General features: G+C 30.3%; 5 protein-coding genes and 1 pseudogene across 9 annotated transcripts; 2 read left to right on the forward strand and 4 right to left on the reverse strand.

Annotated features, from left to right (window-relative positions):
* Positions 1 to 555: 555 nt before the first annotated feature.
* Positions 556 to 2,742, forward strand: LOC111316326 (ABC transporter G family member 8-like). The gene has a single exon (XM_022918319.2). It carries the CDS (start codon positions 757 to 759, stop codon positions 2,566 to 2,568), a length of 1,812 nt encoding a protein of 603 aa, XP_022774054.1. The 5' UTR covers positions 556 to 756; the 3' UTR covers positions 2,569 to 2,742.
* A 4,752-nt stretch (positions 2,743 to 7,494) lies between these two features.
* LOC111316337 (putative NADH dehydrogenase [ubiquinone] 1 alpha subcomplex subunit 5, mitochondrial) lies at positions 7,495 to 9,449 on the reverse strand. The gene is made up of 2 exons (XM_022918327.2): positions 9,012 to 9,449; positions 7,495 to 8,003 (listed from the first exon to the last, which is right to left on the reverse strand). Exons 1-2 carry the CDS (start codon positions 9,322 to 9,324, stop codon positions 7,816 to 7,818), a joined length of 501 nt encoding a protein of 166 aa, XP_022774062.1. The 5' UTR covers positions 9,325 to 9,449; the 3' UTR covers positions 7,495 to 7,815.
* Positions 9,450 to 12,212: 2,763 nt separating this feature from the next.
* On the reverse strand, positions 12,213 to 14,116 carry LOC111316348 (uncharacterized). Its single transcript, XM_022918333.2, has 3 exons — positions 13,312 to 14,116; positions 13,091 to 13,204; positions 12,213 to 12,979 (listed from the first exon to the last, which is right to left on the reverse strand). The coding sequence occupies exons 1-3, from the start codon at positions 13,908 to 13,910 to the stop codon at positions 12,388 to 12,390; spliced, it is 1,305 nt and encodes a 434-aa protein (XP_022774068.2). The 5' UTR covers positions 13,911 to 14,116; the 3' UTR covers positions 12,213 to 12,387.
* Positions 14,117 to 24,216: 10,100 nt separating this feature from the next.
* On the reverse strand, positions 24,217 to 28,253 carry LOC111309658 (uncharacterized; annotated as a pseudogene). Its single transcript, XR_016345108.1, has 9 exons — positions 27,715 to 28,253; positions 27,372 to 27,467; positions 27,174 to 27,261; positions 26,539 to 26,580; positions 26,309 to 26,421; positions 25,976 to 26,155; positions 25,344 to 25,522; positions 24,715 to 24,938; positions 24,217 to 24,637 (listed from the first exon to the last, which is right to left on the reverse strand). The product of XR_016345108.1 is annotated as an uncharacterized LOC111309658 (transcript).
* A 100-nt stretch (positions 28,254 to 28,353) lies between these two features.
* On the forward strand, positions 28,354 to 34,190 carry LOC111309621 (dnaJ protein ERDJ2-like). 3 transcript variants are annotated; one of them, XM_022908628.2, is made up of 11 exons: positions 28,354 to 28,479; positions 29,030 to 29,228; positions 29,350 to 29,445; positions 29,628 to 29,748; positions 29,866 to 29,972; positions 30,082 to 30,299; positions 30,819 to 30,996; positions 31,102 to 31,221; positions 31,956 to 32,042; positions 32,488 to 32,598; positions 33,150 to 34,190. In XM_022908628.2, exons 2-11 carry the CDS (start codon positions 29,043 to 29,045, stop codon positions 33,978 to 33,980), a joined length of 2,055 nt encoding a protein of 684 aa, XP_022764363.2. In that variant the 5' UTR covers positions 28,354 to 28,479; positions 29,030 to 29,042; the 3' UTR covers positions 33,981 to 34,190. The 3 variants fall into 3 exon arrangements, with proteins under 3 accessions (XP_022764363.2, XP_022764359.2, XP_022764369.2); XM_022908624.2 differs by having other exon boundaries at positions 29,034 to 29,228; XM_022908634.2 differs by having other exon boundaries at positions 29,037 to 29,228.
* Positions 34,191 to 34,375: 185 nt separating this feature from the next.
* On the reverse strand, positions 34,376 to 37,292 carry LOC111309650 (pentatricopeptide repeat-containing protein At4g21190-like). Of its 2 annotated transcripts, XM_089765712.1 has the most exons (7): positions 37,158 to 37,292; positions 36,988 to 37,090; positions 36,440 to 36,530; positions 36,166 to 36,264; positions 35,808 to 35,951; positions 35,487 to 35,699; positions 34,376 to 34,996 (listed from the first exon to the last, which is right to left on the reverse strand). In XM_089765712.1, exons 3-7 carry the CDS (start codon positions 36,527 to 36,529, stop codon positions 34,718 to 34,720), a joined length of 825 nt encoding a protein of 274 aa, XP_089621838.1. In that variant the 5' UTR covers position 36,530; positions 36,988 to 37,090; positions 37,158 to 37,292; the 3' UTR covers positions 34,376 to 34,717. The 2 variants fall into 2 exon arrangements, with proteins under 2 accessions (XP_089621838.1, XP_022764388.1); XM_022908653.2 differs by lacking the exons at positions 36,988 to 37,090; positions 37,158 to 37,292 and adding an exon at positions 36,696 to 36,835.
* Between the last annotated feature and the right edge of the window lie 14,170 nt (positions 37,293 to 51,462).

The raw sequence follows: 51,462 nt of genomic DNA on the forward strand, positions 1-51,462 counted from the left end.
CAAAGAGCGAGGCAAAAAGGCTTTAAGCTCTTTAACTGCCTCGAATGAATGAGAATCTTGGCTGCATGCCTATTCTTTTTCTTTAAGTTACTGTTGTTTTTATTTTAAAGAAGTGAATGGTACCCCACCAACCATATAATGGACTCAAACATATGGCCTAATTAAGAATTTGTAGTCTTCTTAATTTTTTTTTTAAATCGCAGTTTAAAAATAAAAAAGATTATAAGTATTAATATTTAAATTTTAAATTTATTGAGTATGATAATAATATCCACGAGTTCAATAAAACTAAATTTCTTGTAACAAAACTATATACCAAATTATCCTTGTAAAGATAAATATAAAAGCAGGCGGAAATTATATTTTTTTGTGGGTTTTTTTTTAAATGCTTGATTATTGATAAATTTCTTTCTTAGCTATGATGAACCTAGCAATTCTAATCTTCATAAATATTACAACGTAATTCGAATATGCTTCCAGTTGATAGTTCCACTCTAGAATATGCCACTTAACCTTATGAGCTAACACATGCATTTAGTCCTTAAGTTTATATAAAAAGGCACTAGTTATTTTTATAAAACTCTATTAAATAAAACTTCCAAGGGTACCCCATCAAACTTTTTAATTCTCATTCTTCTTATCCTCTGTCAACATTATACTCAACTTAATGGAAACTACCATCAATATTCCATCTCTCCACACCCCATTCTCTATTTCCCAAATTCTCTCCTTCCAACCAATCCTTTCCCCTCCTCCATGGAATACCAATCAGCCTTCCCATCCCCATCCCAGCCGCCACCATCACCACCGCTCAAAACATATAAGCTAACAGCATCCTCGGTCTCTTATACCAAATTGACCACCACTACTACTTCCATTACGAACTATTTCCTTTTCAAGCCTTGCACTTCAAAGCCCCCAATTTACATCCTCCGGGATGTCTCCTTCACGGCCAACCCCTCACAAATCCTTGCCATTGTTGGCCCAAGCGGAGCAGGAAAGTCCACTCTCCTTGACATTCTAGCAGCTCGAACATCACCAACAAATGGAACTCTTCTACTAAATTCCACTCCGATCAACCCTTCTTCATTTCGCAAGCTCTCTGCATATGTTCCTCAACATGACGCATGCTTGCCATTGCTTACTGTAGCTGAAACTTTTGCTTTTGCTGCTCGACTTCTTGTCCCTGAAACATCAGAAATTGACACCATTGTTTCATCTCTTCTATCAGAGCTAAGGCTAACGCATTTGGCTAACACCAAGCTCGCTCATGGGCTATCAGGTGGTGAGCGCAGGCGTGTTTCAATAGGTCTAAGTCTCCTCCATGACCCTGCTGTGTTGCTGCTTGATGAACCCACTTCGGGCCTTGATAGTACTTCAGCTTTCAATGTAATGCAGATCCTCAAATCAATAGCTGCTGCACGTCACCGCACTGTTGTTTTATCCATACATCAACCAAGCTTCAAGATTCTTTCCACCATTGATAGAGTCCTCTTGCTATCAAAAGGGACAGTTGTGCACCATGGTACACTTTGTTCACTTCAAAAATTCTTACACTCCAGTGGGTTTACTGTCCCTCCTCAGCTCAATGCCCTCGAGTATGCCATGGAAATACTGAACCGGCTGCATGAGAGCAAGCCAATTACACCGCCACCACTCCTTCCGTCACCAGAAGACTCAACAACTCCTAACAATAATGAAGCAAGTGATATCAGGTATAGAAGCTCAAGATTACATGAAATCTGCTCTTTGTTTAACAGGTTTTGGAAGATTATTTACAGAACAAGGCAGCTTCTTTTAACCAATACATTGGAAGCTCTTATTGTGGGCCTTGTTTTAGGAACAATCTATATTAAGATTGGTTATGACATGGAAGCTATAGAGAAAAGGTTTGGTCTCTTTGCATTCACTCTCACCTTCCTTCTTTCCTCTACGACTGAAACGCTTCCAGTCTTCCTTGATGAAAGGCCAATTCTGCTGAAGGAAACTTCAAGTGGGGTTTATAGACTGTCATCTTATCTCATAGCTAATACCCTTGTCTTCTTGCCATATTTGCTTGTCATTGCGATCATATATTCAACTTCTGTCTACTTCTTAGTGGGTCTATGTGCTTCATGGCAAGCTTTTGCTTTCTTCGTTTTGGTCATTTGGATCGTAGTTCTAATGGCAAATTCATTTGTCCTCTTCTTGAGCTCTCTTGCACCAAATTATATAGCCGGAACTTCACTTGTTACAGTACTTCTTGGTGCTTTTTTCCTCTTCTCTGGTTACTTCATATCCAAGGATAGCTTGCCCAAGTACTGGCTTTTCATGCATTTCTTCTCAATGTACAAGTACGCACTTGATGCGCTGCTTATCAATGAGTATTCTTGCCTTGTGTCAAGGTGTTTTCTGTGGTACAATGAAACCAAGACTTGCATGCTAACAGGAGGTGATGTATTAGAAAAGAAAGGACTCCATGAGATGCAGAGATGGACAAACATCTACATGTTGCTTGGGTTCTTTGTGTTCTATCGTGTGCTTTGTTTGCTGGTTTTGATCAGAAGGGTGTCAAGATCGAAGAAATGAAGATTTGCAGAAATTATGTGTCAACTGCCACGTTTGATTTTTTTTTTTTTAATTTTACGCCTTATTTTCTGCTTTATGTCCCATTCTTCTTTCCGCTATTCACAAATCATAGTCCTTGTAATGGCTGCTTGGAACTCCAACTAAATTATGCCAATAATCAGGTTTGATTCTTCATGTTAACAGGGCAAATACTTAGAATTTGCCACCACATTATCTTTTCTTTTCCATTTTCTTCTTCTTTTAAGTTTTCTTTAGGCCACAAAGGATGCAAGGAAGTTTCAAATGGCCTAAAACACGTCCTCGTATGCGCTAGAAAGCTCACAATTTTTTTCTTTTTACAAGATATGGCTGGCATCGTGACATCGTTTCATGTAATTTGTCCGGATTACTTTTCACTCCCCAAAATTGACTTTCCTTTACATGTTCCAGGCTATAACATGTCTATTCTTCTTGATTGGGGACCAATCAGAAAGATCTGGTCGCATAATTATCAACTTCACAGTGATATATGAATTTTAAACCGTAGCAAGAAAATTCTTTATGAATACTGCCATTTGCATGGTATTGAAACAATATGTCATTGTCCTAAACCCGATCAAAACTCTGTCAACACAACCCTCAAATTTATCAGCCACTACTGCCATTCAGAACAAGGTGGCCTGGGGGGCTCCAAGTTTTTTAACAGGAGCATGACGAGGCGAGATGTGGTCGATGAGTTGGCAAGAATACAAAAAAAAAAAGTTGGCTTGACCCATTCTCATCTCTGCTAAAGAATGTGTCACGGGTCTCTGTCTATTTGTGATGCTGAGGCCTGAAAGTAAAGAAGAATCCAGGTGTCGTCCTCGATATAAATAGGGTCTTGTCGGGTGGTGAAATGCTGGGACGTTTTGTTTGCTTTCTTTCGCTTGGAATCAGTGTATTCTTCACGGGTTCTTCTTTTTTAAGTCACACGTGAACTCGTAGTTGCTGGTTTTCCTAGTGCCCAATAATTGGCTTACCCTTCATTTGTTTCGCGAAAAAAACAAAAACTTTTGAAAGATAATTTGTATTTTTTTATATTTATTTCACAAAAAAAAATTGATTTATCAGTAGAAAATAATTTATTGAACAACGAAAATTAGGTCTGAATATAATTTTATCCAAATCAAAATTTAAAATATAATTTTTTTAACTCAAACTTAATTTGATTTATTTCAAAATATTATTATATTAATAAAAATATTTGTTATTTAATTTTATTTTAAAATTAAAATATTAATATTAAAAATCTTCTAATATCTCAATTTTTAAAATATTTTTATAACTCTACTTTAAAAAGACCTTGAACTATTTTAAGTTTAAGTTTATTTGATCTGACGAGAAATATTATTATATTAATAAAAATACTTTTATAATTAAAAATTAAATAATTTTTTTTATTTTAGATATTTCTATTTGGTATATTATTAAAAATAAATATTTTTAATATTTCAATAATAAATAATATTATATTGTTATTTTCTTAATAAATAATAATATATTAAATAATATTTTTATTATTTTAATAACAAACATTAAGTAATATAATAATATTCTTTCATAAAATTAATATTTTATAATTTCCTATTTTTTAATTTAAAATATATTATTTTATATTTTATTTATTAACATATTTATATTATCATTTTAATAGTAAATATAAATAAATAATATTTTGTTATGATTTAATAATAAATAAAATATAACTATTTTAATAGTATGAATATTTTTAATATTCTAATAATAAATATTAATATTTTAATATTATTATATTAATAAAAATAATATTTTAAAGCTATTATAAATATTTTAAAATATTAATATTAATATAAATAATAATAATAATAATTTTGTTTTAAATGTTTTTTATTAATATAATACTTTAATATTAAATAATATTATTAAAAATATATTTTTTAATATTAATATTTTAATAATAAATTATTTCAATATATTTTAATCCTAAATAATTCTCAATATTTTAATAATTATATCAATATTATTTAAAAAATTAGATTTTTCAAAAAAAATTAAACAACATAAAATATTTTTCATTTACTTATCCAATTAACAAAAAATCTTTACTTTTGTTTAATGTAAATATTTTTAAAAAAATATTTTTTAAAAATTAATTTCCACTAAACAAACCAAACTTTATACACATCTTTTGCCAATTCATTTGAGAAAATTAATATTAATGGTAACATGAAAAAGATAATAATGCGATTATACTACAATAAAATTAAAAAAAAAAAAGAATTAATCGTTATTAAGTGTTACAAAATAAAATAGTTGGTATTTAATGCACTAATAGCATATAAATAATATTTGTTATTAATCAACTATATGGTAACACCTCGTTCGCAAATAAAACAAAAAGTAGACAAATTCTTAAAAATAAATAATAATAAATGGCATAATAGGCTAACTCGTATTTATTTTTAAAAACTTAAATGTTTTTTTGTTTTATTAATTTTTTTTCTAGAAATGACGAAAAGAAGTAATAATAGAAAACTTGTGAAGAAGTTTGCACATAACTTTTGAGATATTATTTATTTTGACGAAAGTCTCTTGATTTTATTTTACTAAAAAAATCTTATAAGTTTATGTTTAAATATTAACTTATATATCATAGTAAATTCTTAAAATATTTTCGATATAGGATTGAAGTATCATAAATTTTTCTTTAAAACGTGATATACTCATCATGTCCCGCACAAAATACATATAACACCATAAAATCGTATATAGAACCACAAAATCATAATCATATAAAATATTGAGATTTTAGATATGACTCTCACTATGTAACATTTAACTATCTTAAAATTTTAAAAATATCTTTTATGATGTAATATTTAACTCATATTTAATTGATAATTGATCTGATACTATTTGAAGATACCTACACTTAACCTATTAAATATTGTCTGATTAGATCCTAAGATTTCATAATTTTTTTTTTATAAAATATACTTCACAAATTTATATTTAAATTTCAATTTATATACCATAACGAATCTTCAAAATATTTCAATGTTAAATTGTGGCATCAAAAATTACTAATCTAATAATTAAGCTCCATAGTAAAAAAAAAATAGTTGTAAAATTTAACCGTTTTTGGATTAAAAAAATGCACTATTTAAAGTACTAATTACCAAAAATTGCTTAGTTCTATTGGAGCAAAATAATGGTTAAATAAGAGCTCAATGGCACAATATATTGCCGCCCTACAACCCTTGGAAGTCTTCTCAAACCCAATACAAACTGGTGGGGAGCCCAACTATCCCACACCTAAAAGGCCGAAACCCTCTTCAGTAGATTGGAGCGTCCCTAGCCCCCACAGCCCCACAATGAGATAAAAATGTCCATTATTATAACCTGATAAACATACCCTTTGGAAATACCTAACTAATTTTGACCCAACATATGTAGCACTTGGGCGTTTTTGGCTCAAAAGACCATAAAGGGGGGCTCGCTCTCCAGTCTTGACTCAAGAATCTTGATATACTACTGTACTGATATGGCAAGACGAGGCCTTGAACTTGACCCATCAGATCCTCTAGCATTCTATAATCTATATGCTGCCAGCAACCTCGAGGACTCTAGTAGACATTAGTTAGGTGAGAAGACTCGAATGGTGAAGAGAGAAAAAAGGTCGAGGAAGAATCCTAGCCACGGCTAGGTTTAGATCAGGAACAAAATCGATCTCTTTGTTGCAGGACGAAGATCACATCCACAAATAAATGAAATTTATGAGCTAATAGAATCGTTTGAGGGCGAGTTAGCAGTTGCATTTGGTCTTCTAGGACACCAACACATGTTACCAAGAATAATAGTATTTGCAGAGACTGCCATAACTTTTTAAAATTTGTTACTCATCTGGTTGATAAGGAAATAATTGTAAGAGACGGTAATCGTTTACATTCCTTTAAAGAGGGAGAGTGCTCATGTAGAGGCTGCCAGTTTTGAAGAATGAAGCACTTTATCCTGGTTTCTGCCTGGTCTAATGGGCAAAGGTCTCGAGTTGTTTTGTGTTCATGGTTTTAAACAAAATTCTTGCAAATTCAGTGCAGAGCTTTTACACCTATTTCTGTCACTGTCCTATACCTGGTTGGTAATCAGAGACTGATAATAAGTTCAGCTAAACTTTGAAATGAGAAATATTAATCAGCAAAAACTTTTATGTAAATTGTCTTTTCCTTTCACCTTTCCATCAAAATTATCTAGTAACGTAGAGTGTTTGATTTGAGATAATCTTTTTAAGAAACATGGGGATTTATATTTAGTAGTTACATCATTTTATTTGATAATAATTTAAAAATTTTAGTGATCTCAGATTATAGAAGTAATATCAAATCATTAGAGTAATAAAACCATTGATTTAAGAAGTGATGATTCTCAACCTCAAAAATAAAAAAGTTTTATCATCATAAAAAAATTATTTTCAATATTAATTTTTGACTAATTTACCTTACAAAAAATATATAGTTAACACTAAAGTTGACTACTAAAAATTTAAAAAATCAATTTTTTTATCACTTATTCTATAAAAAATTTAGGTTATAAATTTATATAATAAAAATATTAAATAATTTATTTATTTAATAATTTTTTAAAAAAGTTATTTTTATCTACATTGATTTATAATTTACAATTTCTTTTATAAAATATCATTTTAGCTATGTTATAAATTATTAATTCAATAATTATTAAATATTTTGCTTTTATATAGGATTATTTTGAATATCTTATGAAATATATTTTATTTTTTAATATAATACCAAATACAATAATTTCAATGAACTAATAATTTATAATATTATGTCAAACATAATAATTTAATATCACAATCATCTTAACGATCTTATCACCATAATAATTAAATCACTGTAATGATTTCAAAAATTATACCAAATGCTACTTCATATAGATCATGGCAATCATGCCATTACCGTTTATCGGTATCAAGATGAAAAAAAAAATATTTATGTAAACGTCAGAGGATTGGAGGAAACAGAGCTGAGAGGACAACAAAAATTTTTTGACCCCTAGCATATCAATATTATTTGCAACTGAATGGTTCCGGCCTCTGTCTTAGGTTAAACCTCTATTCGATCAACGAAACAGGAGCAATACAAGATTGACAAACATAAACAAGAGAATGAGAAGAAAAATGCAAACTCGACTCTGAAACCCTAAGGGCCTCCAGCCAAGTCCTGTAGCATGCTACTCCTTTATCAGTGGGTCCCCAGAGGTGACTTTAGGCTCATCCTTTTTAGAAACAGCTTCTAGCGTCTTGTAGAACTCCTCAGGGAGAGGACCAGGTCGGTGTTGAGGAACATGCTTGGGAATTGGAGCATCATTTTCGATAACCTCACATTCATAGTCATCGGGAACACCCCAAGGATCCCACTCTGCGATGCAATAAGATATAGAATGCATATCATTACTAAGAGAATGTAAAATATCATAATTTTCTGGCAATTTACTTTTAATATAAGCTACCATCAGAGGGAAACTTTACTGGACATCAAAGAAAAGCTCAAAGAACATCAAAGAACCATGAAAGTGGCAACTAATCCCAGACCAGTAAAAAAGTTTGGAACCAATCTATACCAAAAAGTAAAAACAAAAACCACCCTGAAATAGAGTAGACCAGAATCCTTGACTGCTGTGACTAAAAACAACACCAAGACAAATTACGAAATATTACGAGTACCAGAAAGTAACTCTATGAAGGGGATGAGCAAAACAACCACCAGACATTCAAAACAGAAGGGCAAGCAAAGCAACCAGAAGAAGAACGTGTCATCACATCAGAGTAACACTAACGAATTAACGATTCCTATTTTTTTTTCAAAAAAAAAAAATGCAAGTTTTGCGGATTGAGGTGATTTGTGAACATGCAATTCACTGCATTTATAAAAATGAATAATATTAACTAATTTACATATGTTAAAGCCATCAAAAAGATGTATAGGGGTCGCTTTAGATATTGTATGTGTTAATATATCTCCTTCCTTAACCCGGCAACACCTTTTTGAGTTTTGCCTCCCACCTTGGTAGTCATCTCTACAGTACTTTCACTCCATCAAGTTCATCCACATTCACATTCCCATTGTTAAATTATGTTCAAGCAATTAATTGTTAAATTTTCTTACTAAAAGGATTTCTGATTTCTCGTAGGCAGCATTGGTCAAGCAATGCAACAAACCAGCTTTAATTGACCCAGATTTGCTTGAAGAAACACCTAACCAACCATTAAGCCAAAGAACAAATCTGACCCAATTGCTGACACATTGATAAACCTTGAGCTTCTACAGCACCTAAGTTTTCGCATTATAAAACCTAAAACGACATATTCCTCAAAAAAAAAAAAAGCTTTTAAATAAAAGATAAAAATGAAATAAATTAGTACGAACCGATCATTTTCCCGATAAGAGTGAGCTCGTCACGCGCTTCTTCGATGAGCTCCTCGACCTGGCCGCATCCGAGGCGCTTCTCGATCATTTCCCAGTCTTCCTCCTCTTGGCAGACCTTCAGACGGTGGCGTGTGAAGCTCTCCACAGCCTTACGGTAGCCCTCGTCCTCGGGAACGGCCTGGATCTCTTTCAGGGTCTTGTTGTAGAGACCAATCAGGACTTCCCTAGCGTTGGGGACCACGTCTAATCCGACGATCCCCGTCGTCTCTTTCAGCTTCGCCATCAACGGCCGCGAGATCATCCGCAAGAACATTTTTATATTTCTGTCCAATTCTGCGGAGCACTGAATCACTACTCTTCTCTCAGACGTTCTATTTACTTTTCGAATGTGTCTGTCTTCTGATGAGATGAAGAACTGAACTCGGAACTAAAACATAGTTGAATCTCGTGCGGCGAGTTTATAAGAATGAATCTGGGCCGACTGTTTGTCATGTGGGCTAACAAAGGGGTCTCGATTTAGGATTTCTTATGATGGATTAGCCGACGTCGCTGCCGTCAAGCTGTTTTTCGGGCTCCTGATTTGTAGAGTCCCTGACTCCCGCGCTAGAAGGGCTTTTGGGCCGAAACACAAGACTAGCCCATAATAAAGCCGAAATTCATAGGCTCAAATATTTATAAGAAACAGCTTATATATTTTCCCTCTCTTGAGACGAGAAAACAAGGAAAAGTAGCTTTAAAAACATCTTTCACACTGATTACCACCAAAATCTCTCTCTCTCTCTCTCTCTCTCTCTCTCTCTCTCTCTCTCTCTCTCTCTCTCTCTCTATATATATATATATATATATATATATATTAATATAAAAATTTTTAATTTTATATTTTTTTTAATTATTAATTTTAATAAGTTTAAGAGATGAGATTAAATAATTTATTTATTTATTTTTGTCATCCTTCAAATCTATTAAAATTAATAATAAAAAAAATGCAGAATTAAAAAATTTTTATAGTGATGTAAATTGATCTTACTCATTATATACTTAAGTATTTGATTTAATAAATTATATATTTAATCAAAAATTAAAATTCGAATATAATTTTTAAATAAAAAAGTCTTTTCGCATCAAAAGATAACTTAATTTTGGGCTAATGAGTTGGCAACTCAATTTAACTGGCTTTGAATTGAATTGAAGTGTGCAAATCCTTGAAAAGTCATAAGATAAAAATACATATGTATAAACTTCAGAGTTAATTAAGTTGATTTATATTAAAAAGTGACATTTTATAAATTTAAAATTTAATTTTAATAGGCATGGTTTTTTATTTATAAATTATAATTTCTTTTGTACTTAACAAAAAACATTAATGTATCATTAATGTCATTATTTGTATTTTTTTTACCTTTTTAATTATTAAGTTTGTTTATACTATAAATATCAAAATAAAAAAGTTCATATATACTACCTTTCTTTTGTGCCAAACAACATATTTGGTGTTAAAAAAAAAAAAACTTTGAAGCATAATAATTTTGAAAATTTGCTATTTATTCATGCATTTGGCATTCGGCTATTTGAACATGATTTATACTCTTTTTTATATAAAAAAGAAATCCAATCAAAAGTCAAAACCTAATTGTTTTCTCTTTACAATATTGGGCTAACCACTTGCATCCCTCTCTTTTACATCATTAGATTAGAATCTTGAGCTACCTTAACCCATTAATTACCATGATTTACAATTTTTAGGAAGCTTAAAATTTAATAATTATAAAAGAAACTATTTGATGTAATTTTTTAAAACTTTATAAGTGAAGTTAAAAAAATTGTCATATATTTACTCATAGAATTTAAAAATTCTGTTGTCATAATATTTAATAATTTCTATAATGATAAACCACTAATACTCGTTAACTCCACGCAGTTACTCAGATACTACTACTTTATTTGACTATTAAATTAAACTATTACTTCATTTTCTTTAATTAAAAATATTAATATAGTATGTAAATAAAATATGTTTGACCAATTCTTACCGTGTAAACCTAAAGGAAAGGGATCGTGCCTTTATGTCTCGTGAAAAAGGCAACCCAACCAGGCATGGCTTCACGGTCTGAAACTATGAAGTGAAGTGAAGCCCTCTCTGTCGCGGTTCCGACAACTGTCATTTAACCACTAGACTGTCCCGAAATGCCAATTTTAATATCATGGACAGGAGCTAATCTCATTTGGATGATAAAGAGAGATTTTCTTGCTACTATAATATTTAGTCAAGGAGGCTGCTAACTGTATTTCTTGTTCAGTGTGATTTGTTTAAACAGTTTACAATATTGAATAATCAATGCGGAGATTCAATCTTCAGGCCACTACAATTTTAGGATCCGAATATGCATTTATTTAGTGTTTCAGATTAATTTATCTGTTATAATTTATAATTTTATGAGATATTATCCTATCTAATCCTTTTGATCTTACGATTTATCTCACAAAAAATGTTTTACAAAAAATGTTTTACAAAAAATATAATATTGAATAATCAACAACATAAAATTTTTATGATTTGTTAATTTTATCAAGGAAAAACGCTTAATTATGTATAATGATAAAGTATGACTACATTGACATTAAAATATGAAGTCCTCTAAATTTAAATGACTTGCGTAACCAAAATCATTCCTTATATTGGGGAGTTATTCAGGGGAATTATCATCTTGAAAGGGAGATATATATATATATATATATATATATATATATATATATATTGTTCTATCAAACAGAATGAATGGATTCCTAAAAAAAATTAGCTTTTACAGTTAATAATTATGATGATTACTGATAATTATTTTATTGCAATTAACCAAAAAGCAGGCAATAACAAGGTTCTTTTCCAATGTTTACTGGATCAAAGCTAGCTCGATCATGCATATTACAACCTATATAAAGGGACATTAGATTTTCAGATTGTGCCTATATCATCAGGTCCAGAATCAGATATGGTGATCGTTGAAACATAGAATCAAACTGGATTCATCTATGGTTGATAATCATAAAGATTACAGAAGTGCCAGTATATATCTTCAACATTGTAGCAGAGAGTTAGAATAGAACATCACATGGATGATAATAGCTTTTGTCCTTAAAATGAAACTGCATATTTAGAATGTTTATTATTATGTTATAATTAATTTATATGCACGAAATTGAATGTGGAAAAATATGTTTTATCTTCTGTATTTATCTTGTTGGAGAGATAGATGATACATAAAAGGAAAAGTTAAATGAACTCCGAGTATTCTTAATTTCTCTGTACTCAAAGCAAAAAATTTTTATACTCGTTGTATTCAAAGAAAAACACTTAACAACTATAAAGATGAAAATCAGTCTAGCAGCCACCACCAGCGGTGGCTCCGGCGGCAGAGGAGTAACCAGTACGCCAATAAGAGAAATTATTGCTGAAGGCCGGGCTGCGTCCTAATCCATTACTGGTACTGGCAGCACCAGCAGAACCACCAACGAGTTCTTCCAATCCCTTGAAGAGATCTTCATCTACATGCACGTTGGGGATCAGAACATCATCTTCATCGCTTTCTCCATCTGGAGCCACTTCAGGAGTCATTTCAACGCTTTCTTCTTCACCTCCATTATCACCCGCGTTGTGTAAGGGGGCGGTGAAGTCTTCAGGCGCTGAAAGTGTGGTTGTGGGAGAGATGGGAGAGAGGCTAGTGGTGGAGCGAGGAGTGGAGCAAGAAGCAGTAGTGCTGGGCAAGGTTTCCGGGGCAGAATTTTTGCTTGCAGCCTTTTGAATGGTTGATAGCTTGTTTCGAGTACTGCCAGCGAGAGAGTTCCGGTGAGTGGGCTTTGGGTGCGTGTGGTCGCCCGAGTAGGTAACAATAAAGATGTTGGAATCCAAATTGCTACGCTCCACTTGTTTTCTGGCTGAGCACCCCTTTGAGCTGCTGCACCTGTAGTAGTTTCTGAAGAAACCAAAATTCATCTTTAGGCTGTGGTTGGTAATATTAGGATTTTGGTTAAAAAAGAAAAAAACGAGAAGAAAGAAACATCTAAGGGTACAGAAGTTAATTAACCTTGGATAGGGGGAGCCTTTTATGGGCTTCTGTCCGTATTTACGCCATGCCCACGGATCTGATGACAAATTATCTGCTGTTACATGGCATAGGGTTCTCTTCTGCTGGTTCTTCCTGGAAAAACGAGAAAAATGGAGGATTTTTAGCTAAGGAAGTGCAGCAAAGCTTCAATCTTTTTGAAACATAAAATGAACACAAACAAACAAGACCCGGCCGCTTACCTCTTTCTTGATCTTGGAGCCTGAGATTGCATGTTCCGTAAAGGAAGGACAGTAGCAGGCCTTTGAACTTCCTGCGGTTGAACTCGTTGTTGCAGCTGCTGCTGCGTTTGTGGTTGTTCCTGAACATGATGTGGTTGTTGCTGGTTTCCAGATTGGCCAAAAGCAAAATTGGGAGTGCAGGTGGGAGTCAACGGGGAGCTAATCCCGATGCTGCAAGTGGTGGTGGTGGGCTGTTCCTGCTGCTGCTGTAACCTTTGATGCTGATGATGTTGGCCGCTAGATCCTCCAGGTACAGAACTTGAAGAGCTGGGATCAATACCTTGATTAGTGCTGATGGTGGTGGGGTCGGCGTAAAGCAAAAAGGGCTTGTAAGAATCTTGCAAAGAGCCACTTTTCCTCCGCTGTGAAAGATTAGGAAATGAAAACGGGTCATCTTCTTCCTCAAACGTCAACGAAGCCAAGCAAGCCAAAGGGAAAGGGTTACTATTCCCATTCGTAAAATTATTGCACGGGGAATTATTGCTTGCTGTGGCGGTGGTATTGGCGGCTGCAGACGTACAACTTCTCACCACTGCATAAAGATCCCAGTCCTCAGCCATTTTGGGTAGCCAATCAACTTAGAAACTTTCAAACGCTCGATCTTAACTCAGCGTTTTCTTAAGCAAATTGGGCAGAAAGAAAACACAGGCAGACAAGGCAAAAAGGATGGCGCTGACTTTCTTTTAGATGTGAAAGAAAGAAAAATATTAGAGAAAAAAAAAAGCACAAGACTTTTAGACAGAGTAAGAAGAGAGGAAATGGTGGTGCACTGACTTGGGAATGGTTAATTATTTATACATGTGAGAAAGAAAAAAAAAACAAAGACGTGTATTCCATTTCGCAGAAAAGGCAAGAAAAAAAATTTCACTCCTTCTCATTTTATTGTCAGAAAAATATTTTTATTTTAAATATTTTCTATTCTTTTTTATATTTAAATTTCATTTTCTATTTTTTATAATGAAAAATATGATGCATTAACGTTATAAAAAAGTTTAAATTTATAATATTAAATATATACAAATTAATTTTTTAATATACATGAACGTCGAAAAAAACACTCAAAATGAAATGAGAGCAGAGTGGATTTTTTTTTTTTGGTACATGGGTTTTAATCTGCCCACTTTTGCTTTTTCTTTGACTTTGTAAAAATGTCAAAAGAAACTGTGAAAGACGACGCTAGTGCTACCTATGCTTCCAAAGTATCCTACACGCTCTGCGTTGTTCTCTTTGTATTCGACATCTATTCTTCTTTTTGGGCCATTTACTCGAAATCTAATTGGGTGCTGTATGTTCCTTCAGTGAAAGGTTTGGCGAATCATCACGCTCTCTTCATGGGCGTGTGTATAAGTCACTCCAAATTCATATTTTGTAAATATGGTCTTTGCATGTTTTACAACTGGACTACATTCCATTTTTTAAGAGCTTCCAAACATGTGCTTTGTGGTTGAATTATTTCTGCGTTTGGTGGATGGAATGAGAAAAAAAAAAAAAAGTAAATACAAAAGACAGATTGCATTAATATCAAATAATTTTTCTTTTTTTCTTTTTTAATTTGTGAATACATTACATACACGCAAAGTCTTATTAATGTAAAGATATTTCTATTCAACTTTTTCATTGTAATTAACTCGTTGTAATTAAAACAGTTTGGTAAATGTTGAATTTATATTTGATACCACCAATTAAAGGAAAAATTTTAAGTGAATAGCTATGAACGTGAACGGGTAATATATAGTGAAGGTAAAACATTTTTTATTTTTATTTTTTAATTTTATATTATATCCGTTCTCTTATTTATATTTAATAAATATTTTAAATTTATTTTTATTTTTATTTTCATGAATATTTAATAGATATGAATAATTTTTGTATTAGTAATTTTTTAAAAAAATAAAAATTTATTTTTTTATTCTTTAGTTTTTTATATTTATTTTGTATATTTAGTTTATTTTTATAAATATATAAATCAATATATATTTTTCAATAAAAACATATTAATTCTAATTAACCTAAAGTAATAATTTATACTATTTAATAAAAAAATTATTTACTAAATATATAAATATATATACAAGATATAAATATGAGACGTATGTTATATTACTTATTTTTATTTCTGTATCTAATAAAATTTTAAAATTATAATCATCTTGATACTAAAAATGTAATATTTATTCTTATCGTCAAATAAAAAAATATATTTTTTATTAAATATAAATAGAATAAACATCTCCGTGTCTTTTTTTTTTTCCTTTGTCTAAATTCAAAACATTTTGGGCTTTATATTTTTTTGGGTACCGTACGTTCTATCCTAATCGAGAAAACATAATATTTGATTCAATATCAATATCGTGTGTCCACTAAAAATTAAATATAATAAAATTTAAATTAAATAATGTAAAATATCTCAATAAACAAATATAATTACTAATAAAGTTTGGATTGCTGTAAATACATTAATGAGTTTATTTTAATAATTCAATAAAATAAAATAGAGAGAAAAGCAAAGGATATTAATATATTATATCAAATTGGGAGATATGTTGTATGCAATTCACGCGATTGTAAGGAGCGTGATTTTGGCAAATTTGGAGGCTGGAGCTGCTATAGTTGCTTTCTGCATCCTTGCTATTTGCTAACGTGGTAGAGAGCCACTCTCTTGGCGGCGAGTGTAAAATTGAGAATTTTCGAGAGGTGCGGGGTCCACCCTACCACAAAAATCCTTATCCATCCTTAGAATCCACTAAAACAGTCACGACCCGAGATAGGAAAATGGGAATTCAATGCAAAAGCATTTGTTTGGCATGCTGCACGCATCCTCATGGAAAGACTGGTCCACCTCCCCTGGCCATAGGCAATTCATGACCCTACGATCAGAGCCACGTGGCACGTTTCTTTTTATTTGGTGGGCCCCTTCTCTGAGGGAAAAAACTGTTCCTTTGTTGCTGACCTTTTATAACTTTCTTTTACATTATGTTTGGTAAAACAAATAAAAGAAATAAGATTATATTTAATATAAAAGATGAAAAATAAAAAAGAATAAAATTATAAATAAAATTATGAATTTAATTTGAATGAACTTTTTGATATTTAAAAAAATTGAATTAAAAAAAGAAATATAAAAACAACTTATTTTCTTTTCTTTTAATCAAATAAAAAAGTAAAAATAAAAATAAATTTTCTTTTACATCATATCTTTCCTTTCTCTTTTTTCTCTTACCGAATACTATGTTAATGAGGAGCGATCTTGCACCGTTAAATTTTGGTTGGGTCTTTTATTTCTTAACAAGATGCTTTTCTTTGTTCAGTTTGTGCCGGAAATCTTTGCATTTTCAATGGTGGCTGATTCGGAGGTGCCGTGTGAGTGAAAAGTATTGAAAGGTTTTTGTTTTTCTCCCCCGCCGTTTACGTTGATCATTTTTCTAAGAGGGTAATGATCAGGTGTGCGCCATTTTCACATTACTAAATCGCTAATATGGAATCTTTGAGGGAAATAAAGCTTTTTTTTTTCCCAAATTTGGGGCAATAAAACTTGACACTTGTTTTTCCAGCATAGAATGGCACTTGCGTCATCCCACCTATGTGGCAGAGCACGTGACCCGTTTCCATTGGCAAGTTATTGAGCGAAAGTCAATGTCTACTTTCCTACCAACTATGTTAAAAGTGTTGATAGAAAACTCTTTTTTTATATAAGGCCCTAATGATGACAAATATGAAATTAGAATGTGTTTTTATTTTACCTAAATTTGTTATGATAATTATCAAATATAAAATCGTATGGATAGTTTGTTTGGTAAATAGAAAAGCTTTATTTTTTTATTTATTAGGATTCAATTTTAAATATATATTCTTTTACAATGATTCCAAAAGAAATCAGATATAGATAAAATCTAAAGTATATCTCTGATTATATTATTAAAAAAGCAAATTATCAAATATTACAAATAATGTTTTTTATTTTTTTGCATATGCATGATATGTAAGCCTCTAATTCGATCAAATGACAAATGATTTGCAACTTTTTCTCAACATGATTTGCTTTTTTTAGCAAATATATTTGAAATTTCATCATTTATTGATTTTAAAAAAAAACTTATGAATTCAATTAAGGAGTGCTTATAAAGATTGTTTAAGGATAATTAAAATATTATTTTAAAAATATATTTTTGCATTTAATATATTGTTTTTAGTACATTAGAAAAATATATATATTTTGACTTGATGATATATATATTTTTTTAAATTACATTCATAATTAAATGTTATATTATATAATAGACTATATAATCAATTATTATATTCTATAATAAATTAGAACTTAGCTAAACAATTAAATTCACACATAATAAAATTTAAATATAAAACTTCAAGATTATAAGATCTCTTCTTTATCAATTAAACAAAGGTCTTGACAAAAAAAAAGTATTAATTATATATCTTTTCTTAAATATATGCCACCACACACCGATTAACATTTCAAAAAACTATTTGATGTTAATTATTGGATGATGAATATAATTTCCAAAAAGAAAAGGTCAAATCCAATCACCATTAAATTTTCCTAAAAACATAGCACATTTTTGGGAAGGGTAAGAGTAAAAGTAATGATTATAAAAGAGATAAACCATTTTTTTTTTTTGAATAAAGATAAACAATTAAATTATAAATGCAATAAATTATGGCTTTAAGTTTAGCAAACTGGAAATAGAAACTAAGGCCCAAAAAGGAATGATCATAAAAGAGATTAACCATGATAATCTTGAATTTTGATCATTTACAATAGTAAAGGATGACGAATAGTGTGGAAAGAAATATCATAAAATACTAAATAGGGTCATGAAATATTTTATTTTTCAAATAATTTTTCAAATTTTATTCTTTTATTTGTATTCAAATAAATATTTATCTAAAATATAAAATTAATTTATATTAAAAACTTATTAAATACAAATTACAGGTAAACTTATTTACATACAAATTAAAAAATATATATTTGAGAACAATAAAATTGTAAATATTTATTTAAATAAAATAATAAAATAAAAAAATGTATTTTTTTAATAAAAAATTTACAAATGACGAATAACAAAACCGCGTTAAAAAGAATCCAACCTCCAATAAAATAATATTGGCTATCCACAGTTACTTAAAGGTAGCTTTCTATTTTCTTTAAAAAAAAAAAAAAAAAAGACATGGGAATAACATAAGAACAAGAAAATAATATATGCTTTGGAAGCAAGAACAAGGCATATCCGAAGGTAAAAATTTGTTGGATTACGTTCGTTACTGATATTATTATCTGTTTTTTTTTTTAAAAAAAGCGTCTCTATAGAAGAAAAATGATCTTTGTTTATAAAGTTATAATACACTCGTACAAGTGAGATTAGTTTTTCTTCAACATTAATTTCATTAAGAGTGTAGATTGTGTTTTCGTCAAAATTAAGTTGATATGGTTTTCTTAGATGATATTTTTTTTTTTGTAAAAAAAATATAGAGATAAATAAACTGTTTAGTCTCTTAGATTAAGATAAAATGTACCGTATTTGACAGCTTAAGAGAAATAGCTGCAGGTCGTATATTCAAAATGATCCTAACAAATGATCACCGACAAGATTTAAACCCAAGATTTTTTTATCGACGAGAACGAATCTTAATCAATTGAACCATTAACTTATTGGTTAGATGATATTATTATTGATGAAACTAATGTAAGAATTGTTTACATTTGATATAAGATATTGTTTGTTTTAAGATCAAAAACCTACCTTCAAAGTTTTGTCTTTAATAAAAAAAGTCTCAATAAAAATTAATAACTCTTACTTATAGAGTCACGGTTCAATCCTTGACTATTAAACATGATTTGTATTATCAGGACAGAATGAAAGAGGGGAAGGGAACTTTTTATGAGAATAATTAATAAACATGCAATATCAGAGGGGGTGTTTTGCTTCATAGGAGACTTGCAATTATATATAGTGATAATGAGATAAGGAATCACACCCTCTATTAATTAGAGTGATAATAATTTAAATTAGATATGATTTGATTTTTTAATAAATATAAAATTATAAATTTTTAAAATTTCATTTGAATTTGAATTGAATTTTCATATGATTAAATCTGATCCAATCTGAATCAAAATTTAATGATTTAGTTAAATAATTTTTTTAATTTAATTTTTTATATATTATTTTAATATGATTTTTAATATATTTAAGTAGATTTAGGTATAAAATAATTATTTTTATTTTATAAAAACTTAAAAAATATATAAAAACTAATAAAAATATATAATTTGATTTGATTTTTTTTATTTTCATAGCTCAATGCAAAATTCAATTCAAATTTAATATTTATTTAATATTCGAATTTAATTTGAACTAAATAAGAATAAAACCAATCTATACTGAATAATATAATTTTAAATTAATTTTAAATTTTTTTAAAATTTTTTCTCACCATGCCATGAGAAAAGGGTCCAAAAGTCTTTTCAAATAGATGTCCAAATATCTTAGTTTAGGGAATGAAGGCATGAATTCTTCCTATTTTTTTAATTAATTCTAGGAAGGTTATATATATATATATATATATATATATATATATATATAGAGAGAGAGAGAGAGAGAGAAAATGATTGGTAAAGTTTTTTAATTTTGATTTACATATTTTCAATAATATAAAGGATCACACCCACTATTAATTAGAGTGATAATAGTTCGAATTAGATTAGATTCAGTTTAAATTTTTTAATAATATATAAAATTATAAAATTTTAAATTTTAGTTTGAATCTAGATCGAATTTTTATATGATTTGATCTTATTTAAATTTTATCAGTTTAGTTAATCGGTTTTTTTAAATTTAATTTTTTATATATTATTTTAATATGATTTTTAATATATTTAAGTAGATTTAGGTATAAAATAATTATTTTTATTTTATAAAAACTTAAAAAATATATAATTTGATTTGATTTTTTTTTAATTTTCATAGCTCAATCCAAAATTCAATTCAAAATTAATATTTATTTAATATTCAAATTTAATTTGAACTAAATAAGAATAAAACCAATCTATATTGAATAATATAATTTTAAATTAATTTTAAATTTTTTTAAAATTTTTTTCTCACCATACGGTGAGAAAAGGGTCCAAAAGTCTTTTCAAATAGATGTCCAAATATCTTAGTTTAGGGAATGAAGGCATGAATTCTTCCTATTTTTTTAACTAATTCTAGGAAGGTTATATATATATATATATATATATATATATATATATATATATATAGAGAGAGAGAGAGAGATTGGTAAAGTTTTTTAATTTTGATTTACATATTTTCAATAATATAAGGGATCACACCCACTATTAATTAGAGTGATAATAGTTCGAATTGGATCGTTTGAATTTTTTAATATATATAAATTTATAAAATTATAAATTTTAATTTGAATCTAGATCGAATTTTTATATGATTTGATCCGATTCAAATTTTATCAGTTTAGTTAATCAATTTTTTTAAATTTAATTTTTTTATATTATTTTAATATGATTTTTAATATATTTAAATAGATTTAGATATAAAATAATTATTTTTATTTTATAAAAATTTTAAAAAATATAAAAAATAATAAAAATATATAATTCAATTTTTTCCATTTTTGTATCTCGATCCAAACTTAATAAATATTTAATATTTAAATTTAATCTGAACCAAATAAAAACAAAATCAACTTAAACTAAATACTATAATTTTAAATCAATTATTATTTTTTTTTTTGAATTTTTTTGATTTTTTTCTCATCCTAATATTATTTTTCTAGTGCAAACCCATTTATTGTTTCCCTCACCTAGCCATGTGGAGAGAAAAAGGTCCAAGAGTATTTTCTTCTTTATGGAAGGAGACGTCCAAAAATCTTAGTTTAGGGTATGAAGGCATGAATTCTTCCTTTTTTTTTTTTAATTAATTCTAGGAAGGTTATATATGTAGAAAGATTGACAACAGTTTTTAAATTTTGATTTACATATTTTCAAGAATATTGATTCAAATGATTTAGTGTTTTCTATTCTTCTATCATTTATTTTAGAAAAAAAAAAAATTTCCAATTGTTTGACCTTACCTTAATTTCTATATATGTAATAATCTAATAAAGCTTTAATTATTTTATAAAATGTTTCCAACTTCAATTTTTACAACAAATAATTTATTTCCAAACATGATATATATGAAGACTTGATATGCAAGTGGTTGAGGATGGGGACATTGAAAGACATTATAAATTGGAGATACAATTTCTCATTACTCATCGATTAGTTCGCTTCTATAACTTTCTACAATGTTTGTAATTCACATTAGGGTAGTGCTATGTTCTCCAATATACAAACAGCACTTATGATTCACATTAACTTTAAAATGAAATTTAAAAGTGGACTACCATTTCTCTAACTAATAGTGGAACAGATTTTTGGACACATTATATCATTATATGGGTAAGCCTATACTCTTTTGAGTAAATTCTCTTGCTCTACTTTCAGTTTGGGTTTAGATTAAAAGTTTAAAAGTTTATGATTGATACTAAGTAATATAATATTGTCAGTAAATCAGATAATATTATTTCATTAGTAAAATAAAATAAATTATATCATTTCATTAATGAATAAATTTTTAAATAAATATTAATTTTTTTGTATATTTATTTTAAGAGTTATTTTTTTATTAATAAGATTATATCATTTAATTTATTTGTAATATATAATATTTATATATTGACAATATATCAAATATAAATTAAATAAAAAAATGAAAATATAGCTTTTATATGCCTTAATGGAGCTAGAGAAGATAACTGATATGACTGTTGTTTATCATGGATCATGCAACTACACAAATCTTGTTGATATCGTGGGTTTGGCAGCTGGTGAAAATTGAAATCAGAAGATGGTGATAGAGAGAGAGAGAGAGAATGAAAAAGATGGACAGGGGGGAAGAAGGGGTGGGGGGCTTTATGGGTTTGGCAGGAAGACCTTTAAGTTGTCACAAGAAAAGCAAAAATATCACAATCGGTATGCAATTCATCCTCATTATCAACCATTTTTTTACCTTCTTTATTAGTTTATCCCCTCTTCCTCTTTTTAATCCCTGTTTGTTTTGACAGATAGAGAGAAATCGGGACGAGGGGGGCACCCAAAGGCAGGAAGGAGAAGTCAACATGTCACCACATCTTTTCCTTTTTCTAGTCTATGATTATATATGATTCGTGAGAAGTAAAACACTTTGAAACATTTTTGGCCTTGATTTGTGCCTTGTCCATCATGAAGGTTTTTTTTTTTTTCTTTTTTTTTACCAGAGATGGAATATAGGATACGACTTGTAGTCACTATAATTCCCTTCGGCAGCATGATGGGAGTCTTTCCCACAGCGCCATGACTGAACTCCAGGGCTGGACTCTCATCACACTGCCGAAAGGAACCTATGGCTCACACCATATGACCAAAAGTTCTCCATTGCGGACCCAGTTCATGAGAAAGCCTATCAAGTAATGATAAAAAAAATATTGAGTCAAAAAGAGGAGCAAATAAACAATGAAAAGAGAATTAGTTCCCGGTTTCGTGGGCTTTCTACATTTGGGGTTTGGTTGTAAAATTTTGTTGTCCCTCGTCCCTATATGCCATGGTCATAGAAATCTACGTACCTCAGATTTCGTAATTTCTTTAGTCGGTTTACCCTCTATACTTTTTGCGCCAATACTTCATTGCTTCTTGGATAATTAGGCTTTATTAGGATTTACTAATGTAAGGAGATTTTTTACTTATTTGGTGCAATTGTACCATTCCATTGTATTGGGATGTCCAATGGTGTAGTGTGGTTGAGCTCCTTAATTGCATTGGAGTAATAGTTTTCAATTGGTAAAAAATGTCCAGTTAGCTATTGTGAACTGGATCATTTATTATAATATCATTATTTATTATTATTTATTATATTTATATTTAAATTAGTTTATATTTTATAATTTACTTGTTTAGTATTATTTTGTTCAGTTTTAATTTATATAAAATATATTATTATCAATTTCTTAAAAAATATTTTTTGACATAAAAATAATTTTAAGAAATTTTAATCATTTATTAATTTTATAAATATCAAATAATTTAAAATTTTTATTATATATAATTTTTAATGATAATTTTTTTTCTTATTATAATTTATCTCACCACCATTGTTTTATTTGTATTTAAATACAAATAATAAATGTTAATCTCATTACTATAATAATTGATCTCACCATGATCACTATTTTTAATATTAACCAAATTTATTTTACTGTTTATTCAAATAAACTCTCAATGGATTATCTGACAAGCAACAGGGATAAATCAGTGCTAAGAGTGCTTTAATTTGCTAAAGGAATTTCACTTGCTAAGATAAAAAAACGAAACGTGAATATTCATTCTTTAACAGCCAAGTAAAACCTCCTGCTCCGAATTGTGATTCCTTTTTATTGATTACCCATTTAAGCAAAAGGAATATTACTCCATACACCAATCATAAAAATTTTAAATTCCACAAGTGAGAATAAAAAATTACCGTGTGTCTATTAATTAAAAATTTAATTTAATTCTTTTAAGTGGTAAAATTTAAAAACTCCGCAATTTAAAGCTCCAAGCTTTACATAGAGTTGCTGCAAATCACAAAAAAATCTCAAGTTTCACCTATTTACGGTGCAGGCTGAAGGTAAAGTACGAGGAAAAAGGCAATAATGCTTATTTTGTTATACAAGGAATCAATTCGCAAAATTACAAGCCATGTGGATGCTACAAGCTCAGCCATTTGATCACCTACATCCCTATAACTAATTTCTCTATATGCAGCCTTATGTGCGCATCTACCTTCTTAGACTTGCAAGGAGATCTGTCAAAAAAAAAAAAAAAAGTGCTGCTAACTTTACAATTTTACCTCGTTCATAAATAAATTCGCGCCAAATAAGCATCACACATAGTGAGACTCTTTCAGTTGTTCCCTCCTCGAATCCATCGTGCCGAAACTGTCTTTGCCAAGCCCGAATAGTAATCACCCACATTTGCAACAAATAGCGGATCTCAGTCTTCAACTTTTAACTCATTAATTTCACTACCAGTGGCATTTCCTTGATCTATCCTCTCCAACTCTTGTTAGATCTTCCATAGTCTTCTTCAAACTAGATTTGCTCATCTGTCCATCCTCAGTAGAGATGCCAACAATTGTAATCTTTGGAAGAAAAGGGTTAGCTTGAAAGTTTTGCTTTTTAAATTTCTCTGATCATCATTCAAAAAGAACAAAACAAGATCAGTTTAACAGATTAGAACGAAATGTTAAAAGACATTTATTTGACAATTGTTATGGTGGCACCTTGCATCTGATCTGTGTTTAGGTTTCCCTTCTTGTTTTGACCATGGATGACTAAACCGATCTCCAAAAGGAAACCTGAAATCTTGTCTCTGTCCATTATCAGCGTTAACATCATCAACTAATTTGACCTCTGAAGTGCTACTATCTGTTTTACGGTTGGAAAGGCAAGTGGTTGACTCAGAGGCTCTAACAAAAGAAAAAGCACTCCTGCAACAGTGTAAACATTGCATCAAAACAGCAACAATAAGACCTAGCTCCATTGTTTTTTTCACATTTCAACATTAAAAAAATAAAGGGTTGACCGCCTCATTCTGAAGTACTTAAGAGGACAAGTTTATTAATCAAGAAAATGGAACATAGGACCTGTTTCCAATTGCTGAATTATATGAAAGACTGCAAATAGTACAATGCTTTGTATAAAAATCAACTTTATTGAACCATTCGGAAACCCCAGCAAGGAACATGATTGGTTAATTTGGTGAACTGTAAAGACATTCTATTTTTAATGAAACTTATTTTGGCTGTCAAGAAGTTAAGGCAAACATACATCACTATTGTAAATGTTTAACATCAATATATGACAATTGAAAGTGAAAATCATATATGGTTTACCTTCTCTCAAATGAATCAACCATATAAGGAAAATTTGGTTGAATTCCAGTGGCTTTTCGCAACCACCTATTACCTAGGAGTACTTTATCAACAGCATAGAGAAGCTGAATCTCAGCAGCCTTTGAAATGACACTCAAAGGTATGGCAGGATGACCAATCTCACCTAAAACTTCTTGAACCTGTAAGATAATGATAACACAGCAGTCAGCAGTCAAACAAATAATAACCACACCTTTAATGTTAAAAAACAAAAATGAAACAAGGTGCATCCAAACATTGTCTCCTATTCTCTTGAAAGTCTATTTGATTGTCCTTATGGTAGATATACAAACAGTGAACTCTTTTGACAAGCATACAAATGAGCAGACAAAAAGGAAAAAGAAAAAGTCCCACATCATTTTGGCAAATACTACTCTAAATCCAGCAAAGACTACATCTATTTTTCACAAGGCTCCAAAATTTGAAAATATGGTAAAAAGAGAAACCTGAAAATTTTCATTATCCCACCTATCCCATAATGTTTCTAAAACCATAATACCAGAAATTTTGATAATCCCCACATTCAATTTGCTTCAATCATTGCTGTTTAACTTACAATATAATGCAAAACTTAGGAATATCAAATCTGTAACCTCTGGAGGCTCCCTCATGCTATCTCCAATTTCTTCAAGCACTTAGCTGCCAAGTTATCGTCAGTTACATCAGGTTGGCATTGCATGCGCCGAGTTTGAATTAAAGCATGGAAATGCTGATCAACAGACTCTTCGAGAATATTTTCCAGCATGTTTTTATCAAAGAAGAATGGAGTATACCTGATGGAAGAAATAGTGAGCTAGACAAGCATCAAGGACTCTAACACAACATAAAGATATTTGTATTCCTAGATGAGAAGTAGAGGGGAATTCTATGAAATAAAACTATATAACACCCTTATGATGGATAAAAGGAAGAACTGAAGAACACACCACTTAATCCCATCTGTAGTAGCTATTGCAATATCCCAGTTTAGAACACCATCAACCTTTCTCCTTTCACCATTTTGTGGGATTTACTTCAGAAGCTTGTTGGCTGCCTTCACCTGTGAGAGCAGTAAATGTTTTCTTCTTAAAGTAAATGTCCTAATAACATAAGAACTAATTAATTGAGAAGAATAAGAACAATTTTTATATAGTAATTGCGGACAATTCGATAGTACCTGTTTCTCATTTGAAACAAAATGAAATAAGTTAGACTTTTCCTGTAGATAGTATCATGATAAACGTTAAAATTAGCCAGTGGAACAACACCTAAAAATGTAAATTCACAGATAAGTGCAGTAAGTAGAAATTTTGGTTAGCAGATCCAGAACAATATTGGAAGTCATACATTATACAATATTTGTGGAGGTAGAGAAGTTACTCCAATCAACCAAAGCATATCCAAACCATTCAGGTTACATAAATTAGATTCCCTATATGCACTCTATTAAGGGTAAAATCTTTGTCAAATCCCTACAAGATCATTCATTCACCAGGACATTCTTTTTTAAGACATAGTAACTTTTAAGCATTATATAACAAGGAATAACAGGAGAAATGATACAAATAGTTCTTGAATTCATCAATATTCTTCAATATGCAGTACAGAAGGCTATAGAAATACCATGTATGATTTCTAATGTCCTCAAGCATGCAAATAGAATAACAAATAGGAAGAATATCCCGGACATGTGACAAGCTGTAAGATGATTAGAAGTTTCATATCCTATGTTAAAGAACTTATGTAGTAATCCAGCAACAATTCACATCAAATAGACATGAAGGGACTCAAGTTGAATCAATTTAACTTTACCTTGAAATGCTCATAAGCCAAATCAAGACGACAAGCACCCAGCCCCCCACCACCCCACTCGGAACATTAAGTTGTTTGACATAAGTAACTTAAAGAAAAAACACTTCATCATGTTAGATTGCAAGTTCTTTCCAACTAAAAGAAGATTGACTAAACTGATCAACAAAAGCTAAGCTGGGAGGGAAAAAAAAATCATACCTGCATCACCTAAATCCGTAAAGAAGCGAAAAACAGGGCCTTTATTTCACTCTTCGTAATGTTTGCAAATATCTTCGAAAGCCACTCCAGCGTTCTATGCATCAATAGAGATACAAGGCTTTAAATTTATGCAAAACAGAACCAATTTCTTTCAAGAATTTACAGTACTTAACAAAGAATTAAATTTACAAAATACCATCTGAAATTCAAATCATTCATTAAAAAATGAGTTTTTTGAGCAAAATAAATGTACTATTTCTGAGAAAATTGGTCAAATTCTATCAACTTTAAAGCTAAGATCAACAACAATAAAAAGAATAGAGAACAGATTAATTAAAAAGCTCTTAGAGATAAAGGGAATATCGAAGTGAGTTGAAAGAGCCATAAGACCAGTCCCGGAAGATTACACATGCTAAAGACGTGGCCCACGAAGGCGGGGCCATCACTCTTGCCACTGGAAGTGAGTCCCGCAATCCTGAACGTTGATGGGAACCCGGAGCTTGACTCGGCCAAAGGCACTCCCTTGATTGCAGATTTAGAAGAGACGGAGTCAGGCTGATTTGACTCGAAGGTCAGGGGAGTAAGGGGAAGGGCGAAGTCTGCGAATAGGAAAGGAATGGAGATTTGGAAGGTGGAAGGTAGGGCGTCAGCCTCGTTTTGGGAATGTGGAGGAGAGAGAAGATAGAGGTGGTGGCGGTTTGGAGGAAGTTGGTGAGGTTGCGGTGGAGTTAGCGGTGTGGGGGTCTGTTGGTGAGGCCATGGCTTTTGTCTCGACTGCTAGTTTCCTCGTCCGTTGGCTCGGTATGGTTGAAAGAGAGAGATAAAAGAGAATGCCTTTGCGAGCTGCCACCCTCGTTCAGACTTCACAGAGAGAGACAATTCTTGACAATTATAACCTTGAATAATGCGTTATATCAAAGGCTAAAATGGGAAAACAACACCAAAACCCTTTTGTTACGTTTTCGGATCTAAAAACAAATTCAAAACCCAAGAGTAAGAGCATTCCTCTCTCTCACACAAATTTCTTTTTCCCTTTTGTGTCTCAAATTGGCGTCATCGGACACAGTCGTCTCTGAAGCGATCGCGATCTGAATTTTCTTTTACTCAGGTTGAATCATTTCTTTTTTCTCTTTTATTTTCTTTTTAATCTATGCAGATAGGTTGAACTTCTACGTTTTTTTGGAATTTTGAATAACCACGAGTGATCAATTGCTGCCAGATTTATTATCCGAATTGTTGTCAACTTCTTCAAATTCTCGTTCCAATTTCAGATGTTAGGTTTTTTAGTTTTTTTTTTTTTTTAATTTTATCTCAATTGATTTGATTTAGTAGCTGTTGATCCGCTTTGGCGTGCTAACAAACAAGTTTACTGCTCCTTTGGCTTAATTTTTTTTTACATACCAGTTTTATCAGATAATAACTAGGGTTTTTGAGTTTTCCCCAAATAATTGAACCAGGAGTCCTGAACATAGCCTGATTTTATTAAATTAAAAAAGAATGATATTTACGAATATTTATTTGTAACTTAATCTTTCTTCGCAATCCTTATATTTAAAATTAATTATAGTATCTTTTTTTTTTGGTGCGGCGATAGAAATGTAGATTATGCTAAAGTTGCTTAATTTACTAGTGCAATAACTGATTAAACCTTGTTTAAGGTAGAAGGTCGCCATGGCTGCTTCAGAAGAGAATACTGCATTGTTTCCCATTTTCATTTTAACAATAATGGCACTCCCTTTAGTGCCTTACACGATACTTAAGTTGTGCCGAGCAGCATCCAAAAAAACGAAGGTCATTCATTGCCAGTGTTCAGAATGCTCTCGCTCGGGGAAGTACCGCAAATCCATATTTAAGCGGGTCGGTACTTTTGTGGTCCCTTTAATTTATTCTTCAATATTCAATTTATTAGGAGTTTCGGCATTTCATTGGCATCGAGGTATGTGTTCATATTTGGAATGTATTGATTTTGTTCTTGCAGATCTCAAACTTCTCAACATGTAGTAACTTGAGTCTGGTGCTGCTCTGGATCATCATGATATTCCTGGTTTATTACATTAAAAACATTAGCAAGGAGGTAATCACTTTTAGTTAGAGTATGAATCATATATGAGATCTTTGACTGTTATCCCACTGTTAGAATTGTTGCCTTCTTCTGGTGCTACTGTCATCATTCAGTTTCAGTTCTTGCGATGCCTATTTTCTAGATGCTTAGCTATGAGTTGTGCTAAGTGAGTTGCTCTGTTTCTTTTTATTCAGATTCAAGTTTTTGAGCCTTTCAGTATACTTGGATTGGAGCCTGGAGCTTTAGATTCTGAAATAAGGAAGGCATATAGGAGACTTTCTGTTCAATATCATCCAGATAAAAATCCAGATCCAGGTTGAAGATGTTTTAGTTATACAGTTGTGTGAATTCCCATATAGGTTAGCAAGGAAAATAAGGCATTTGAATGATGACTTTTTTTTACCAATAATTGCATTTATATTTATTTTTCAGAGGCTCACAAGTATTTTGTGGAGTACATAGCCAAGGCTTATCAGGCTCTCACAGACCCAATATCCCGTGAAAATTTTGAGAAATATGGTCATCCAGATGGAAGACAAGTAATTAAGCTTTATCTTCTAGAGCAAGCAGCAATTTATTTTAAGGCTAATTATTAATATAGTTTACCCTCTTTAAGAGTTAAGGCAATGCCATATCTTTTCAATGCAGGGTTTTCAAATGGGCATTGCTCTTCCTCAGTTCTTGCTAGACATAGATGGGGCGTCTGGTGGCATACTTTTACTTTGGATTGTTGGTGTTTGTATTCTCTTGCCTTTGGTGATTGCTGTCATTTATCTCTCAAGGTCATCAAAGTATACCGGAAACTATGTCATGCATCAAACTCTATCCACTTACTATTACCTCATGAAACCTTCTTTAGCCCCAAGGTACTTGTCTCATTCTAAAATATTTATGATCACTAATTACACCCCCAATAGTGAATCAATTAGTATCAAATGTACATGCACTCCATGATCTATGGTGGTAACCAAAAAAGAATGCAGTTAATGTTATCCATGGGAGCAAGAACTTTTTTTTTTTCCTTTTGTGAGTTCCTTTCCTTTTTTTTTTTTGTTGAGGATGGGGGCTATAATTAGGAAATAACGGTGTCCCTCTTTCTTTATGTCTAGTTATGTATGCACTTGTATTAATGTGGCATTGCATATCATACTTGTATAACCATGTCTTACCTTGAGCTTATGAAGTTATTGGCGTATTCAGGGGGTTGCCCCAATGAGATTGCTGAATTCCATTCTAATGGTTCTGTGGAATCTGATACCTATAGTTCTTAACCTTTCTTGATGTCTAATTGAATCACATTTTTCATCCCTTCACTGTATAGAATTAAGGAGTTTTTTGTATATTTTTTGCAAATTGATTTGATTTATTTTTTACCTGGATTACAGCAAAGTTATGGAAGTCTTCACCAAGGCTGCTGAATATATGGAAATTCCAGTTCGTAGGACTGATGATGAACCTCTCCAGAAGCTGTTTATGTCAGTCAGGAGTGAGTTGAATCTGGACCTTAAGAACATTAAGCAAGAGCAAGCTAAATTTTGGAAGCAGCATCCGTCTATAGTGAAGGTAATTTATGCACTGAGATTTATCTGTATTGACAACTTAGAGTATATGTTTTTCTGATTCTTGATGGAGTTTCTTATGATTGCTTTTGTGTCATTTTGTATCCAGACTGAGTTGTTGATCCAGGCACAATTAACCCGTGAATCAGCAGCCTTATCTCCAGCTTTGCTTGGTGATTTCAAGCACATGCTAGAACTTGCACCTCGACTTCTTGAAGAATTACTGAAGGTCATATCTGCACCTGTCTATCATCTCTAAGTAGTCTTCTAGGACTGGTCTTGATACCATTTCACATCTTGTGAACCTGTTCTACACCAGCTGTACTAGAGTATTTTTTTTTGTTTTCCAAGCCCATTTCTTAAGTGAAAAGATAAAGAATTTGTGCCTCATCTAATTACTATGTTGCAAAAACCCTCTCTACAGGTGGATGCATGGAAATCCTTAACACTTCAGGATAAGAAAATGTGAGATTACTTAGTAATTTGGCTCATGTAAACTACTCTCTGTTTAGTTAATAAGTTGAATAAAATTCATGTGTGGTTATGTGCATGACATGCCAGTGTCACTTGGAAGGTCCAAACCAGACCCTTGGTTTATCTAGGAGTTTTAGATATTTTGGACATATGATTAAATTTAAAAAGTAAACCAAAAAAGAGAGTCAAATGAGTGAACAGATTCCAGAGTGATGATGTCAAATTATAGACGAATGAGTAAGAAGCTAAATGAAAAACTAGTGCAAACAATTAGTGCTACATGCAATTGAATTTACGTACAAGATTTGTATGAAAGATAAAAATGGACATTTTTACTCATGCAGTTGCCAATAAGGACAAAGTTCTCATTCTTTAGCCTGCTATTTCATTTTCTTCTACCCTTATGCCCTTTTCTTGTCTGGATTGCTCTCTATTATCTGTATCTTTCATTTGTGATTTCTGTTGTTAATTCTGTATCCTCTTTTGCAGATGGCAGTGGTGCCACGTACTGCCCAGGGTCATGGATGGCTGAGGCCAGCAGTAGGAGTTGTTGAACTTTCTCAATGTATTATTCAGGTGCTTATTTGGGGAAAGTTACCTACTGGTTCTTGTATAGTCATTGCTACGTTTTTGAGTCATGCATTTGCCAGTTATTGATTATTATCTATTAAAGTTCTTTACAGTATTTAACTCAAACTATTTTTGAAATAATTAAAGTTGGTCTATGTATGTCGTGCCCTTTTTGCTTCGTTCAAACATTTCCCTCCATCCTCAATTCTTCCTTGATTTTCTTGGTGCAAGCCTAATAACATTACTTTATGAGGTTTTTAATATACTTGCTCACAAAAATTACTGTATGAGATAATAGTAAATAAATACAAAATATTATTTAATTTTTGATTGTTTACTTTTCTCTCTTTCCCTTTCTTTCTTGGTGACAGATGTCAATATGCAGCAATTGCCCTGTTCTTTTAGGCCATATTAATGCTTGGTGTTATTTATTTTGATTGATGTAATGCAGGCTGTTCCACTTAGTGCAAGAAAGACAACTGGAGGATCTACTGACGGCGTTGCATCTTTCTTACAGCTTCCACATTTTAGTGAGACTGTCATAAAAAAGATAGCTCGCAAGGTAAGTGAGAAAATGTTAGCAAGAAAGCAAGCTACTCTTTAACATTCACCTTCTAACTGTCAAATGGAGGAGCTAGATCTCAATGATGGTTGACGTGGGAAATTTAATGTAATGAGCTTTGGCAGTCTTTTTCTCTGTGGTTTAGCTATTTTGATAAAATCTTCTAAATCTAAGTTTCGCTCTTGATATGCTAATATATTCCTAGAATCCTACTTTGGTTTACAGTACAAACTACAGAGGAAACATTCTTGTTTTTTATAGACTTGGATTACTTAGAGAAACCTATCTGCATGGCCCTCAGAAAACAGGTTGACTGGTGCAAAATGATAAATATATAGGAAGATTCTGCTCATTTTGGGAGCTTCAAAAGAACTGTGACTTCCTTCCTTAATCAGACTTAAACAGGGAGTATCTGTTTGAACAAAATAGAGAGTCCCTTTGAGGTTTCTTTTTTTTTTTTTTTTTTTTATGGACCCCAATTTATTTACATATTTATTTTTAGTTATTTCCATTTGATCTCGGGGTTAAGAGTTCTTGATTTTTGATTGCAGAAGGTGAGAACATTTCAAGAACTTCGAGACATGGGTATGGAGGATCGAGCTGAACTTCTTACTCAAGCAGCTGGATTTTCTCCTGCTCAACTACAAGATGTTGAGATGGTATTGGAAATGACGCCTTCCTTAACAGTTGAAGTTACATGTGAGACCGAGGGTGAAGAGGGTATACAAGAGGGGGACATTGTGACAGTTCAAGCTTGGATAACACTCAAGCGTGGCAATGGCCTGATTGGTGCTCTTCCTCATGCCCCCTATTTCCCATTTTACAAGGAAGAAAATTTCTGGTTTTTGCTTGCGGATGCTGTCTCAAACAATATGTGGTTTTCCCAAAAAGTAAGCTTCATGGATGAAGCTGTAGCAATAACTGCTGCTTCGAAAACAATTCAGGAGACAATGGAGGTTTCAGGAGCAAGTGCTAAGGAGACAAGTGAAGAAGTTAAGAAAGCTGTAGAGAAGGTGCGAGGTGGCTCCAGATTGGTGATGGGAAAATTCCCAGCCCCAGTGGAAGGGAACTACAATTTGACTTGTTACTGTTTGTGTGACTCCTGGATAGGTTGTGATAAAAAGACAAACTTGAAGGTTAAAATTCTCAAAAGAACACGTGCAGGTACCCGTGGTGGTCATGTATCAGAAGAAGGACCTCTTATGGAGGATGGAGTTGAAGAGGAAGAGGAGAATGAAGAGGAAGAATATGATGATTATGAGAGTGAGTACAGTGAAGATGAGGAAGATGAGAAGGATACAAAACAGAAGGGCATTGCTGCTAATGGCACGGTGCGTAACAAAGGCTCAAGCTCTGAAGGTTCAGGCACGGATGAGGAATGAAACAAATAATTCCATTTATCGTCTAGAAGAATAAGCACCCCCTTTTCATTTTTTTTTTCAAATTTTCTTCTTGTACTTTTTGGAAATTAGTGAATAATTTAACGACCATTACCAGGATAGATACCAATATTTGCTCTTTAATTGGCAGAGGTCATTGTTTACGCGGAATGATTGCAAAGTCATGCAATGGGCATCCTACCCTTATTATAAGCCTTATTTTTCCTCGAGTTTGGCTCCTTCACCCTCCATGGCTGCCAAATGTTTTAAATTTTTAAAGCGCAGAAGGCTTGAATAAACTCTTTACCCATTACAACAACCTATACCTTAACTTCTAAGTAATAAATTTCTGTATGAAGGAATGCAAGAGTCATTCTGTAGTGGTCTTTACACCTTAATTTGACATGCAAAAGATGGTATCGATATCAACCATGAATCACTAGTAAGAAAGAAAGGTTACAACTAATCAAATATTTTTTTCAGCAGCCTAAGATGAGAAAAAGAATAAAAATCTTACCACCCCACAGCTTGCTTATGTTTTCATTAAGCTCAGACCTAAATTTGCCAACACATTATAACATGACATGAAGAAAGGATTGTTTGTTCTCCGTTTAAAAGCCTTCCTTCTGTTGCTCCTGAGGTTGAACATATTGCATCTTACTATCAAGGCCACCAGCTGCACTAGATGTAAGACTACTGATCCACAAATAAGATATATTAGCTTCAGTAGTGAATGGATTTTAACTTTCTTCGGCTTCCTCATGCAACACACTCAAATTCTTGTCCGTTTCCTTTTCCTCAGTGACACCTTTGGCAATTTTATCAAATTCCTGTAGCTGCTTCACTTGAATTTTAACACGCTTTCCTTTGATGTACCGGTATTCCCATTTTGGTGGTGGATATTTCTTTTTTAATTTGTCATACTTGTCCAACATGCCTAACTGTTGGAAGACATTTCCAACCATTGAAACAACTGAAATACTCGGTTTGACACCAAGCTCTTCCATGTCAGCAAATACCTACAATAATACCACTACAAGTTACATTAGGCAGACATAGAGAAGTTTAAAGCATCCATTACATAAAACTAATGACAGGTTCATAACATATTTAAATTACTTAAATAGTATAAATGTATAATTAATTAGTACTTAAATTATCATTTTAGGTTCAATAGAATACACAAAAGCAAGAGGGAAATGACATGATGTACTGCGCTATACACGTATTGACAAGAAGCAAACCAAAAACTGGAAGAGGTGTCAGATTTGGAATTACTGCACTACTGGGCTTTCCATGCTAGGGTGTCCCAGTACCACAGTTTTCAGTAACCGTCTCAATTGTCCTATATTGATTTTTAAGGGATTATAAATCAGACTTGGGATGAGAATTAGATGCAGTAAATTGCTTAATTGGAGAAGTCGTTGAAAGATAGAAGAAATGCCTAAGCTATACATTCAAATTATGATAAAGCATGTAAAAGTCTTGAATCAGAAGACGTTACAATACCTCAAACATCTTCTCATGCATGCCCTTATGATAGTAAATAGAAATAATTTTATCAAAGAAAATACGCGGAGTACTTTCTAAATTATCAGAAAATAGTTTTGCCCACAGCTCTTCAGCCTCATCGAGCCTCCCATCCGCTGCTAAAGCATTCAGTAAGGTGAAATAGGTTCCCATTGTTCTTCCTTGACCTTTGCTTAACATCCATTTTATCACCTAAAAACCCAAGTGAACTTCCCTTGACTTAGCTCTATTATACGTAGAAAGCCAAAGAAAAGATAAAAACCAAAAATAAAAAAAGGGAATATCAAATGACAGAGTTACCTGAATTATTCTCTTCCATTCTTGTTCATTCTGAAGGATCTTTAACGCTTTCTTCACTGTAATTAGAGGGAACTCTAGTTCCCACGCAATAAAGGAGTCGAGAGCTCCGTAAACTTCCTCCTTGACATTTGACAGTTCCTTTACCTACATAAGAATATCCAATAATAGATCATTATTATCTCAAGATTGCTATAAAAACAACCAAATTCCAGTTCATTATATTTGTAACGAGTTACCTTCTACCATGAAAAATCAGCTTAACCCGCCACCTTTTTCAGAATAAACAACCTACAGCTATGTTTCTTTTGGTAATATTTAACTTACTAAAATTAAGAGAGTAAAGCAAAGAAAACCTTACACAACTAACAAGCTTTGCAGATTTTGAGACAGTCCCAATTCTTTTCCTTGATTTCCATACCCGAGGATATCGAGGTCTTGGACCTTTTGCGGCGCATACCTGAAAATTATTAAGAATCACTAATTCATCAAAAAGACCATCAAACAAGGGAAAAAAACTGCCATCATAAATTTAAAAATTTTTGCATTTCATACATCTTTTTCCCACTCTCTTTAGCATTCAAAAGAAGCAAAATTTTGTTTAAAAAATGATGAAATTTCCCTGGAAAACATACCACGGTTGTCCTTGGGCTCCTGGGCCTCGCAATTTCAACTGATTTCAATCTTTTAGTAATAAATGGCAGAGCATATCTACAGCAAAACATTCTGAAATAACCCAAACCGGCAAAAAAAATGATTACTTTTGGTAGCATTAGTTAAAAGCAATTTTCTTTCTTTTAAAAACTAGAAAAATGCTTAAACTTATCTATTCCAGCATTTTCTTAGCAACCAAATTCAATTATTCAAAGAGAGAAAGTCACGGAGGCTTACCGGTTTGAGAATTTGAGGGGTTTAAGAGAAATCGAATTTCAATGAGGCCCGAGAGACTGCCTTAGATAAAAGATTTTTCTTTTTTTTTTTTTTCTACTGATTTTCTCGTTGTCCAAACGACGTCATTTACGTCTCTCGACACCTATTTGTCTTTTTTTTTTTTTTTCTCAAATAACATTATGTACGTCCATTTATATTTCTCCACGTGCACGATTGAGAAAATTCAAAATATTATCCTATCACACTTTTTTTTTCTTCCAAAATGAATTCCGAAGAAGGGACAAGACAGTACCTCCAATGAATTCCTCCGTGATCATTTGAATTGTAAGCTTCATAACATTTATGCAAAGCTTTAACACTGCCGTTGGGTTTTGAAAGGTGGCCGCATTGTCTTCCTGCCAATTTTAATTACAACTTAATAAGCTGAAACCAAAAAAAAAAAAAAAAAGGAAATTTGAGTACCTAGAGGAGAACGGGGAAATCGGGTCAGTTTAAGTGGCCTAACGAGACGAAACCCTCTTTAACGGTGAAGCGAAGCAGAGAAGCCGCGGAAACCTAGCCGATGAGTTGAGGAAGATAGTAATAAAATTTGAATTCCTGTGAGAAATATAATCAAAATCCCATCAACAAAATGATGAAGAATTACAAATGATGAAGAATTACGCTCCACTATCATCATTGTCAAAAAAAAAAAGGATTTTAAAGAAATTTTGCAGTGAAATTCACAAGACTGTCTTAAGAAACAAACAAAAAAGGAAGAGGAGCTTACGAGGAGAAGAGATGCCACAATTGAAGCATTCGAACAATCAGTCAACGTCGTCTGTTGTGCCGGCGTTTCCCTTCTCTCCTTTTCTCTTCTTTTCTCTCTTTGCTTTGTCGGTTTCTTTCACATTCGTTTTCCCTCCGATGCTCTCTCAGCGGGAATTCAATTTTTCAATGTCGCGACCGGCTTTGACGTACTATATTGAAATACCCAAAATTAATTATTTGTATTTTTTATTTAATTATTAGTATTATCTTTACTTGAAATTTGAAATAAAATATTTTTATTTTATCTTATAATTAAAAGTTTATGAAATATTTTTTTTAATTTAGATGAAATATTTTATTTTTTATTTGCAGGTGACTAGAATCAAATCTAATATATATATATATATATATATATATATATATTATATAACAACATATATAAATAAATTTATTATATGGACGCATTTAAATAATTCTCTTAAATAACACATAAAATAGTTTTTAAAAAAATAAAATAATTTTTTTAATTACAAATTAGATAAATTTAAATTTATTCAAATATCAAAATTATTCAAATTATAATTAAAAATCAAATCAATTTAGATATATATTTTTTTAAATTAAAAATATAAAATGTGAATTTTATTTTTTTAATAAATAATCTTAGTTGTTTATCAAATAACCTTATTTAAAAAATTATTTAATTATCAAAATCTTTCAAATTACAAAGATTAAATCTATCAAAATCTTTCAATAATCTTTTTTATCTTGATTTAAAAAATTATCTTTTTAAAGAATTTATATAAGACATTAAAAAACTAAGTAACTTTATGTAAGATTTTGAAACTTCAAAAAATTTTCATTTTAAATTTTTAAATAATAAGATCATTAAAATGATTATATCCATTTAAACTTTAATGATTAAATTTATATTTCAAATAAATGCAAAAATTTTAATATTTTCTTTATCACTTATTATATCCATTTTAAATTTTTAAAAAATTAATTTAAAAATTATCTATTTAATTTTAATTGTCACTAAATAATTTTTTTACAAATTTAGGACTACAAATATAATGTGTTATACATCATTTTTTTAGATTTTTTCAATAATTTTTTCTAAGATATATTCTAATACCATTGCAATTTTTTTTGTTTATAATTTTTTCCAAAATATATTATATTGTTATTATAGTTTTATTCTTATGAAAAATAATATTTTTTTTCAATTTATTTTTTCTTCTTTCACATATTTTCTAACATTTTTCATATTTTGCATTATAATTTAGTCAAGATTACTAAAATGAAAGTATGTTAATATTTTTTTTATTATTTAATTTATCATTCAATAATATATTTTTTTATTTTCTTAAGAAAGACATAATTTATTTTTATTTGATATAATCTTATAGGTGTATAAATATTATTATAAACAAAAATATCCAAAGGAAAGACTTAATTTTTTTTTTTACTGTTTTTAGAAAGTTATTTTTTAATGACAAGTTAATATATATAAATATAATATATACTATGAATTTAAAAAATTTGAATATAATTTTGAAAAGAAAGTGATTTTTATATTTATATATTTATATTAAATAAATAAAATTATTTCGTATATCGCACGAATTATAATCTAGTTAAAAAATATAATAAAATGGTAAAACTCTTTAAAAAAGATAGAGGGATGAATATGAAACCCTTAATCTTATACAATAATAAATTTAACCCTTTTCCCATTATAATATTTATAGTGCAAAGTTTAAGTTGGTCTTTTCCTTTGTTTTAATAACAAATTTTATAAACCTTTGGAGGAATTTTTTTTATCCGAGCATTTTGCATTCTAATAAATATTTTGTAGTACATTCTTTTTTTGTGTTGAATTTTTTACTTAAGATGGATTTAGAAAATTTTTAATGATTTATTTTAAGATATTTGTTAATAGTATTTTTTGGTGTCTTAGTTAGAATGGGATAAGGAGATATTGAGGTTAGAATAGGATGACGAGAGATGGAGGATAAGAGAGTCTAAACTTGCAACCAAAAAATATAGTTAGGTGGTGCTAGAATTATTTTTTTGGTATATGCTTTGACAATCAGGTCAATGAAATATAAAAAATCAAATAAAAAATAAAATAAAATATGTGTGAGAAGTTTCAATAAAGGAAATGCTATTATAGGTATGAAATATGGGGATTGTTTTGCATATTTGGAGTTCTTCTTTACCTTATATATGAGATAAGATAGTTAACAATTAATAAAAAGTGTACGTAAAACTCGAAAAGACTTCACGTTGGTGGATGCAAGTCACATTTAATAATCTCAAATAGAAGCGAGTTACATTTAATGCATCAAGACAAATGAAAAATTAAGTGTTTAATTCTAATATAATCCTTTGATAGGATGTCAATAGGGGACATGGGCCGAGCCCTTTCTCGATAAGGCTTAAGTCATTTCCTTGAGTAAAAGTGACGTGACAATTCGGATGTACACTATTTAGACGATTTAGAGAGTTAATCATATTGATTAAAAATTGATAGAATAAATGGACGTAACAATATTTAATAAAAATTATAAAAAGGTAAGATAATTAATTTTTATATTACTACTATACATAATCTATAAACCGCATAGAATTTTTATTACTTTTATTATGTTACTCCATGTATTAAGTAATTAATTATAGCTCATTCGAATTTCATCACACCTCTAATCCTATGAAATTTAAGGGACTTTTGGTTTCTAATTGCTTCGTTTCTCCAGCTGAACTGAAAGAGAAGGATCTAATAGTTTACTAGACCCTTCAACAATTAATAGAAATATTGTATTTGTTTTAAAATATATATCTTCACTATTTATTTTAATATCAACATTATAATAATTAATCTTACTATTACTACTGTTTTTAATTTTACTAAACAAATATTATCATTTATCTAAATAAACCTTTATCTTATTATTTACTATGTCATCTTTTTTATTACTTTTACTATTATTAAAATTTAAATTCTTATTAGTAAATTGTATATTCCTTTTACAAAATTTATTATTAACAAACCAATTATCAAACAAACTCTATTAACCAAAATTTTAAAATAGGAATGCAACAATTAAAGAGTTTATCAATAGTACACTGTTAGTGCTTAATTTTGTCGTTAGAGTTTTTTAATTTGTAGAACAATAATTTAATTCAAATCCAATTGATTTACTATTGATATCATTTGTTGTAATGATATGGTGAAAAATTTTGATCACTATTCAAATGAAGTATGAAATTTTAAGTATAAATCAAATCTTGTAGGTGCCATTCCAGACATCAATTTTGTGTAAATTTAAAAATTTTATTTATCTTTTCTTTATCAAATTTAAACCTTTAATTATATATTTTTAACCCCCATCAGGGTTTTTTTACTTTTTAATTTTTTCTTACAACATTATCATTTTCCTTTGACCAGTATTCGCTTATTCATTATCTACTTTACACAACATTCCTTTGAAACTCTAAATGCCCTTGCTCCCTTTTATTTCTAGTGATAGCCTTCTTATTGGTACAATGAAAGCAGCAGCAAGACAAGCCAAAACAAGAAAACCATTTTTCAAATTTAGGACTTATGTTGGGCCTGAAACAATAAACACAATAACGTAGAAGTAATATATCATAATAAACCTATAATAATATACAATAATCAATAATCAACAGCATAGGAATAATAAAGCACATTAAGATTTACATGAAAAATCCTTCAGTGTAAAGGAAAAAAATCATGAACACCAAAAAAATCTCTATTATTAAATAATAGATATATAAAGTTCTTTTTTAGCTAAAATTAAAGCTAATCAACAACTAAAGAGAATTGAAAAAAATTTATCAAATAGATGACTCAACAAATACACATTGAATTTATTTCTAAATAGCTTTAAATTTGATCTTCATAGTTCAAAATTTAGAACTCTAAATCATAAATTTGCTAACAAAATTTCAGCTCAATCGGATCATTGATCGACTCTATTAAACTAACTCTCATTTTTTATTTTTCTTTCTATTTTTTTGACTTTTCTTTTTTCTCTATTACACATCCCCATTTTATTGTTTAAGATTTTATTTAAGTAGGGCTATATTTGGTCAATGAGAAAAAAGGCTTTAGGCCCTTTAATTGGCCAAAACCAATAAGGCTAGACTCCATTCTTCCTAATAATCTCCCCCTCCAACCCCATTAAAAGAGATTCATTATCATAGCAATTTTATTTGAAACTTACTTTGACTAAGGAACTCATTCTAGCCAAGTTACTACAAAGCTCAAGCTTTTTGTGAAAAATATCTTAGTCAACATATCTATTACATTCTCATCAATATGAATTTTTTTCAACAGCATCATGAATTTTTTTCAACAGCATCTACTATTTCTCAATCATCGAACGTAATCAGTGATATCTAACATCAATGTGCTTCATTCTAGCATGGTACATGGTATTCTTACTTAAATCTAAAACACTCTAGCTATCACAAAATACCACACACTCTTTCTGATTCAACCCTAATTCAAGAATAAAATGTTTTATCCAAAATATTTCTTTAGTCGGTTGCTGTAATATACTCAACCTCTATAGTTGACAAGGTAATACACTTTTACAAATTAGATTGCTAAGAAACACTCTTTCTGCAAAAGTGAACAAATACCTTAAAGTAAATTTTTTACCATCAAGATCACCTGTCATATCAGCATCAATAAATTCTTCTAGAATTGGTTGTGAAACTTCATAACTCAAACACATTTTTGAGGTACTTTTCAAATATCTGAAAATCCATTTCACTACTTCCCAATGAACCTTTTTGGGATTAAAAAGAAATCTATTCACTATATCAACTGTATGAGCAATGTCAGATCGTGTATAAATCATAAGATAATTAAAAAACTGATTGTAGGAGAATAAAAAAATTAGACATAGCTAGTTGCTCTTTTTTAATCGTCAGACAATATTTCTTACTCAAATGAAAATGGTTGGTAAGTGGACTACAATAGATTTAGCATGTTGTTTGTTGAATCTACTAAGCACTCATTTAACATACTTTTCTTGTGAAAACCATAACTTTTTAGCTTTTATATATTGAATAATGTTTATATCAAGAATTTGTTTTGTTGGACCTAAATCTTTCATATCAAATAATTTAGACAATTATTCTTTTAACCTGTGAATCATACCAGCAACTTATTCCACAATCAACATATCATCAACATGTAATAAGAGAATAATAAAGTTACCATTAGAGAATTTTTTGATATATATACAAGGATCCACTACCATTCTTTTATAGCTATGGCTCACCATAAAAGAATCAAATTTTTTGTACCACTATCGTGGAGCTTGTTTCAAGCCATATAAGTTTTTCTTTAGTTTACAAACTAGGTGCTCTTTTTCTTTCACTTCAAAACCCTCATGATGATTCATATAAATGTTCTCTTGTAAGTCACTATATAAGAATGTAGTCTTAACATCAAGTTGTTCAAGCTTAATATTTAAACTAGTTACTAATCCACTCGATTGAAACTCATCTTCATAACCAACGAGAAGATCTTATTAAAATCAATGTCTGGTTTCTGAGAAAAACTTTTCTCCACCAATCGAGTTTTGTATCTCACAGTTTATAATCATTTTTTTTCAACTTGAGCACCCATTTATTCTTCAATGGCCTCATCCATTTTAAAAGTTTAATAAGATCATATATACCATTTTTTTTATAATGATTTTATCTTTTTTTTATTACTTTTAACCAGTACTTTCTATTTAGAGTTGTCTACATATCTTGAAAGCTCTCTGGCTCTCCTTTACTGGTAACTAAAATAAAATTTAAACTTAGATATTTGGTAGATGGCTTGTGCTCTCTAGTAAATCTCTTAGGTTAAGATTCTACACCACCTGATAACGAAGGTAACTCACTCTACTCAACACTATCAGGTAGAGAAGATTACTCTTCTTATTCAAAATCAATTGCATCTGGCTCATCACAACTATGGTTAGCTCATTCATATCCATAAGTTCGATTTCTTGCTCGTTTTCACCATCTATAACTTTTTCCTATAGAACCTTTATCAGTGTTAAAACATCACACTCAATAGTAACTCATGTGATCTTTTTATTTTTTTCAATGTCTGTTATGGTTTTCTTTTCATGAACAACTACATCTCTATTTTTTATTGTCTTTCTCTTCATTAGATCCCATACTCTGTAGCTAAATTTCTCATTACTATATTCTATAAACACACTGTGTAGCTTTACTATCAAGCTTTGACCTCTATTCTTTTGGCATATGTATGAATGTTTTACATCCAAAAATTTGTAAGTGAGAGTATGAAGTATCTTTCCCTGTCCACACTTTTTATGAAATGTTAAAGTCCAAAGTAACTAATGGTGATCTGTTAAGCAAATAACAAGCTGTATTGATTGCTTCACCTTAGAATGGCTTTGGTAATTTTACCATCTTTAACATACATTTAACTTTTTTCATAATGGTATAGTTTATCCTTTCAGCTACACCATTATGATGCGATATTCTAGGTTCTATCATTTCATGCTTAATTTTATGCTTTAAACAGTACTTTTCAAAGTCTTTGAATGTGTATTCCTTATCATTATCAGTCTGAATACACTTTAAAGATAGTCCTCTCATCTTTTCCACTATGGTATGAAATTTTAAAAAATATTACAATACCTAACTTTTGTTTTTTAACATATACACTTAAATATTATGTGAAGCATAATCAATAAAAGTAACAAAATACATGTTATCACATATTAACTCAACCTCAATAGGACCACATATGTCAGAATAAATTAATTTTAATTAGTTTTCTTTTCTCTGAAAACTCTTAAGAAAAGAAACTCTATGATGCTTGCCAAACAATCAATGATCACATGAATTAAGAGACATACCTTTGGTCAAGAGAATGAGAGACTATCATGCCAAAACCTGTAACTTTTTCTCACTTATGTGTGCCAACCTCTTATGTTACAAGTTTGCTGAAGCATTATCTTCAACAACATTTATCTGGTTACCATTCAATTACATCTATACCTTGTATATTGTGCAACATAGTTTTTTTTTTTTTGTAACTATTACAGATCTTTTGAGAAGCTTTCATTGTCCATTCTTTTGTCGACTCTCATATTCTTCCTTATTAAAGACATTAATAGCAAGCAAGTTTATTCTCATATTTAAAAATATGTACGATATCCCTCAAAGTTAACATGCAGCTCGTATTAGTTTGGACAATAATATCTCTAATCCCAATAATTTGCAATATACTCTTGTTTTTCATCTTGGTGCAACCAAAGTCTCATGCTTTGTAAGTTGTAAATAACTTCTTCTTAGAAATAAAATGATATGCCACTCCTATGTCAACTATCCATTCAATGCCTGGATCACTAATATGATTACAATCGTCATGTGTACAAATAAAAGTAACTAAATTACTATATGAATTTACTGTTGTAACATTATCATCATTTAAATTCTTGTCTTTCTCATCTTTTTACTTTTACTTCAAGATTTTACAGTATTACTTTATATTACTTATTTTACCACAATGAAAGCACTTCACTTTATCTTTGGACTTAGATCTATATTTAGACTTATTACGGCCTTTTGAGTTCTAATCTATGTCAATATTTTTATCCCTATTCTCTATGATCAGAGCTTGATTCTCATGGTCTAAATATTTTCACCTTACTTCTTTATTAAGTATACTATTCTTTACCATCTCCAATGTCATATTGTAATCAATAGCTGAATTAAAAACAGTCACAACTAGAGTATTTTAGCTGTATGGTAATGAATCCAAAAGAAACAACGCCTTTATTTTATCATTTATCTTAAATTACATAATAGTCATCCGATTAAATATATCTTAAAAATCACTCAAGTGCTACGTAATCGATCGTTCATCCCTGTATTATATAGTTGTAAGTTTTTTAACAAGCATAACTTTAGTCATACCTATTTTCTCTCTCATACAATGCTGTCAATTTTTTTAAATAGTATGGGCATCTGTCTCCTATGCTACATAATAGAACATGCTAATATTAACCTATTTTTGAATTATAGCTAGCATCTTTCTCTCTAACTTCTTCTAGCTTTCATTTTTTATATCTGTTAGTTTAACCAAATCACTTAATATCGATTCATACAAATCTTTACAGTATAAATGATCTTTTATCATAAGCTTTCAAATTGAATAATTTGATGCTGTTAATTTTATCATAGAACTTGTATCACCCTTTATGATTTTAAATAGAGTTTACTTATGTCTTAAACTGCTTCTGTATTGATGTCTCAAAATAACCCTAACTCTAATATCACTTATTGGGCCTAAAGTAATAAACACAATAATACAGAAGTAATATATCATAATAAACTCACAGTAATAGATAATAATCAATAATCAACAACGTAAAAAAAATAAAGCATACTAAGATTTACGTGAAAAATCCTCCAGTGTAAAAAAAAATTACGAACCATCAGAAAAAGTTTTACTATCAAATAATAGATATGCAAAGTTCTTTTTTAACTAAAATTAGAGCTAATTAACAACTAGAGAGATAATTAAAGAAATCTCATTAAATAGGTGACTCAACAAATATACCATAGATTTATTCCTAGAGAGCTTGAAATTCAATCTTTACCATTCAGAATGTAAAACTATAAATCATAAACATGCTGATAAAATTGTAGCTCAATCATATAAGGATCGACTCCATTCAACTAACTTTTCCTTCTTCTTTTTCTTTTTATTTTTTTTACTTTTCTTTTTTCTCTTAATTTTGGCTAGGGACGGTAAATCAATCCAAAACCGTTGAGTTTCGACCTGACTCGATTATTTAAGGTCAATTTTTTTTTGAAAAAATAGGTTTTGAATCGGGGAAGTCAATTTTATTTTTTTGAAAGATAGATTCAGATTGGGGTCGGGTTTATATGAAACTTGACCTAACCCGACCTGAAATATTTACAAAAATACCCTTGATATATATATGTAATTTTTTTTTAGGATTTCTTATGTCCTTCTGCAGTTTTACCTTCTGCCCGATCTTTTTACACAGCCACACCCTTCACTTTATTTCTTTCTTCACTTCATTCCTTCCTCCATTCCCTTTCTCTAGTTCAACCAAAAAAAATCCAAATTCAGGCTAAAAAGAAAAAAGTTAAACTTTCAAGGCATTTACAGATCTAGTTCTAGTTTCTCTTATTCAAACCATCATGTACATTTTGTCTTTCTTTCTTTTTTTTTAATTGTTGAAAAATAGTTTTTTTTTAATTTAAGCTGATTTGGGTTTTTTTTTACTTATATTATATTTTTTTTATCATTGTTTGACAATATGACAATAAATTTGTAACCTGTGTATACAACAAAGAAACTCTAAAATAATTGCTAAAATTTTGGGTAAGTAAAAAATGACTTTCCTTGTTGATATCCTGGGTTGCGACTTAAGAAAAATTTTTCAAACAAAAAATATGAGTTTTGGCCGCACTAATCTTCTGACTCGAAGTGGCACAGAAATATTTTAGACAATCTAAGATTTTAATTGGTATTGAATTCATAAACCATGGAATTTACTCATTTAGTTTCATTTTTTTCCTTACTAGCATGTCTTAAACTTTATGGATTTCTAAGATATTTTTATTATTTCTTTACAAATGTGAAAAATCATCCTGTTTCGATCCATTGCAAATGTAGAAAGGTAATAGTCTAAATTTAGCTATTACTTGTACTTTCTTCCCTGTATAAATATTAGCTTAGCTTGTGGAACTTATAAATGAGTGTTTGCTTATTGATGTTATATGTGTATGGTATATTTGAGTGGTTGGGCATGAGTTTTCTTTATAAGTTTAGGTTGACTAATAAGATATTCCTATAAATGATCAATTTACATGAATTAAGTTAAATTAATAGAAGCTATATGGAAACAACTATGCCTTTTTTTTTTTATGGTGCACGTTAAGTTAACAACCTAAATGTCAACAACCCGCTGTTAAAATATTTCACCATAGATGTAGCTGAGAGAATCCCAACACTCACCCACAACAAAGTAAGGTTCACTTGCATCCATGTAGTCCTTGACATAACCACCCCAAAATCCTCTAACAAAATCCAACCTCCATCCATCATAACTAATTTCATTTCTACATGTCATAAAATGCCAAAAAAATTTTACATGAACAAACTAATGCAATTGAAGTATGTATTCTGGAGAAATTCACAAAAAGTAAATCTCTTTCATATATAGAAGCAAACAGACAAAGCTAATAAGAACATGATGAGGTTAAAAATATGCTTGAAAAAAACACAAGATAACTCATTCAATAATTTCAGACTATTAAAGCTATATATAGGTTAGCTTCTTTGGAATAAAAAATACCACCAATCCAATTGTCCGAAAGTTCAAAAACAAAAAAAAAAAATAAAAGTTAAAATAATTACAGTACAAAATAAGGGACATTTCATGGAAAACCTCCACAAGAAAAACCAAGAAAATAGTGATTAAAATATAACTATAGCAGAAAAAGGATGACGATGGTTCCTAATAACATCTAACATATCGAGTGATCAATTATATTTTACACTAAATTAAACAATTAAAAATAATCAAATATCTCAAACTACATCTGCAAAGTGTTTCTAGTTTGGTTATCTAATCATCCTATTGCCAACATCTAAAAATGATACAAACAACTAAGTATGATAATATTCATAGTTCAACTGATAGTTGCTAAAAAAAATGCAAAAACAATCCAAATCAACTTACAAATAGTCATTTGTTTTGGTTGAACCTTTCTACTATATAAATATTTCACCATGCCTATATGCAACATTTAAACTTCATTTCATCTAGATAATTTGGATGTGCAAATGGATGTCAGAACCAAATTTCAACAAATCTACCTTAGCACACATAAATGTAAACCAAGATGGTAAATTATAAACTAAATTTATTCATTCTACAAAACTAAGACCAGTAGCGTTACTATTAGTCTAACTCAAAATTGGTTGCAGTGGATATAGATATAATTGCTAACTTCGTTTTGCTATTGATATTGCTACCTAAAAAAAAATCCATGTAATACAAAATAGCACAGAAGTCTGGTTATATAATGTCCTAAAATTTCAGTGGCCTAAAGTGAATTGCACAAGTTTCTTACACATTTTGGAGCAACCTTGTGGAATAAAATCTATGATTTGTATCTTAATACCATGTTGCATACTAATACAATTGAAAGGCAGTGACACATGTAATTATATCATTGTCCATAAGAAAAAATAACCTATACTCTTGTGCAACATCTGAGTCGTATGATAATAAATGAATTTAAACTATGCTACCCTTGCACCTCTAACAGTGGCCGATGTTTCTTAAGCTTTCACAACTATAGAAAACACAATTACTTGAAAATAAGGATCATCTCCAATGACTGCCCAATCATCCCAATTTAAATGACATCCCAATTTAAGCGACCACCAAATATATTTCATACACCATTTTGATTTTGAAAGTGTACACAATGGTGATTCAATACAACATCACCAAGAACTTTCAAACTAGATTTATGGAGGCTCTTTACAAGTTTCTTCAATCATCAATAGTTCATATATGATAAATCAAGAAAATTTACATAATAGTTTGCTTTAGGCCTTTTGAGAAGAATGTAACATTGAAAATTTTTAGATAAAAAAATAATTATTGCCTTTTTAAAATTTTGGATGTCACTAATAAGAGTAATTGAAGTCTCATTTTATAATGATAGCTAGTTAAATTTAAGTAAACAATAAAATGTGAAAGAGAATGTCTAAAATCTAATAGTTGTAACCAACCATAGATGAGCAGACTAATGCAAACAGAAAAAAACATATAGTCCTATCTTTTTTCATGAATAAATATTCCCAATTATAATTAAAAATAAAAACAAGAGAAAGATTTGTTAGGAGTAGTAGAAAGTTCATATTTACAAGTTTCAGCTTATATGACCTAGTCTAAGCACCAAACTGTAGACCCTGAAAGATTTGTTAATTAAACTACAAGCTTGTAATATGCAATTGAAATTTAAATTATACAAATCCTTTGGCATATACCCTTCAAGTGACACAGATTTTGTTGGTAGTGGTAGCCAAATCACAATAAACACAAAAGAAGATATTTTTGAAGCTTTTTCTTTGAGTTTCATAAACCATCGACCGGATTCATGAGATTTCTAGTTTGTTTTTCAATTGTTTCAGTATAATTATTTGTTAACACACCTTTCTATTTTGGTTTTATATAGTTAATTTATTCAATTGCTTTATTTGTTAATATCAAGAATAATAACTCTAATTTTTTTTTTTTTATAAATGAAGTTAAAATGTCTAACTTGGGAGATAATTCGTGTTCCTCTACATCTTTCACTTTTACCTCACATCAATCACCAATTCAGCAAACTTTCATTTCAACATCTGATGAAAATGCAACTCTATCATTAAGTGTGACTAATGAGGGTGCTGAAGTTGATGATAGTGGCTATAACTCAAGTAAGCTAAAATTAGAAGTATGAAAACATTTTAAAAAAGAGAAGATCAATAATAAAATGAAAATAATATGTAATTATTGTAAAAAAAACTTGGTGGTGCTTCTAAGAATGGGACAAGTCATTTGCATGAGCATTTAAAGAGGTGCAACAAGTGATTTCAAATGGATAATTGTCAACAAGTGCTTGTAGCTAATCAAAGGATGGTAGATGGAAAAGTAACACTAAAAATTTTTTCTTTTGATCAAAGTGTCATAAGGAGGGAGCTTGCCAACATGATAATCATGCATGAATATCTCTTATCAATGGTTGATCATGTGCAATTCAAAAAGTATTCTTACAGTCTCCAGCCTTTGTTTACTATGCATTCTCGAAATACTATAAAAAATGATATTTTAAAGATTTTCAAAGACGAAAAGGAAAAAATAATATCCAAGTTGAAAGCTAATGAAGGAAGAATTGCTATCCAACTGATATATGGACTGCTGATCACAAAAAATAAGGATACATAGTTGTCACTACTTATTACATCGATAATCAATGAAACTTACAAAAACTCATCATCAGGTATATTTTATTAAATTGTCTTATTTTGATAGTGTTTAGTTTTTATTAAATAATAATTATTATTGAATTAATTATTAAATTAAAGTAAATAATTGATTGTTTAATTAGGTTTGAATATGTGCTAACTCCATATGCAAAAGAGGTCATTGCTTCAAGTTTGATAAATATTTCTTAGATTGAAATATTGATAGGAAACTTTCATTTATTACAGTGGATAATTGTAATATGAATGGTGTTATTGAGTTGTTAATTGATAGAATTGGTTGTGATGTACTTTTGATTAATGGGGCTTTTTTTCATATGTGTTATTGTGCACACATCTTGCATTTGATTGAGAAAGATGGATTGAGTGTGATTGGAGATAGAATTGAAAGAATTCATGATAGTGTCTTTTTTTGGGGTGCTACATCAAAGAGGTGGGAAAATTTTGAAAAGTCGGTGTGTCAATTGCGCATTCCAACTTTAAAAAAGTTATGTATTGATGTCAAAACACGATGAAACTCTATTTACTTGATGTTTCAAACAGCTTTATTTTATAAAGATGTTTTTCCTCTTCGTGTGCAATTACATGGTGATCCTTTGTACAAATATTTGTCAACTGAAAATGATTGGATCATTGCAACCAAGATTTGTGAGAAGTTGAAATTGTTTTTTGATATCACTAAAGGGTTTTCTAACACAAAGTATACTACTGCAAACCTTTATTTTTTTAATATTTGCAAAATTAGATTGCATTAAATGAAAGAATTATGCATACCAATAGAATTATTTCATGTATGGTAGTGAGCATGTTAGACAAATTTGAAAAATATTGGAATGATGTGCATGGTATAATGGGTGTTGCCACAATTTTAGATCCAAGGTACAAAACAGAGTTGTTGGAGTATTATTTTAAAAGGATTTA

This window comes from Durio zibethinus, chromosome 9, assembly GCF_047325235.1.
Source record: "Durio zibethinus cultivar Kanyao isolate XHJ-2024 chromosome 9, ASM4732523v1, whole genome shotgun sequence".
Taxonomy (NCBI): domain Eukaryota; kingdom Viridiplantae; phylum Streptophyta; class Magnoliopsida; order Malvales; family Malvaceae; genus Durio; species Durio zibethinus.

Coding starts and splice junctions, on each gene's coding strand:
- LOC111316326 (XM_022918319.2), top strand. CDS start 757: ATGGAATACCAATCAGCCTTCCCATCCCCATCCCAGCCGCCACCATCA.
- LOC111316337 (XM_022918327.2), bottom strand. CDS start 9,324: ATGTTCTTGCGGATGATCTCGCGGCCGTTGATGGCGAAGCTGAAAGAG. Junction 8,004..9,011: donor TCTTATCGGGAAAATGATCG/GTTCGTACTAAT, acceptor ATTGCATCGCAG/AGTGGGATCCTTGGGGTGTT.
- LOC111309621 (XM_022908628.2), top strand. CDS start 29,043: ATGGCTGCTTCAGAAGAGAATACTGCATTGTTTCCCATTTTCATTTTA. Junction 29,973..30,081: donor GTCATCCAGATGGAAGACAA/GTAATTAAGCTT, acceptor TTTTCAATGCAG/GGTTTTCAAATGGGCATTGC. Junction 30,300..30,818: donor AAACCTTCTTTAGCCCCAAG/GTACTTGTCTCA, acceptor CCTGGATTACAG/CAAAGTTATGGAAGTCTTCA.
- LOC111309650 (XM_089765712.1), bottom strand. CDS start 36,529: ATGTTTTGCTGTAGATATGCTCTGCCATTTATTACTAAAAGATTGAAA. Junction 35,952..36,165: donor CTGCAAAGCTTGTTAGTTGT/GTAAGGTTTTCT, acceptor ATTCTTATGTAG/GTAAAGGAACTGTCAAATGT. Junction 35,700..35,807: donor AATGGAAGAGAATAATTCAG/GTAACTCTGTCA, acceptor TTGGGTTTTTAG/GTGATAAAATGGATGTTAAG.
- LOC111316348 (XM_022918333.2), bottom strand. CDS start 13,910: ATGGCTGAGGACTGGGATCTTTATGCAGTGGTGAGAAGTTGTACGTCT. Junction 13,205..13,311: donor GCTCCAAGATCAAGAAAGAG/GTAAGCGGCCGG, acceptor TCGTTTTTCCAG/GAAGAACCAGCAGAAGAGAA. Junction 12,980..13,090: donor AAAGGCTCCCCCTATCCAAG/GTTAATTAACTT, acceptor TGGTTTCTTCAG/AAACTACTACAGGTGCAGCA.